General features: G+C 34.4%; 1 pseudogene; it reads left to right on the top strand.

Moving 5' to 3' along the window:
* Positions 1–37,014: 37,014 nt before the first annotated feature.
* LOC143641275 (protein SIX6OS1-like) lies at positions 37,015–70,975 on the top strand (annotated as a pseudogene).
* Positions 70,976–72,089: the final 1,114 nt, after the last annotated feature.

Below are 72,089 nucleotides of genomic sequence, written 5' to 3'. Positions count from 1 at the left end.
AATTCAGATTTCTACCTCTCTTGATTTGATTTCCAATGTCAGTTATAGTTGTTGGCATTTTGATTTTCAGTCTAATTAAGGGTAGCTTTCTTGATCAAAGATTCTAGGTGGTCCTGAGATGACACTTTAAAGTCAATCAGGCCTATGTCACATCTCCTATGGGCTACTTCCAGTCAATGGTATGCACTGGTATAGTGATCAGGCTGTCCAGGCAGATTTAAGATTTTCTTCCTTTTAACCAGTGATGTTGGCTTGAAGACTTCCAAATAAGTCTTATAGAATTGTCTTAGAATTGTGTAGCAGTCTAAGGTCCTTCAATCCAATCTTTTTTCCTTCCTTCTCCTCTTTACAAAGTGAAAACTAATTTGATGACTTTCTCAGACTCATAGACTTTTTTCCTATTTTTCCTTCACCATTGTTTCCCCAAATTCATCTCTTGCGTATTTAATCTCATCTTGACTTCTCCTTCTCAGACAACCCACACTAACATGAGTTGTTATGGAAATATTCATTTAGAGATGTCTAGCTGACAATTACAGATAGAGATTAAGAGCAATTGATAGAGATCTTGCATCAAAACAGAGAGCAAGTAGAAAACTAGCTCAAACTGGCCCAAATGATAAGTAAATTTATAATCTCTCTTAACACAAGAATGGTTTCTAGTTATGGTGTGATCAGGGCTCTGGCCCCCATTTCTCTAAGACTTTTGGTTCTTCTCAACTTTGTGTGTAAACTTTGTCCTCAGGAGATCATATTAGTCAAAAAGTCTATTCATTCTTCCAGCCTCAGCTCAAATGTCTGGTACTCTTTGGAAACTCACGGTTGACCCACTTAGAAGCCATTTATCTTTGCCAAACTTTAATCAGTTCAGTACTATTTTATTCTGCTTGTCAAGGTTAATTGTTTATATGGCTGTCTCCTCTCTACACTGGAAGGGACAGTAGAGATCATATTATATTAACTTTTATTCCCATTTAGTGCTTTGCGTATGTTGGTATTCAGCAAGTGTTTATCCAATTAAATTTACCTTTTTTTTTGGATAGAGAAGAAGAAACAGAATCAGTGCTAGAATTCATTGAACATGTCAAAATTGTCTAGAAAAGAAGGTACAGAGGAAAAAAAATTAAAGTTCATACATAGAATTTAGTTTCACTCAAGAGTACATTACCACACTGATGTTGGTAAACTCAGGAAGATATAATGAAGTTGTGGGCAGATGGATGGAGTATAAGACTGGCAATGTACAAATAATGCATATGGCTAATAAGTTCCAAATTATGATTTCCAACATAGGGACAGGATTTAGGAATCCATCTGAATTCTTTCTGATAGGTTTTGACTTAATATGTTTTTTTCAGCCAAACAAAACAAAACATAAAGGTAAAAATAGTAATATCTTCACGTTCCTTATATTCAAAACTAGAAACAAAACATGAAATGTATCCTACCTTTGTGCAAACTCCTATTAGAATCTTGAATGTCAAATGTTAAACTAGAAGACTGAAAAGCTGTGAAGTGATAAAGAGAATACAAGAATTGCTGGACATGGTGGTGCATGCCTGTATCCCAGTGACTCTGGAGGCTGAGGCAGGAGGATCTCGAGTTCAAAGTGAGGAGCTAAGCAACTCGGTGAAACTTTGTCTCTAAATAAAATACAAAATAGGGCTGGAGATACAGCTCAGTGGTTGAGTGCCACCCAGTTCAATCCCTGCTACCACCTCAGAGAGAGAGAGAGAGAGAGAGAGAGAGAGAGAGAGAGAGAGAGACTATAAAAATTGCTGAATGAAGATAGATTGATGATCTTAGGTATAGAAGGACAAGGTCTGAGAGAAAAATATAATACACAAGAGATACTGTTCAAGAGGAAAACAGACTTTGTCTATCAGATTCAAAAATCCAAAAATCTGGAGACACACTTTCAAACAAATAGGAAGAAACAAATTTAATTTAAACAAATTAAATTCAAACTCCAAAAGAGGATATAGACCAAAAACTGTATTAAATTCAAAGCTATACAATTTATACAGTTATTAAAGTCGGACTGGTTTGGAAATACACAGAAAAGTCTGAGATTGATGCCATGAGAAACAATAATGTCTACCTGGATCAATTCACACGGCCCACCAACCAGAGCACCAAGAGGCTGAAGATGACCAAGAAATAATACTCATCTAACTCAATAGAATGCTTATGGCATAAAAGATATTTTGCATAAAAGATATTTGACTCCAGACTATGCTCTTAACCACTGAGTTAACAGTGGAGTACAATAGAAATGTAATGCAGACCATGCATGTAATTAAAGAACTTCTGTCAGTCACATTAAAAACATTATGAGAAACAGGTAAAATTTATTTAAAAGTATATTTTATTTAGCTTAATATACCAAAAATGTTATTTCAGTATATGTTCAGTATAAACAATTATTGAAATATTTTGATTCTTTAGTACTAAGTATACAAAACCTATTTTAAACTTAGAGTGCATTTTGAGCAAAATCTGCATTGCATTCCCTGTATTCATAGCCATACATGACTATCAGCTACTGTGTTGCACAGCACATATATGTAAGGTAGTGTAGCTGAACAAGATGATGCAAAGCTCCTACTTTATGAACACATATTTGCAATTCCTCCGGGTTTTCAGAAGAATGTCTTATTTTCATGGTATGTCACTAGTGTTATCTTTTTTTTTTCTTGGTACCAGGGATTAAACCCAGGGGCACTTAACCACTGAGTCACATCCCAGACCTTTTTGTATTTTATTTCAAGACAGGGTCTCACTGAGTTGCTCAAAGCCTTGCTAAATTGCTGAGGCTGGCTTTGAACTCATGATCATTACAGGCATGCACCACCATGCCCAGCTCACAGGTGTCATCTTGAGTTGCTGTTTCAAAATATTCCTTTAGGTGTATTAATGAAAATATTTATGGAATCACTGTAATTTTTTCTTGTGAATATATATGTGAATACCATTTTGTTATTATCCAGTTGTATTGTCCCTAGAAAGAGAGAAAGTGTGGATGAAGAGGATTTCCTGGTGTTTTCTCCACTTAAGTAAATTACAGTTAGAAAAAAGAAAAAGAGAGCTGGGGATGTGGCTCAAGTGGTAGAGCGCTCACCTGGCATGTGTGTGGCTCGGGTTTGATCCTCAGCACCACATACAAACAAAGATATTGTGTCCGCCAAAAACTAAAAAAATAAATATTAAAAAAAAAAGAAAAAGAGCTGGGAGGGTGGCAAACACCTGTAATCTCGGAGACTTGGGAGGCTGAGGCAGGAGAATTACAAGTTTGAGGCCAACCACAGCAACTTAGTGAGGCCCTAAGTAACTTAGTAAGATCCTGTCTCACAATAAAAAATAAAAAGGATTGGGTATGCAGGTCAGTGGTAAAGCAGCCCTGGGCTCAATTACCAATACGAAAAAAAAAAAAAAAAGATAGAAAAAGAAACAACAGGAGACAGGTCACTGGTGTGATCTAGACTAGCATTATTTGTTTGTTTGTTTTAATACCAAGTAAGATAATTTTAAAACATTAACAGAGTTCTAAAACCATGATATATGTGTTGCTAACTGGTTTACATAAATCTATTATGCTGAATGGTCTGCCCTCTCATGACCTTTCTATACAGAATGGTTTGGAAGTGTTTCTGAAGGGGTCCTTTCTCTAACATTAGTCTGACTCCAGTATTATAGAGAAGTGATTATTTTAAAACAAAGTAGAAAGAGCTTTACCATGTAATAATGGGCCACATCCCTTCACGATTTAAAAAAAAAAACAAAACTGATGTTAGATTATCTGTTGTCTGTTTCACTATGTACACATTTGTTGTCTCTAAATTCCAAGGATAAGTGGATAAATGTGATGGTTTGCATTTGCCCTGTAACTAGTTAGAATTGGCTCTCTAAAGCAAATGTTTCTACTCCTTTGCTTTAGCTTTACCAAATGATCTGAACTGAAGCAATCTTTTTAAATGGCTGTGGTGCACTCAGTGTTTTCGAAAGCAAAGCATTTTAACCATTTAGATCCTTCATAATTATTAGTGCACAGTGGTTCTTCTTGTAGAATTAATGTGTGAAGCTTCCATTAAGTGTACTCAGAATCCACTCATAAATAGGCCAATCTATTGTCCTCTCAACTTAGTAAGTGTTTGTATATAAGACTTGAAAAATATTAAGAAACATCACCAATCAGTGAGGGGAAAACCCTCCACATACATCAGCTTTAATAAATAACAAACAAACAAACAAAGAAAACAACAACAACAACAACAAAAACACTCTTAGGAGCTTCAGGGGAGTTTCTAAAGGGCAGTGGAATAAACAGACAATTAGAAAACACAGCTAGGGATTTGGAGATCTGATAGTAGCACTATGAAACCCAAGATAGTTGTCAGTTTAGAAGATCCAAGGGAAAAGAAATTAAGAAAAATAGCTAATTAGACTAATAAAAAATAAGAGGAAACACAGCAATCTTCAAATATACGAACTGTGATTTATTCAGGAAACCTGGTTGCATGAAGCCCAATTCAAACTAGCTTAAGAAAGAAAAAAAAGGACAAACACATACTCACACACACACATACACATGTTTAAAGGAAATTCTGGCCTTGGGCATGCCTGGATCCATGGTCTCAAACAATGCTTTCATAGTTCTCTTTTTACTTGTCTCTTTATCTCTGCTCCTTTCACATTCAGTCTTTTCTAATGCATGCAGCATTGCTGCCTTGAAAGAAATGTGGCCTCCAGCAGCAGAGGCATCACAAACCTTTGACTTCAGCTCCAAATGAAAAGAGAAAGTTATCCCTTAGCCTTTAATTTGAAAAATTTCATGAATTATTAATTGTTCTAGGTTGGATCACTTGCCAAACTTTCCTGTTGAACCAGTCATTGTTTCTAGGTGACTGTCATCCTATAATTATTGGAGCCAGAGCAGAGGGACATTGATTAGCAGCTCTACCAAGTTCATGTATGATGGTGCTAAACCAGTTATTCAGATCCCATGATGAAGGAGTGTCAATCTCAGAGCATGAGAGATCTCATGGGTCTGGCCATGGGGCCCAGGTTTGTAAGGGAGGGTTTGTATGGATAGGAAATCAGGCAATTTATTAACAGTTAGAGAAGGTTCTATGACTTATGTGGATAGCCTTTTATTGAGATTTTACTGAGTTTTGTCATTGTTGATGAATTCATCAACTGAGAAAGAAATGGGTTCTCTTCATCAGAGTGGCAGTGGAGTGGTAATAGGTAAATGATTTGTTACCAATGTTTGTATAATTTTTAGTTTTTACTTCCTTTCATTTGTTTATTAAAAGAATAAAGATCTGGGTGGGGTTGTGACTCAGTGGTAGAAGTGCTTGCCTTGCATGCATGAGGCCCTGGGTTTGATCCTCAGCACCATATAAAAATCAATTTAAAAAAACCCCAAAGATATCATGTCCATCTACAATGGGAAAAAAAAAGAATAAAGAGCTGGGCACAGTAGTGCATACCTGCAATCCCAGCTACTTGGGAGACTGAATCAGGAAGATTGCCAGTTTAAAGCCAGCGTGGGGGCAATTTAGCAAGATCTTGTGTCAAAACTGAAAAATGAAAAAGGGCTAAGAATGTAACTCAGTGGTAGATTGTCTGCATGAGGCCCTGGGTTCAATACCCAGTACTGGAAGAAAACAAACAAGATTTAGGGTCAAAAGGAGAAATCTGATTATTTATTCAGAATATAATGTGACTAACTCCAAAAGGATACCTGCTTCTTCTCTAGTTCTACCTTCAAAACGTCTGCCACTGCTTTCACTCTGTGCCTCATTCATACCATCTCTCATGAGGCCATGCCAAGAGTAGAAGTGGATTCCCTCTGAAAGCCTTGGAAATTGCCTTCAGATGGGGAGGATCCCCAGAACCTTCCAGATCATCCTCAAATTCAGATTCTACAGAATGGGGGAAGAAAAGAGTGAGGAATACTCTTTGTTGCCATATTTTACTCAAGATATAAAATAGTCATGGTTCTATGGTTCCCTTGGGATAACTGTGGAGCCCCTCTTGTAGAGCAAAACAATCTATGCAGAAGGTAGTAGTGGTCATGCAAATTTGAAAAGTAATTCAGAGACAACATTTTTGGGGCTGAGATTTGAGATTAAGAAACAACACATTTTAAAGGTTCTAAAAAACATTGATTAGGGCATACCACATTAACAAGCAGATACAAATTAAAAAACAGTATGCCCATGGTGATTCATGGTGACTCAGCTAAGGCAATTTGGTACCTTAGACAGGATGTTCTTTGTTGTACTCCTCAGTCTTTTTTGGAGGGGAAGTGGAGAAGGAGGGAAAGGGGAAATCAATTTAATGTTTTCCATTAAAGTGAATTAAAATTATGCAGAATTACTTTTCTTGGTTTTTGCAGTTTAACAATGAATAAGCACATGTTTATTTGATGGAAACTCTATCACTCCTTCCTGGGAGCACAAACATGTTGGAGCCTTCCTGTTAAGAAGAATATGTTATTTGACTCCAAAAAAAAGGGGATACCATTTTTTTCACTTTTTATTTTGTAATAATTTTAGAACATAGAAGAATTTCAAAAATAATACAAACATTTCATGTATATGCTTTGCCCTGCTTGCCTGTGTCAGTTAGCTTTCTGTTGCTGTGACAAAATACTGGATAAAATCACCGTAAAGAAGAAAAAGTTTATTTTGGCTTACAGCTCCAGAGGTTTTAGTCTCTGGTCAGCTGGCTCCATGGCTGTTAGGCCTATGGTGAGGCAGAAACACCATGGCAGAAGGGCATAGTGGAGGAAAATGTTCATCTCATGGCAGTCAGGAAGCAGAAAGAGCTTGAGGGACAAGATGTGGGCTCCAAGGGCATTCCCAAAGGACCCACTTCCTTCAACTAAGTCCACCTTCTGCAGTTTCTCCCGTTTCCCTATAGTCCATTCATCTATGAGTCTATCAAGGGATTAATTCACTAGTGAGATCAGAGCCCTCATGATCCAATCACCTTCCCCACCTCTAAACACTGCTGCATTGGGGACCTTTATCACATCAGCCTTTGGGGGATATTTTTGATCTAAACCATTACATCCCCCTAATATTAACTATTTAGATAACCATTACACAGTTAGAAAAACTGGGAAATGAACATCGATGCATTACTATTGTCAAAACTATGAAGATTACTGAAATTTCACCAGTTTTTCCCCATGTCAGTTTTTTTTTCAGTTTCAGAATCCAATCAAGTATCCTACACTGCATTTAGTTGTGGAATATCACTAGTTCCCTCCAACTGAGACTTATCTTTTGCTGGTCTTCATAACCTTGTCACTTCTGAAGAATACTGGCTAGTTTGTAGAATGCCTCTTAATTTGAGTTTGCCTAGTGTTTTCTCATGAAGAGGCCATGAATTTTTGACAAGAATATCGTGGAAGTCATGCTGTGTTCTTACTACATCATACCCAAGATACTTAATGTCAATATGTGTTATTCCTTGTGAGGTGAGTTTTTCTTGAATACTTAGAAAGTTGGTTGTGCTGGGGTTTTCATTGTTAAGTTCTATTTTCCCCTTGTAATTGATGACTGTCTTGGGATACTTAGAGAATATGTTAATATTCTATTTTTTCTCAAACTTTGCCCACTAATATTTGCAGCCATAGGATCTAGTCTGTAACAACTAACAAATACTGTAGTATTTGCCTAAAACTGACTTTGTTATTCTTATTCTTTCTACATTTTATAAGTTAGAGTTCTTCTATAAGAAAATGCTTCTCTTTCATCCCCATTTATGTATTTATTCAATTATTTATTTATAATAATATGGACTCATGGATATTTCTTATACTTTATGTATTATAATTCAATATTATCATTATGTAACTTAGTTGCTGAATTTTTCCAAGTCTCTCCATTGTGGAACTCCTTCAGATCAGATCCTCTATCCTTTTTTTTCGCTACTGGGAATTGAACCCCCAGGGGTGCTTTACCACTGAGCACATCTCCAGTTCTTTTTGTTTTTTATTTTGAGACAGGGTTGCTTAGGGCCTCTCTAAGTTGCTGAGGCTGGCCTCAAACTTGCAATCCTTCTGCCCCAGCCTCTAGAGCCACTGGGATTACTGGTATGCATCACTGTGCCTAGTTGCTCCTCTGTTCTTTTAACTTTCTCCCTTGTATTTTTTTTAAATGTTAAAAAGAAATGTATTTAAATTTTATCCAATTTTTTTTCTTGATTCTCATTTATTCTGCAGCCTGACTTAGCAGGAATCTAGATGCGCACAAGACTCAATCCACATTTTTATTGGTACATTTTACCCATATTTATTTATAGGTACATTTTATTGGGACATTATTGGTACATATTGATGGAATTTGTTGTTACATACTCATATATGCATACAATACACAATATAACAATATAATTGGCCAGCATTACTCCTCAGCACTTCCCCACTCTCCTCCCTTTTTTGAGAACTTGTTTTTCTAGTGCCACAATTGTATCTAGAATCATCCTGCTCCAGCCCTGGCAATCACCACTTCTCTAAGGAACCCTGATTCTCTTTATTGTCCTTGCCCTGAGTCCTGCACTTCTCTCTGCTCTGGTGGGCCACCTTTTGGATATGATATCTTCTTATATGCAGTTTATTTCTCTGATTATGTCCTTGGAAGGACAAACAAACTATCCTGAACAATAGCTAGTGAACCTCTTCTTGTGCCTTCTGTGTGCCTCCAATTCCCTTTAGAACTATCCCCCGCCCCACCCTGGATTTTTGTATCTAGTGACCTTTGCTACTGCCTTATCTGGACTAGGACACTGGCATCCCAATACTAGTGCCTACTTTTTTTTTTTTTTTTTTTTTTACTATATTGACTGATGCGAATACCTCTAGGCTCAGTCTCTGTCCAGCCACATTAGTGGCAAAATTTAATCTATGGAGGAAGAAAGTTTCTAGTTAACTATGCTGACATAGACTCAGCAGTAGGGAATGATAAAAGCAGTTCCTCTCTCTGAGCCTTGGGGAGAGTTTGATTTGAACTCTTGTGGGTAGAGGTGTCAAAACACTCCCAGTGATTGGATGGTCCCAGGAGGTAGAGTCAGGCCAGGAGCCTTCCAAAGAACCCTAAGGGATGGCCTGTTTGTGAACTCTGATAACAGCCACTTCTATTAACAATTGTATTACCTGTTTAATATTTCCTACCTGTTATCTTTTAACCTTAATTTTTCACAAGTTATAACTTCACATTAGCTATACGTCAAGGATTTTAATGGAGGATCTGTCCCATAGAGATGGAGATGCAAAGGGGAGAACTTTGAGATAGGAGAGAAGTTACAGGGACAGAGATCATAAGTGGGACCGCTGTGCCTGGTGGTGTGGCAGTTTCGTGCAGTAGTAGGAGTGTGGTGACAAGGAAACATAGCAGAGAAATGTAAACAAAATTCAAAAACAATCTGGGGAAATCTCAGGTATTTTACTTCAGTCAAGGCACAGGTTCATTGTATTTTTCATATGTAGAAGAAGTATGGTCTGAGACCTTATTTTGTGGTTATAGGCTGTGAAAGCCTGGACATTTGAACCAGACCTATTAAAATTTATCTTGTGTGTTTGGGCCAAACATTCTACAATAATAACATCATGTTGAATTTTATTTCTGTCAACTATCATAGAAGTTATTTTTTTTAGTTATATTTTTTAACCTTCATACAAATCTAAAATTAAAATGTTGGCTTAGGATGGTGACCTGTGATACTCACTGTGGTCCACCATGCAGATACAGAACTATCTATGGCTTTTTAAAATGTATCCTTATCCATTTTCTTTCAGCTGAGGTAATCATTCTCCCATCCCAGGACTCTGGCATTTCTTTCATTGCTCATTGAGTATCTAAGATTTCTAGTAGTGACTTAGAGAGACAACCTCAGCCAGTTCCCACTGGATCTTGGAGTGTAACTTATCATTGTTTGAATATTTGGATTTACTTACGAGGGCTAAGTGCTCCTTTCTGATCTCTATCTATTAGACATTCATTTACTGATAATTACTTAAACTGTGAAAAGGTGAAGAAACTTTCAATGTGAGTAGAAACCTGAAAATGCCTGTACATAGTAGGTAAACAATAGATGTTGGATGACGATTTTAGATGATTGAATGAGTGAATGAATTTCTCACCAGTTTGAATGTCTATAATAGTGTTAAGGATACCATTGGGGTATTGACAGTAATTGTTTCTTCATTAGAAGAATGAGACTTATGATTTATATAAACTAAGATTTTATAAGTTTACTACTTAAGATGTTGCAATGAAAATACCAAGCTGATCCTTTTACCTAAATGAAATGATATTTTAGTTAATTACAAATTAGACTCTAAATTGATTGTGTCAAAAGACCTGATTTTCAATCTTAATCTAGAAGAATGATATTGTATGCCAAAATACATTGCACTGTCATGTATATCTAAAAAGAACAGATTAAAAAAAAATGAGATTGCTTTTTCTTCTCCCTTTGGTCTATTAAGCTGCTTACTTTTATTGATTATTAGCATTATCCATCATGGTGAGTTTTAAAATTTTATTTAGATGACAAAATATTTCAAGATATGAGGCCCATGATTGCAAAAAAGAAAAAAAAAGCCCTTGGATGAAAAGACTGAAGATGACTGGATCAAATATCTAAAATACTTTTCAATTTAACATTAACCTTATTTTCTCATTTTCAAAATCACTCATCCAAAAATTTAAATTTCAATAAGTTCTGACAAAAGGACATTTTTTCTTCATTGGAAAGAAAAACTGTGAATTAGTAGATGAAGAATATGAAGAATTCTGAATTCTCTGTTACACTTAATTTTTTATGTGAAATAATTTTATTTGAACCCTTTGAATTTAGCTTCAGTATCAGTGTCATTATCATCTCCAGGGCTATTTGTTCCATTTAATACAAACTCTGATAGAATTTACTAGAATAGGTAATAATTCACATGGTTAAACTAATTTAAATATATCATTTTCATCTTTAAGTTACTTTTTTGCTTTACAATATATATTTTATTATGATTATTAGCACTTATTAATTGTATAAAATGATTGGTTTCATTGTAACATTTTCATACATGCTTATGCATAGCATGCTTTGATCATATACACCTTCCCTATTACCCTCTCTTACCCCCGCTCCTGCTGGTCCCCTTTCCCTCTCTTTCTACTTTCACATCATCTTCTCCCCACTACATTCCATATATGAGAAATAACATGTGATACGTATCTTTCAGAGTTTGACTTATTTCACTAAACAAAATGATTTCCAGTTCCAACCATTTCCTGAAAATGACATGATTTCAATTTTCTTTACAGCCATAGCATTTTTCAAAACAAGAACACATGCCATCACTTATGCATATTTCATTAGAAGGTAAGTTTCTCCTTTCATCTTGGAGGTGAAGAATGATCTTTACCAAAAACTTCACTTTAGTTATTAGTTTATTCATTTAATTTTATTTTCACTTTTGAATAGGTAATGATTCACATGGTTAAACAAATTTAAAATATACAAAGTTATACATTGAAAAGTGTCCCTCTCATCTTGGGCCTCTATTTGTTTAGCTGCTCTACCAAACTTGAAACCACTGTATAGGTTCTTGTGCATCTTTCCAGAGTTTATTTATTCAGATAGGAGTAAATATAAACATAAGCTTTTATTTCCTCACCTTTTAAAAAAATCTGATTGCTATCTTTCCCTAGCAATCAATGGGCTATTCTTCTTTTATTTTGGCTTTGGGGAAAAAATACTTTATTTTATTATTATTATTTCCTTTGAAATTCAGCTCATTCAAAATAAAATTTCCTAATATAAAATATTATGATTCTGGCTATCCTTTATGTTATGTTCATTTATTTATTTCATGTATTCAGCAAAGATCTATTGAGTTTTCCGCTGTGAGAAAGATCCTGGAGGATCCTCAGTTCTTGGAGAATCAAAAATATTATGAATCTTGTTCTTGAAGAACAGATGGTATAGTGGGAAATATAAGATTTGAAGCTAAATAGCTATGAGAGATACATGAAATGCCTCAGCAGTTCAAACAAGGGAGCCATTAGTTAAATCCTATGGGTCAGGGAAGCTTCTGGGAGGAAATTGGCCTTTGAGCTGACCCAGGAAAGTTAACTCTATGTACCTATGAAGGAAGAGGAAGAATATTTCTGAGGTGACAGAAACTCAAAAGTAGTTTAAACAACAAAAGAAAAAGGAGAAGGATATCATGTTAGCTACTATAAACAAACCAGAGAGACAAGGCCAGAGCTGGCTTCAGCATGGAGCTGGCTTCAGCATCAATAGCACAAATAGGATCCTTCCTGTAAGAGGTGACATGGCTGAGGTATGGTGTTCTTACTGATCTCAATCCAAGAGTACAGAGAGAACTGCTTCTCTGCTTCCAATTCAGAATTTTTTCTGAAAGGGATGGCCCTGCTTGGGGGTTAGAACCCATTATGGGTTGGGGGAAGGAAAATTCTATGTGACAGAAACATTGAAGTGGGGAGGGCCAGTTCCCTAAGGGTGCTGCTACCAGAAGAAGGTAGAAAGGGATGCAAGGCAGATGCAAAACATGGAGATCTATTTACAACTGCATCATGAACAAAGGCATGAAGACAGCAAATTGCAGGCCTTGCTCTGAATTTGGTGAGATCCATTATGTTCTAGAAGGCTAGGGTGAGGCATCTTTGGAACAGAAGTTAAGAAGGTACTCATTCTTGGATGCCAACCCTAAACTTGTAGGACATTGAGTAAACACTTCCTTAACTTTTATACCTCAGGCAATTTGCTTACCTTAATCTATTCCTAGTCCTGTTAGAAGGAAGGGAGACTCCATAGATGACGATGAACAGGTTGCTAGTTTGAAGACCAGGTAGAGCAACTTTTGAGGTAAACATTTTGATGGAGTGATGTAAGTAAAAGTCATAGTGTGTGAGTTAAGGAGGAGCATATAGAGAAGAAATGGGGGCAAATAATGTAGGCTACTCATAAAGTCTGATGGTAAAGGGAAGAATAGAAAAGGAATTGTGTCTTGAGAGCAAAGCTTGAGAGGCCTGACTAGATGTTCTTTTTTATTTATTTTAAATATATTTTTTTAGTTGTCAATGGACCTTTATTTTTATTTATTTATATGCAGTGCTGAGAATCCATCCAAATGCCTCACACATGTTAGGCAAGCACTCTACCACTGAACTACCACCCCAGCCCCTTCATTTCATTTTCAATATTGCTGTTATATGACTTATAAAACAGTCATCTACTTCATTGGAGTGATTTGAAGGGTTCTTGGCTTCCTTCCAACCCCAAATAATTTTCTACTAGCCTGATGTGATGTCTGAATTGCACCATTAGTTACTTGGGTTATTGAATTAAAGGATTATCTCCTAGCAGTTAGAAAGTACCATCTCAGGTCCCAATCTGTAGCTAATTCATTAAGCTTTTAGCAGCTATTTTTATGTGGATGTGAATTGGTTTATCTGACTTTTTTGGTGACTCCTGAGAATAGATTTTGATAAAGGGAGAGTGAAGAACACTGAAGGGCTTTTGACAGTTTGGGTTGGGACACTTGTAAGGAGGCAAAGTGGAGGGGGGACTCCCAAAAGGATAGGTAAGGGGGTTCAAAGGGATAACCCACCTGGTAGTTCTACCCAGGGCTAGCTCTCCATGAGCAATCACGGAGGCGTGAAACTGCCTGTGCTGCCCTGGGATCGCCCTCACCAGGCGGTGAAAGGGGAAAGGAAACCAGTTTGTTCTCTCTCGGTTGGGTATGTCTAAACATGCTTGGGAATATAAATCCTAGCAGAGACAGGATCAAGGCAAGATCTAGAGAACTGCGAGCCAGGATGCACCCTGAAATGTCTAAGAGTTTAGAAAGGGAAACAGGAGTCGCAAGGTTTCCGAAAGAAGAGGCGTCCCGGTGGCTTGCCAGGCTTAAATATGCGGTTTGTTCCTCGTAGTGCACTGCTCCTGGTCTCCTCCCAGACAGCTGAGCCTCTGCGGGCTGCGCAAAACCCCATGGAGGTCCCAGTGCCTGCATATCCCGCTCCGTGGGTCTGAAACTTCTCAGCTTTTTTACCCTGGCGGGGAATCTAGCTCTGCGCCGCCTACAGCCAGGGGCTATTACTGCGCTGGGGCTAGCGGTCCCGGCAAGACTCGCGCAGGCCTAGTCCCGACACGCGCACAGACACTTGCGCAGGCCCAGACTCGCACCGGCCGCCCTGCGTGGCTTAACTGAGGCTCTAGCAGAGCCCAGACTTCGGCGAGGCCCAAGGCGGAGCGCGTGTCTCCCGTGGGTCCTGGAGCGCTCACTTGGGTGTGTATTTTGCTCACCTTGTTTTTTATTTAACCCCGTCCCCAGGTTTTGAGAGGTTTCTCTCCCGGAGCTAGTTGAGTGTGGCCGTCACAACAGGAGTAGCTCCAGGTCTTCAGTGTGCGAGCTCCCCGGGTGCTGGACGGAAAAGGTGGGTGCGCTGAGTTGCCTCCCCTCAGAGTCCCCATCCGGGCCCGGAGGAAGGGGCACCTTCCCGGCAACTGTGGGTCCGGGCACCATTTTGCACAGGACCGCCTCCCCGAGGGGACCCACGCGACCACCGCTCCCGCGGCCGCTTTCCATCGGGCCTCCAGGAGGCCTCCTGGCCACTGCCGCCCGTCCCTCGCGCCGGGCTCCAGGGGCGGCCGTGCGACAGAGGGCCGCGCCTGGGCGCCCGGGCCAGTGCGCGGACACGACCCCTTCTCCCCTCTCTGCCTCCTTCTCCTGACACCGCCCCTTCTTTGCCAGCAGGCAAATCTATTAGCCATTCAGGCCGACAAAACCCAGAGGCCCCATGCATTGTCCCGCCGAGCGCCCGGCTGCTGTCATTAGCCCTGATCACGCTGAGCCGCCTGACAGCCCCGCGGGCAGCCCGGCAGACCCCCCATTCACCGCTGCGCCCCCCCCCCCCGCCCCGCCTCACAATGGGAGCGGAAATCATCCGGGCTCCTGCGTCCCCGCTGAATTCCTCCCGCCCCATTCACATTCTCTTTGGATACAATATTTTTTTCCTTTTTGTTAAAATTAGGGAGAGAGAACGAGGTCAAGGAAGACTTAGCCTGAGCTCTTTGCCTGTCATTTGTTTAATGTAAACAAAGAGCAAGTCCTCCCCCACCCAAGCCTCTCCTCCCCACCCTCTCAGAATTTTATAAACAAACTGGTGAAGGGGAAGAGGGGGTGGGCAGCGGCGGGTGGAAGCCGAGTGGGTCATTAAGTGGAGGCGACAGGAACTGCGGCATTTGGGGAGCAGGGCCATCGGTTTTCTTTCTCTTTCTTTCTTTTCTTTTTTCTTTTTTTGTGGAACTGAAGGATGATTGGAATAGTTACAAGCGGTAAAAGAACCTGAGCGGAGACTCGGGTTAAAATCCTGACATTGGTCAGGTCTCTTGAAATGTAAAAATGCTTCCTTCTACTCTGCCAGCCGGAGTAACTGCTTTTGGGGCAACTGTGATCAAAGAATTTCAGAAGAAAGGAAACTCATCATATGGAGATATCTCTAAATTCAGAACGTTAAGCCTTTCTACATTTTATTGATTAAAAGAACCCTGTCTAGAACAAGATGAAACTGATATTGGGAATAGGGGGCTTAAAAAGAAATCTTTTATAATAATGTTCTTGGGAAATTTTGGACCTTTAAATAAAAGAAATCGCAAATAAAAGAAATATCTGTGAACATCTGGACTAATTTCCAGTATGTGGTGGCCAAATAACTGATTATTCACAAAGGCAGTTAGGTGTCACCAGATTTCACATAAACTGTGTGTGTGTGTGTGTGTGTGTGTGTGTGTGTGTGTGCGCGCGCGCGCGCGCGCGCGCGCGCACTGGGGATTGAACCTAGGGCCTTGTGCATGTGAGGTGAGTACTCTACCAACTGAGCTATATCCCCAGCCCCAGATAAATACTTTTTAAAGGAATCTTTAAAAATGCATTAACTACTTAAGATTCTAAAGTGAAATTAGAGGAACAAATCTCCAGATTATTGAAACATTATAGCCACATTATAATGTAATCCTTAGGGAGCATGTTAATTTAAGTAAATGATAAATGTAGTTTAAAGGCTTTCCCTAAAGCAGAACGTTGAAAACAATAACAAACAAACAAAAAACCAACTTCCACCACTGTTTGGCCTTCTTGCTTTCTCCAAACAAGTAAGTGTCATTTAAAAATTCTTTTCAAGAGAAAGCTTAGTTCCTAGAAGTGTTACTTGTTTCCTTTAAAATGCAGAATGGGCATTTCTTTCTGCTTCTAGACATCATTTGAACTGATAAGTGGGTTGGAATCTTTAGAATATCATTTTTTTACATTATTCCACTCATTAATTATTTCCTTTTCCTTTTGGACCTGGAATCATCAAGTTAAGAGAAAAAGTTTGCCAAACAAATTCCTCCAAATGCTGTTTCTGGGCATCTCCATAGATAGGATGGGATGGAGCTGAGGCACAGGACTGGAAATCACTGGATTTTTCATAGAAGTGCAATACTACTTGGTAGATTCAGGACTATGGTGAGGCAATACAGGCATTCAGAGTGCAAAATTTACAGAGACCTTCAGATTCCTGGCACTTACATGACCTTGAAAATGAGTGGCTCCTTAAAATTTGCATTCTAGGTGCCTCCCTGGCCTCACTATAGCCCTTTCCTGCTCCTGGGCATTTGAGGAACTAGTGGAACTACTATGTGCTCTAGGAAACAAACTTCAGTCTGGAAAGAGCTCTATCATCTTAGCCTTTCAGGACCTACAGGAAGGCATTTGCTTGCTTTTGGGAAGAACACCAATTTGATCACAAAGTGTTTCTCAATGCTTCAGTCTAGGGCTCTTGTGCAAGAAAGAGTTTTGATTTTTAAAAATTCTCCAAAAAGGGCCACTGTGTGCAATGACAGTCATTTATAAAGTTCAGATGAGCCAGATCTGTTTAAGTAATTTAAAAATCAAAAATCAATCCTTCCTGGGCTTTCAAAGTATATCTCGCCATTTGACTGCTTTTTGTTTTCCATTACTTCAGTTATTTTGGTTGGTTTGCAGTTCAACATATCTGCCTAAATCATCCACTAGTTAGCAGGCTTCTGACCCAAAGAACATCTAAGGACAGAGAGGTAAATTTAAAGGACTCTAAGGGGGTGGGGAGAGAAGTCCAGCTCAAGTGATTTAAAGATGAGTGTCAAATTTTATAATATGCAATCTGTTTCATTAGGTAAAAAGCTTAGGAGACTCTTTGGATAGCATTTCTTTCTTAGTGTCAGAATAGTAGTACGTGTGTGTGTGTGTGTGTGTGTGTGTGTGTGTGTGTATGCAGAAGGAAAAATTAATGCTAGGCATCATGTACATATTAGTTATATGTATTATATATATGTATATATGAATGTATACACATACACACATGTTTATTTATATTATTTTGGTAAGTCATGAATCCTTTCCACATACTGCAATGTCAAATAGAGACAGTAACTTTTAATAAATACCTTAAATTCTCTGAATTGACCTAACTGGTTAGCAGAAAATACTTTTAAAAATTGCATTATAAAAAATACATATTCTTACCCTTTAAAGCGGCAATTCTCAGCTGAGGGCAATTTTGCTCCCCTTTCCACTTCTCAGATATTGGACAATATCTGAAGACATTTTTGTTTGTAGCAACTGGCATCTAGTGGGTATGGGCATGTTGTTAAACATATTGCAATCAAACAGAACATCTCCCTATGACAAATATCAATAACATTGCTGTTAAGGAACTTTGCCTCACAGGATCTCAAAATAATTAAGGCATATACAAAACCTGTTGAAATTCTGTTTATTCTGGAGTCAAAGTGTTTTCAAAGGAATCAGTGCATTTTTAATTTCACCTTGGATGTAGGCCATACTAATAAAATCTATTCCTAAGAATATACTATTAATTTTTCTTCTTAGAATTTACCATAAGTGGTATTAGTAACCCATAAATATCTGTGGCCAAAGTGGGGATTTTATTTCTATCATGATGGAATCTATGTGTTTTTTTTCATAATTGGTGAAACAGGCAACAATGGGTTATCATTCTCTCTCTGTTTTACAAATGAATAAAATAAGAAGATCAAAGAGTTTAAATGATTACCTATATTACACAGCTAATGACAGAGGTAGGTGTAAAATACATTCAAACTTCTGTTAGATACCTTGTTTCCCTCAGTCAGGAAAGGTGGTTTAATTTCAGTTGAGTTGAGGGCAGAAGATATGAATTACACAAATGATTATTGAAACATTATAGCCACATTATAATGTAATCCTTAGGGAGCATATGTGAGACTCTGCACTATTTCATGCTGCTGTGATCTTCATAATTTGCAGCAGGAATTTCAGAGATATTTAAACTATCCTCAGTCTTATCAGGTGGTGTGATCCTCCTTTCAAAATGTGACTCAGGGACATTCTGTGTTTTCTCTGGGGAGTCTGAGGCTGATGAAGACTCTTCCCTGAGTCAGCACACTGTCCACTAACAGGAAAAATGGAACTGAATGCAGCCTGTGGGGGAGAAGAGATTGGACTTGAGGTGTTTGTTGTAAAGCTGGGTTTAAGTGGAAAAACTCTGAACTCTTTTGTCAGGTCTTTCAAAAGAATAACAGTGATGCTTACAAGCATTTCTATAATTAACAAGCTGTCAACATTTCTATTATGACTACAGAAGTCTATTACAGACCTCAGAATTGTGATAAATGTTTCTTTAGGTCTGAAATGTTAGCCTTCATCTTTTTTTTAGCCTCGGGGCAATTTTTGAAACCAATTTTGTTTCAATCATTTTGGATCAGTTGTGTGGTAATTTTGGAAGTGCAGATGCTCTAGGCCCACCTATTGAAATAAAGATTTTTAAATGGAAACACAGAGAGGAGGCTGCTTAAGCCCCAGTGGGGACCAGCTGCAAAGCTCTGGCAGGGAATTGTATGGGCAGACAGTGGGAATAGATTTAGAAAAACATTAAGGGACAGAGAAATGTGTGCATGTTTCCTTTAACGACATTTTTTTTTTCCTTCAGGTTCTTTCAAATTATAAAAATTTAAACCTTCCTATTTTTTTCTGGAATTTTTTTTTGTTATTACCTTCTCTGTTGTGCTAGGTTTTGGAGTGATTAATGTAAGAAAATTCATCATTTCAGATATTAAAATTTGGGGCTGAACTGATTTTTTTGAATTTTATATTTATTTTTTACCCTTCCTTTAGATAAATTTTCTTCTGTTCCACGCATCTCCTTTTTGCTTGTTCATCTTTTCATCCTTATTTGTACTTTTGGGAGTTTCTGATGGTTATCTTATTTCCTAATGATTATATTTCAATATCCTAATAATTTATATTTATGTTCTTTCTGTTTGTTCTGATTCCACAACTCCTTCCTTCTGCTTTCTAGTCTCCATTGCCCAGTACTTCCTCAGTAGACTTTTATTAGTACATTATAGTTATACAAGTAGTTGGGTTCATTTTGACAAAATTATATATGCATGATTTGATTTCTCCATTTCAGTCCCTGGTCCCTTAATCTCTCTTCACTTCTCCCTTCCCCTAGTCTTCTTCCTCTACTGTTTTTTCTCACGCTTTTTTTATTTGTTTATTTATTTATTTACGATTTTTTTATAGATATATAAGGTAGGATTTGCTTTGGTATATTTATACATGCACATGATATGATTTTATCAAATTCACTCCATATTTTTTCTCTTTTCCATCCTTCCTTTTTTCTTCCCAGTCTCTTTCCTCTTCACTGATCTTTCTTATATCTTTTTGACAGCTGACCCCCCCACCCCCTTATTTTACTCTAGCTTCCACATATTAGAGAAATCTTTTACCCTGGATTTTATGATCTGGGACTTAAGACTTCTCTTAAAATTGTGAGGTAGACAAAGACAAAAAGCTTATTACTGAAAGAATATGAAGGGGAAGGAGTGCAGTTCTCAGAGAAAGAGGGGTATAGTCACTATAATGATATTTTGGGCACTAATGTATGGGACAATAATAGACTGTCTAGTATACACATACACATGTTCCTCTCTTCATTCTTCACTTTGCTTTATTTGTTAAAATTTAGGTTTTTTACACATTTTCTTCATCCAGAATATTCATTTTCCCCTTATTGGAAATATCTTCTTTGTTTTTCTTCTTATAAAATCTCTAATGCTCATTGAAATAAAAATACAAACACTAAGATTATATGGAGTCAAAAGTGAAAGTTTCTTGTAGTGCTGTTATTCCAGAGATAACCAGAACTTATCAGTATGAGGTGCATATCTTTACAGATATATTTCTCTTTGTATAGAAATCTATACTTTTCAGGGGGAGTACTAGGAATTTAACCCAGTGGTGTTTTACCACTAAGTCACATCCCCAGTCCTTTTTATTTTTTAATTTGAGACATGGTTTTAATAACTTGCTTAGGGCCTCACTACATTGCTGAGGCTGACCTTGAACTCTCAATCCTCCTGCCTCAACCTCCCTAGTCGCTGGGGTTACCGGTATGGGTCACCACACTGGGATTAGAAATACACACTTTTTTTCCCCTTTGACAGAAACAGCCATATTATTTGCACTGTTTTAGAATCATTTTTCATGATAAAGTTTCTCAAACATTGTTTTCTGATAATAAATACATGTTACCACTTTGAATGGTTGTATTCCTTCATAAATGCTGTAATGTAGTTAACTAGTTTCTACTGATGTTTAAATTGTTTCCAGATTTTCACATTATAAACAATAAAGCAATGAACATCTTTATGTATCATTCAGGCTTTTCCTTCAAATTCTTGGAAGTGAAATGGATGGGCCAAATGGTATACATTTTTTTAAAAATTGGTACATATTTCCAAATTACCATTCAAAAATATTTTTATCAGTTTTTATGTCTACCATACTGCATATGAATTTATTTTCCCCATATTCTGACCATTATTCTTCTCAGAAATATTTGCCAACTTAATAGGTGAAAAATGTATTTTTTCATTTTTTAAAATAGGTCTTTCTCTTATTATTAATTAGGTTATGCATTTTCATCTAAGTACTGGCCATATATTTTCTTTCTTTTCAGAATTTTCCACTTACATTCCTTGATTGGAATTTTTGTTCTTTTAAAATTATTTGTAAGATCTCTTCTGATATTAAGAATACTGTTCCCATCTTTCCATTGCTGTGATAAATTCCTGAGAAAAACAAAATTAAAAGAGGAAAAATTTATTTTGGCTCATAGTTTCAGAGGTTTCAGTCCATGGTCAGCTATCTCCATTTTTTGTGGGCCTGTGGTCAGATGGAACATCATGGCAGAAGGGTATGGTAGAGAAAAACTGCTCACCTCATGGCAGCCAAAGGCCAAGTATAAGTTATAGACCATAAGGGCCCTCCCTCATGGACCCATTCTCTAAAACTAGGCCTCACCTCTGACAGTTTCTACCACCTCCCAGTAGTCTATTCAATTATGGTCCATCAATGGATTAATTCCCTGATGAGGTTAGAGCTCTCATGATACAATCACTCCCCGAAAGTCTTACCTGTGAATACTTACTATGGGGATCAAGCATTCAACATATGAGCTGTTGGGGAACATTCCACAACAGATACATTTTCTTCCTGTATATATTGCAAATATTTCTTTCAAGTTTTTCATTTGCCTTTTAACTTCATGGTGTTGTTTGCCCTATAGGTTTATAGTTTTTACGTAATCAAGTCTGGTTCTGTCTTGGGTATCATATTTAAGTATAGGCCCTCTAGTCAACTATAGAAACAATCTGTATATTCTTACACTATTCTTCTTAGATTAAAAAAAAATTTAGACTTTTTATTCCATCTGGATTTATTTTGATATCTGATATAAATTTGGAATCAAACAGGGTTTTATTTCCCCTTCTAATATCATTTTCTAATGTTACTGCTATTATTTATTGATTGATCTGTTCTTTCCCCAGGAAAATCGTACCTTTATCACATGATAAATTTCTATGTACACATGGAAATTCTTCAGGACCTCCTATTGTCTTTCATCATTATGTCTACTTATTCTTGTAATTTTAGTATGCTAGTTGAGCTACATTTTAATATCAGGTAGATCAAAATTTCTAGAATTTTTTTAAAGAAAATTCTTTGTTTTGTGAATATTTTCTTCCATATGAACTTCAAAATATGTTTGCATTTAGGGTGAACTTTTTGCTACTGTGACCAGAGACCTGACAAGAACAATCTTAGAAGAGGAAGTTTATTTGGTGCTCATGGTTTTACAGGTCTCAGTCCAGAAGTGGCCAACTCCATTGCTCTATGCCTGAGGGAAAGCAGAACATCAAGGCAGAAGAGCAAGACACAGGCAGCCAGCGGAGGATGTGAGGATCTGGAAGCAGAGAGAATTCTCCCTTACCAGGAACAAAGTATATACCTCAAAGACACATCCCAATGACCACGTTCTCTAGCCACACCCTACCTGCCTGTACTTACCACATAGCTCATCCCTATCAGAGGATTGATTCGCTGATTAAGTTAAAATTCTCATAACCTAATTGTTTTATCCCTAAACTTTTTACATTGTCTCACACATGAGCTTTTGAGGAATACCGCATATCTAAACCATAACAATTTGTCAAATTTCTTTTTTACTACCCTGATGAGTCTACTGAGAATTTTCATGGAATTACATTACATAAATGCCACAGTCTGGCTGTAGCAAAATAAACTAGATACAGCAGTCAACCAATAAGAAATAAACTAGATACAGCAGTCAACCAATAAGAAATCTCCACACTTAATGGCTCACTGGCACCACCTCACAAACCACTCCCCCTGGCAAAATGCCAGGTGCCATCCTGACTTGTTTACAGACTCTAACACATAAATAGATTGATTTGGAATAAATCTTCACCATGTTGAATGTTCCAATTCAGGTACATGGAATGTTTTTCATTTACTCAAATGTTCTTTTATTCCCTTCAGTTAAATTTTATAGTTTTCTCATGTAGGAAAAACAGACATAAGAATTGAAAAAGTTTCTCAATTTGAGGTTATTAGTGTTAAGGCCTTAAATCCTATAAAACTGCAGAGTTTAATGCCATCATTGTATTACAGCATAGTACAATAACTAACACTTAGTATTGCTTTAAATGAATGAGAAGGTTTTTCCCTTGAGTTCCCTTTAGTTGATAGATGAAGATAATTGGAGGGAAGGATGAGCAGAAAATGAGGTTAGAGCTTAAAGAGCTGTTTGGAACAAGGGCTTTGATAACTGGCCTTTCCTATCCCTTCTTAATCTGTGAATGCATCCAAGATAGTCCTGAGAAATTGTAACTAATGGAATTGAGTGATTAATCTGGGAAGGTATAGGTCTCCCTAAATGGAGTGTTCATACTTATTCTGGGCCTAGAAATAATGTTAGCTCATTTGACAATGAATTGTATGCCAACTCATTCAATAACTAATAAGAAGCCAAAGGTTTTGATGCTACAATGAGTATGTGGGATTCTGTTCATAGAAAAAAAAAAGAAATGCTATTAGAAACTCTAGGGAAAACAAAATTTATATAAGAAGCCATGGATTAATATGAAAAAAACCCTAAAATATGGCAGTACTATAAATAATTGGTGGAGACTAAACAAAGAAAAATGTAATTGATTTTGATGCTTGGAAAACTGATGCAAGTAAATTTTCAAGTGGCATATGCAGTGATACAGATTTTCACTACCTCTATGTTTTTTGCATTCCACAGGACCCTGTAGGTGCAGGTAGTAGAAATCCAAGTTAGACTACCTTGAACAAAAAGGGAATCTACTGTGTTATAGAACTGGAAGTAGCTGATTCTTCTATACCTTACATTTTCTTTCATCTGTGTTGCCTTCATTGTAGAACAGGCTTTTTCCATTTAATGTGATACATAATTATTAGCAGCCACAGGCTTACAAGGTTTTGGAGTTTACTAGTTGAGAGACATCTTTCTTCTATATCATTTAAGAAAATATTGACTCTGGGAATGGAGTGCTATAATGGACCACACCAATTTACATGTCTTTCCAAAAGAGCATACCCCTGTGGGAGCAAGATATGGTTTGATTCCTGTGGGGGGAAAAGTAGTTTTGTTGTCTGAGGATGAATTTTAAATGTCATAAGTCTTTATTTCTCTATAACTGATCCAATCTTTTAAATCTTCCACCCTTCTACATTTCAGGAACATAGGGATAGATGGGGAAAAACTTTAAATTTCTCAATCAGAGATATCTTAGATACTGCCAGCATGTAAGTTTCTTTTAGGTAATTTATTATTTTTTAGTTAAATACTAAATCTCTACAATTTCCTCTGCCTCTCTAAAATGGCATCTTTTTTATGCGGGATATGGGGCAAATGTGACTTCATGATTTGGTCGATAGTGCCTTGGGTATATTTGATGTTTTTTGTTCCTTTCTGGTCTCTGCTGTAGAACAAATGACTTTATGGTGTATGTTTTGTTGGAGTGTTATGCAGGCATTCAGTACAAGCATCTGGACTTCTAGACATTTACCTTCAGGAGGAAAACACTATTTAATTGTCTTTGCTCATATCTTTATAAGTAGTCTCTTTACTAATGTCTTATCATTTTAATTTTTTGGTGTGAATTTTGTTTTCTGTCCTGAGCTACTGGCTGACTTTGAACTAAAGGTCATTGAGATCATTGATTTTTCTCTCAATATCATCCCAATTACATGTATATATTTCATAAGGTTTTCATCACCATTATCATCTGTCTTTGCTGTTAAATGGTGATGTTTTTGAGAGTGAGGACTTTGTTCTTCTTTGTAATCCCAGTGTTTAGTATACTACATAATTACATGCAGTTTTCTATAAAGTGCCATAGACTTCAGTTAAGGGATATGTGTATTAGTTTGGGTCAGCCAATCCTGAGCTATCTGAATGGCCTCTACTCGGCCTTGGAGCCAAGAAGATTTTGGTCTGGCATTGCAAGTCATTTTATGGCTTATTATGCAAAGCACATGGTGACCTCAGTCTTCAATGGGCTAGAGAGGCTGCTCTGTAGCTCCAGATTTGGGTGTTACCCATTGGCCTTGGACAGCACCCCCACACACACACCTAATTTGGCAAAAGAACATTCTGTTGAAATCCTATGAAGCCCCCTTGTATAAATAAAGAAAACACAGGCTCCTCTCTCTCTCTCCTTCCAGTGTAGAAGCAGGACCGTTAAGGTCACGGAGCCATCCCACCCTCGTTTTTCAAAATTATTTCTGTGTTGTGTGATTTTTCACCATATTTCTCAGCCAGTACATTTCACGCAAGAGAAACCCACATTTCATATCCCATGTGAGACGCAGGAGAGAAAAGTAAGAATCAAGATATTAATATAGGATTTCTGGGGAGGTTGGGACTTGACCATGAAGAATAAGTAGATCTTAATTGGGTCAAGAAGAAGAAACTTTTCAGTCAAGTGGAACAACCTGAACACAAAGCCACAGAGGCTTCAATAAGCACAATATCTTCATTGATCATTGAGGGATCTGTCTTGATTAAAGTAGAAAGATTTTGTTGAGAAATAAAGTTGGGGTCATAATATAGTCTTAAAATACTGAAGAGACATTCCAATTTGAAACAGAGGAAAATGTTTTGATTTTTTTTTAATCAGGTAAGTAATATGATGGAATATATATAAGAAAAATCAGTATTATTATTGCATGGAATAGAAAACTGCAGAGTAGATCAAATAGAAGATATCCCCAGTCTGTAACAGTAATCCATACTTAAACAGTGTATCCATTTTGGGGCACCCACTTCTCATTCATTCATTTATTCATAAATTAATTTATGTTGAGTTTCTACTATGAGTTAGGCCCTGTGTTAGGTGCTGAAGATACAATGGAGTAAAAAACAGGAGTAAAGTTAAAGAATTGTGTAAGATAAAGGATAGGATAAGAGGGAATGAGTTGAATTGGATTTTAGAAGTAAGAAAACATATTTGAGGAGAAATATCCTCAAAAATATGAAGAACAGAATCAAAGGTACATAAACAGTAAAATAGTGGATGGGTTAGATTAACATTTGGTTTTGTCTAAAAGATATATTGTAATGAAAAAGTCTGCTTTTCACATTTGTTTCAAAAAGTTTGCATATCCTCTAGCATTAAGATTATTGTCAGAAAGGCAGAATTGTCAAACAATTACCCATATTTTATCAACATGATAATTTAAGGCAGTGATGAAGATATAAGCCTGATTTAGCCTAGAAAGTCAGCTGCACTGACCCAGACTTAGAAGATCCAATGAAGGGTCAAATAAAAAGCTTTGGGTATAAATCCAATCATGCTATTTGAAAATCATTGCACATTTTAAACCTGTTTTCTCTATTGATTTGACTGCCATGTCTATAAATAAATTGGTCTTAGCAAATTCACATTTTTCACTTCCTCTTCTGTAACTCTTTTTCCTATGAAGACTATTTGTAAAGTGAAGTGGCATCCATTCTCTTGGAAGTGCTCATGAGTTGAATTGGGATTGTAGCTATTAAAAAACTACTGCTGTAAGCTATTTGTTGTGGCTACCAAGGGGTAGGGGAGGCAAGACGGGGTTGAGTCTTTTCTCATGGCACTACAATAAGTGGATGATGTAGATATTCATACAATAATTATACAAATAGTGGAGAATTACAACTGTCTTAATGGCTATGAAGGATAAGTGCTTAAACATTACAGAGGCTGTGATTCTTGAGTTGAGAGTTGAAGAATAAGTAGGAGGTTATTAAACAAAGAAAGATAGAGCAGTCTAGGCTGAGGAACTGGCAAATAATATGTCCCTGTGATGGAAAGGATTATGTTGAGAACTGAAAGGTTTTTAATAAGGCTGGATTTCAGAGAAGAAGATGGAGTTAGTATAATATGAAGATACAGAGATAGGTAGGGACAGGACTATAAAGGACCCTATTGGTCATGATAACAATTTTGTTCTTTATCCCTAGAGCAGTAGAAATCACTGATGTATTTTAAGGTGTGTGTATATGTATGGGGGGAGATAGAGTATTAAGTTTTTATTTAAGAATTGCTCTATTAGGCCAATTGTAGTGGCAAATGCCTGTAATCCCAGTGGCTCTGGAGGCAGAAGCCTCAGCAATTTAGTGAGGTGCTAAATAATTCAGTGAGACCCTGTCTCTAAATAAAATACAAAATAGTGCTGGGAATGTGGCTCAGTGGACGAGTATTCCTGAGTTCAATCCCTCCCTCTCCCCCCGCCAAAAAAAAGAATTGCTCTATCAGAATGATCAGGATGGGTAGAGAAAGGACAAGAGGGTCAAAGTAGATATGCAGCAAAATTAGTTTGAAAGCTATTTCAAAAATCCAGATACAAGAAAGAATGATGATAACTTAGAAACTAAGATGCTAGCAGTTGAAAATGAGAGCAATGGATGGATTTGAATTATGTTTAAGAGGTGAAATTGGTAAGATCTATGGTTGATTAGGTATGGGGGATGATAGGAGAGGAAGATTATTTCTGGTATGTATAAATGGATACTGATCTCGTACATGAAAAAAGAATTAACATTGAAAGAAGCCTAGCATTATTGGGGGGGGGGATCAAGTTGAATTTGTGTGTGTGTGTGTCCCTCCAACATTTATGTTGAAATTTAATCCCCAATGCAACAGTATCAAGAGGTTAGGCCTTTAGGAGGTGGCCTAATCACCTCCCAAAGGCCTTATAGGTGGCATTGCCCTTATAGATGGGATTAGTGCCCAGGGAACAAGTTTATCCCTTCCATCCCTTCTGTCCCTTTTACCATGTGAGGACACAACATTCATCTCCTCTGGAAAACACAGAAACAAAGTGCTGTCTTGGAAGAAGAGACCAAACCCTTATAAGATACCAAATGTGCTAATATCTTGATCTTGGTCTTCATGGCTTCTAGATATATAAAAAATAATCTTTTATTATTTAAAAATTGCCTAGTCGATGGTATTTTGTTATAACAGCAGCAATGAACTAAGACAGCTTCTGATGTTGGTGATTAGATACATGGGTCTGGAACTCAGAGGGTAGATAACATAAAAAAGTTGCTGTTTTTTTTTTTTGACTATTTGTCTATATGTAACTCTTTTATTTGGAGAATGCCTATTTGAGTAGTATGGAAGGAAGGAGAGACTGAGCATATATTCTAGACGTTTAAAATATATATATATATATATATATATATATATATATATATATATATATATATATATTTATATTTAAGAAACTTATGAATAGTATGTGGAAAAGTGTTAGAGTCAAACATTCAACTCAACAAAAATAAGAAACATTTTTGATTCCTCTGTTAGGCATAGACTGCTTCTCCTTTTGCTAATGAATGTTTTGTAGCTGTAATACTACTGAGCTGAACAAATAAATCACCTGAGTACATAAAGAAAAATAAACACATGCTAAATGGATAAACATTACTACTACATCTTTATTAGACCATCTCTACCTCTAACACTTCAGCAGCTTAGAGTTTTAGAGTATTTTTACATTAACTGCAAGAAAAATTAAAGGAGAAATTCCTTTTCTGAGGTCACAACTATAAAGTCATGTGGTTATAAAATTCTGTATTTGTGTGCAAAACATGAGAGTTCCTTAAAGATTCTTCATAATTGTATTGTAGAAGAATTTAGTAAGTCATAAGCACTTAATTTGACATTCAACTGTAGTAGCCATATGTTCTTTGATTTCCTTATGAGCACCATTATGGAAACACTCAAATGAATTTGAGAAAAATTGGAAGAAATTAGATTATTGGGTTCTGTTAAATTGTTAATGTATCTTGCTTAATTTTTTGTTCATTAATTTATATCCATCCAATTATATAAAACAAATTTGGAGGAAACAGCTGAAGTTGTGCAATGTTTTCAGTGATAATTACTTTTTGTTCTTGTCTTTTCTACTTAAAACATGATGTCTATGTTATCCAGTATTATAGTCAGACCTTGTTTTCTAGATTTTCAGAATTGCTAAATGAACTTTTTTAAAAAAAAACAAATTTCCATGTTGATTTAGTCTTTCTTTGTTATAAGGCTTCTTTCACAGAAGTTTGGTAATATTGAAGGCACCGGTATTGAACAGAATGATTTTTTGGGCACTTTGTATTTTTTGACTTTGTTCTCCACATATCATGTTAAAATCCATCAATTTTTGCTTTTCCTGAGTTGTTAAATAAAGATATATATATTTTTAGTTGTCGATGAAACTGTATTTAATTTATTCATTTATATGTGGTGCTGAGCATTGAACAACATCATTCTACATGGAGAAAAAATAAAGGCATTCCCTCTAAAAACTGCAACAAGACAGCGATGCCCTCTTTCACCACTTCTATATAACATAGTTTTTGAAACACTGGCCAGAGCAATTAGACAAAAGAAAGCAAAGGGATACACAGGAAAAGAAGAACTCAAATTGGCAATATTTGCTGATGATATGATTCTATACCTGGAAGACCCTAAAAGTTCCACAAGAAAACTTCTAGAACTAGTAAATGAATTCAGCAAAGTAGCAGAGTACAAAATCAACACCCATAAATCAAAGGCATTGAGCCTCAGAAAGGGAAATGAGGAAAACTACCTAAAAAAAAAAAAAAAAAACTTGGGAATCAACTTCATGAAAGAGGTGAAAGACCTATATAATGAAAATTACAGAACCCTAAAGAAAGAAATCAAAGAAGACCTTAGAAGATGGAAAGATCTACCTTGCTCTTGAATAGACAGAATTAATATTATCAAAGTGACCATACTTCCAAAAGCACTATACAGATGTAATGCAATTCTGATCAAAATCCCAATGACATTCCTCATAGAAATAGAAAGAGCAATCATGAAATTTATCTGGAAAAATAAGAGACCCAGAATAGCTAAAGCAATCCTTAGTAGGAAGAGTGAAGCAGGTGACATCACTATACCAGAACTTAATCTATACTACAGAACAATAGTAACAAAAACGTCATGGTATTGGCACCAAAACAGACTAGTAGACCAATGGTACAGAATAGAGGACACAGAGACCAACCCACAAAATTACAATTAGTTTTTTTTTAAAGAGAGAGAGAATTATTTTTTAATATTTATTTTTTAGTTTTCAGCCGACAAAACATCTTTGTTTGTATGTGGTGCTTAGGATTGAATCCGGGCCGCACGCATGCCAGGCGAGTGCACTAGCTCTTGAGTCCATCTGCAGCCCCTACAATTATCTTATATTAGACAAAGGCGCCCCCCAAAAAAAGCATTGGAGAAAAGATAGCCTCTTCAACAAATGGTGCTGGGAAAACTGGAAATCTATATGCAACAAAATGAAATTAAACCCCTATCTCTCACCATGAACAAAACTCAACTCAAAATGGATCAAAAATTTAGGAATACAACCAGAGACGCTGTGTCTAATAGAAGAAAAAGTAGACTCTAATCTCTATCATGTGGGATTAGGCCCCAACTTCCTTAATAAGAATTAAAATTAAGAATCAATAAATGGGATGGACTCAATCTAAAAAGTTTCTTCTCAGCAAAAGAAACAATCTGTTGGGCTGGGGATGTGGCTAAAGCAGTAGCACGCTTGCCTGGCATGCGTGCAGCCCGGGTTTGATCCTCAGCACCACATACAAACAAAGATGTTGTGTCCACCAAAAACTAAAATAAATAAATAAATATTAAAATATTCTCTCTCTCTTAAAAAAAAAAAGAAACAATCTGTGAACTGAATAGAGAGCTTACACCTTAGGCGCAAATCTTACCCCTCACACATCAAATAGAGCACTAATCACGAGAGTATATAAAGAACTCAGAAAGCTAGATACCAAAAAAAAAATAAATAAATAACCCAATCAATAAATGGGCCAAGGGCATGAAGAGACACTTCTCAGAAGATGATGAACAATCAATTAACAAACACATGAAAAAATGTTCATCATCACTAGCAATTAGAGAAATGCAAATCAAAACCACTCTAAGATTTCATCTCACTCCAGTCAGAATGTCAGCTATTATACGTACAAACAAAAATAATTGTTGGTGAGGATGTGGGGAAAAAGGTACATTCATACACTGCTGGTGAGACTGACTGCAAATTGGTGCAGCCAATATGGAAAGCAGTATGGAGATTTCTTGGAAAATTGGGAAAGGAACCACCATTTGATCCAGCTATCCTTCTCCTGGTCTATACCCAAAGGACTTAAAAACAGCATACTTCAGGGACACAGACATCAATATTTATAGCAGCACAATTCACAATAGCTAAGTTGTGGAACCAACCTAGATGCCCTTCAATAGATGAATGGATTAAAATGTGGCATATATACACAATGGAATATTACTCAGCAATAAAAGAGAATAAAACCATGGCATTTGCAAGTAAACAGATGGAGTTAGAGGAGATAATGCTAAGTGAAGTTAGCCAATCCCAAAAAACCAAATGTTGAATGTTTTCTTTGATATAAGGAGGCTGATTCAGAGTGGGATAGGGAGAGGGAGCATGGGAGGAATAGGCAAACTCTAGTAGGGCAGAGGGGTTGGAGGGGAAGGGAGGGGGCATTCGATAATTAATGATGGTTGAATGTGATGATCATTATTATTCAAAGTACATGTATGGGGCTGGGGTTATGGCTCAGTATAGAGCACTCATCTACCATGCATAAGGTACTGGGTTTGATCCTCAGCACCACATAGATGTAAAATATTGTGTCCAGTTAAAACTAAAAAAAAAATATATTAAAAAAAACAAACAAAAACAAAGTACATGTATGAAGACACGAATTGAAGTGAATATACTATGTAAACAACAAGAGATATGAAAAATTGTGCTCTATATATGTAATAATAATTGTAATGTATTCCACTGTTATGTATAAATAAAAAGTATATTTAGTTGTTGATGAACTTTTATTTGATTTATTTACTTATATGTGGTGCTGAGCATTGAACCCAGTGCCTCACACATGCCAGGTAAGTGCTTGTTTTTTAAACAAGTGTACCTACTCAAGGTTTTGAATTGGAAATGCATAACACAAAGAAGTGTGCCCTAGGAAGTATCCTCTTTGCCACTGGTAACAGCTGAAGAAAGATAGTTTGTAGGGTAATTGTAGTATTTAGTGTTCATGGCAGTGTTGTGAGCTACAGACTTTAGGGGCTGGTTGTGATGAAGGTATCTTGACCACCAAATCTGTGATGCATCTTTAGGTAGTACTCCTTCTTGTATAGCCTCTGAGTTTGGCTCTGTAGCCATTCTAGGCAGTTTTGCAACACACCATATCTTTTAACAAATTCTTCCTTTGCTTTAGTTGGCCCGAATAAACTAACTTTGAAGTGAAAGTTGTTTGCAGCTGGGCATGGTGGTGCATGCTAGTAATTCCAGCAGCTCAGGAGGCTGAGGCAGGAGGATTGTGAATTCAATGCCAGCCTCAGCAATGGCGAGGCACCAAGAAACTCAGTGAGACCCTGTTTCTAAATAAAATACAACAAAGGGATGGGGATGTGGCTTCGTGGTTAAGTGGCCCTGAGTTCAATTCCCAGTACCAAAAAAAAGAGAAAAAAAGAAAGAAAAGAAAAAAAGTTGTTTGCAATAACCAACTTGGATTGGTACTAGAGGCCTGAGTTATAGATACACATTTGTGAGTCATCTATGTAATGGTTGTATTGGAAACTTGTACATGAAATACAAAATGAGAAGAGACCTAGGATTGAACCTGAGAAATTTATAACATTTAATGGCTGAGTAGGAGGAGATGAACCTGAAGGAAGTGATAGAGAAATTTCTGTAGAGAGGATAAAAATAAGGTAAACTTGTGTTTTAAGGAATTATACTGTTGAATGCTGTGGAGAGGTAAGGTTAGATAAGGACTAAAACATGTTCATTGGGTTTAATAACATGAGATCATTGTCATTCTTAACAAGAGCAAATTTTATTGTGTAATGAGGTTGGAAGGCAGATTGAAGTAAATTGAGAAATGTGGTAGGAGTTTGGGTACCTGTTTAGAAATCAGGTTGGCTAGAAGCAGAGTAAGACAGTGATGTAATGAGACCTTCTAGCAATCCTCTTCCCACAGAAATATTAATTTGAACACCAACTTATGCTCAGAAATAACCTTCACAAGAGCTAAGGAAACCAGTCCAGATGGTATCATAATAATGAAAGAATTATCAAATAAGGACAGAAGCAGAGTTGTTCCTGTTACCTTTCCCCCAACTCCAAGCAGGGCAGCATAGAGAAAGATGCGTTCTTTTTGGGGAGGAACAATCCAGCCTAAGAATTGTAATCCTGGCTTACCATAGTGAAACCCAGTACCAACCAGTGGTCCATACTCTTACACCCAGGCCAGTGCCTATGAATGGAGCCTCTGAACCCACTCTAGACTGACCACCATGGGTCTGCCTCCACCTTTCCTTGCCACACCTTGGACAGCACAGAGTAGAGAAAGACTCCATCTGCTGGAAAAGAGGAGAGGTAAGTATAGGATTTTGCCTTGGAATTAAGCATCAAGTCAGTACAATCCTACATCTGGTAGATTCCAGTGTCCCCTGTTTCCAGGGAAGTGCCCCTATTTAGAGCCTCTGGACTTGTTCCAGTGCCAGGTGGATACCCATGGCTCCAGTGAAACTAACTTGTATTCTGGTTAGCATTACCAGATCGGAGGGATGAGAGAAATATGTTGACAAATAGAGAATTTTAGTGTCTAGGAAAGATTGATTCCTTCCTCCCTTCCACCCTCCCTCCCTCCCTCTCCCCTCTTTTCCTCCCTCCTTTTCTTTCTCTCTCTTCCTGCCCTCTTTTCTTTCTACTGGTAGAGATTTCACCAAGTTAAAAACTTATGGTCAAGAGCTACCTGAATGGAAAAAGATGAATACACCTAAGAGGAAAGGAATACTTGATATTTTAACATTCCTGAGGAGGTGAAAGGAGATGATACTCAGGACGCAGAGGAAATGGCTTTATGGAAGAGATGAGATAGCTTCTGTTATGCTTTGAATGTGAGGTGTCACCCAAAAGCTCATGTGTGACAAAGCAAGAAGATTTAGAAGAGAAATGATTGGGTTATGACAGCCTTAACCCAATCAATGAATGGATTCCCCTGATAGAATTAACTGTGGCTGGAGGAGGCGGGTCATTGGGGGCTGCCTTTGGGGTATATATCTGATATCTGGCAAATGGAATCTGTATCTGCTTTCTGATCATCCTATGAGCTGCCTCCCTCCCCCACATTGTTCCACCATGATGTTCAGCGTCACATTGAATTTTGAGGAATGGAGCCTGCAGTCTGTGGGTTGAGACCTCTGACACTGTGAGCCCCCAAATAAACTATTCCTCCTCTACAATGAAAATGTAAGTGGGATCATATGAAATATGACCACATGGAACTTGAAGAATTTTGTTCTGAATGGCTTTTTAATTTTCTATATACCATGTGTTGGCCATTACAGTTGGGCATTACATTAGGGGCTTTATAGAAATAATTTAATTTTCAAACTATCCTATCGTAATAATTCTCATTTTGCTTTTGAGAAAACTGAAGCTTAGGTTAGAAACTTGCTCACAGTTTTGACCTAACAAATGATAGAACCATAGTTACAATCATATCTGTTTGACTACAAAGACTATGTATAGAGTGGATTGGATGCATACAAAGAATATATCAAAGGAAAAAATCAATGTCTTGTGAATAATTATTTATAAGAGATGATGATAATCACATAAGATAACAATTTTCATGTGTTGATTCTTAGGAAGTGTCAGAAAGACAGGAAATATTAGACAGGATGATATAATTTTGGATTTGGGTCAAGTTCAACCTGAATTCATAAAAGTACAGTGGAATGATGGTTGCCAGTGGGAGGGGAAGTAGAAAGTGGGAATGGGGAGATTTTAGTCAAAGGGTATAAAGTTTGAGTTAGGTAGATGAAAAGTTATGGTGTAGCATGCTGACTATAGTTAATTACACTGAATTGCATACTTGATATTTGCTAAGAGAGTAGATCTTAAATGTTCATGCCACACACACAAATGATAACTATATGAAGTGGTGAATATGTTATACAAATTAATTTGATTGTGATAATTATTTCATAATTGCTATGGCTTGGATATGATTTGAGGGTATTCCCCAAGGCTTCATGGGTTGAAATTTACTCCCCATTGTGAGATACTAACAGGGTGGAACAATTCAAGTACAGAGTCCATAGGTGGGGCCTTTGGAAAGTGATTAATTATACCTCAATAATGCTGGAAAAATAAAGGTTTTCTTTCTCACACACAAATAAATATGGTAAATTCTTAAATCATCAGAACCTAACTTAGCTTTGATGGTTCACTATCATTAATACTAGTGATGAACATTACAACACATTATAATAAAATATACATATGGTATGTACTTAAGAAAAGCTTGTTTTCCATTTTAAAATATGAAATGATTTAGTATTGTCGGCTTAAGGCAATTATTGATATTATTTCACATGTTCACCAGGAATAAAAGATTCAAGAGGGATCTAGCGCAGTGGTAGAGAGCGTGCTTAGCATACTTGAGGCCGTGGGTTCAGTCCAGAGAACAACAACAACAGATTGAGGCAAATTGTTTACATTATTGTTTCTTCACTCTTCACTTCGACATGAAAAATCTAAAACATAAATTACCTAGTGGTGACAGTTTTAGGCACAAAATATGCTTTATTTGCAACAACAAATGAGGTAGTCATAAAATGTTTACTAAAACGTGTTTGAATTATGCTTTTCAAAGAAGCAAAATGCCGAATTCAAAACTGAATTCTGATTGATGAGTTTCTTATTGTCATGTTAAAGTTAATTTTATTGCTATTCTGCAATTTTTGTCTAAATCTATTATGTTAGAAGAGGGCTGGATAGTCTTCGAAGTTAACACTAGGTTGCAAGGCAGCGGGAGAGTTCACGACAGACCCCCTGTGTTTTTCTGAGTGCTACCTCACCCTGCACTCACTCCTGTGGTTCTAACTCCCCGGATGGCGCGATCCCCACCCTGTTCTCGCAGGGAGCGGGATCTCGCTCTTCCACGCCATCTGCTTCTTGCTGCGTGCTCCTCGGGGTCTACCCACGCTGACGCCAGGGGGCGAGGGCAGGACGGGACTCCAGACCTTCGAGTTAGGTTTGGGGTCACGTTCCTGACGACTCCGGCCCTAAGTGGAGTTTGGGACCCTAAGGAAAGAGGGTTTGGACGTCGGGGTTTCGAGGGGCTGTTTAGGTGGGTGGGAAAAGGAACCGTGTGTGGTGGTTTCTGAGGAAAGCGGGCTGAGTGGCTAGCCTGGCCCTACTCCAGAGAACTACCCGCCACACCGAGCCTCATCCTGTGGCGGGCGCTTGACGCGCGCTGCGTGGTGGTTGGCTTGTGGTGGGCAGAGACCACCAGCGCTGCCTGAGGGGAGGGCGGGCCAGCAAATTCCCGCCGCAAGTCTCGACTGATAGCCGCAAGCCGCCCCTCGGGTCTACGGGGAGCCAGAGCTGTGAACCCCACCTCTGGCGTGTTCTGTACAGTGAGTTGGCTCTCGTGTGAATTTTTTTTTTTTTAAATATTGGGAGGCAAATTGGTAAATGTAAACCTGCACCACTTTTCTAGGTTTCACCTTGCTGTTGGTGAAGGACTTTCACTGCGCGGGGCAGTACACACGCCAAGCAGGGACATATTCAGATATTTATTTTACAGGGCACACCCTTTTGAGAAGTCTAGTTGTCTGGATCCACAGAGATTCAAAGACTTACTGCAGTACCAGGAATAAACAATCACGAAGGCGCCCACCCTTGCCCCTAGTCTCAGCCATGCAACGACGTTCAGCAGCTGCCTAAGTGTCTCTTAGGGCTCTACCAGGAAGGTGGCTGTGGACTGAAAACGTCTCTTACCCTCTGTCTTGCTCCATCCACATTTTTTTGTGAGAATGTTATATTTAAAAAGTTGTTACTGAATATACATGTGTATTTTCATTTTATATTCATGTGTATATTCACTTATTTTTTATTTTCTTTACATAGTATCCAAGATGAATGACAGCCTCTTTGTCAGTCTGGACAGACTTTTGTTAGAATTTGGTAGGTATAAAATGAAAATAAATAGGTAACTGTATTATTATTCGACATTTTAACAATGAAGTAAAGTCACAATAGAATTGTTTTAGTTTTCCAGTATGAGCAAGATACAAGTACTAAAGAAGACATGATTCAAAGAATTAATAGTAAGTAGTTTTGCATGTTAAAGATGTTTTTGTCTTAATTTTTATGACATATAGCATAATATATAATTGCCCTGTTTATGGCAACTTGTAGTTGGCATTGTAACTCTTCTGGAAATTCTCTACTAATTTATTAGTATAAATTCTCTACTAATTCTGGAAATTCTCTACTAATTCTCTCCACTAATAATGAGCTTTTTAGCCTAGGCAAAATAGTTGTGATTCACCTACTGTTTTTCAGTAATTTTGTGCATTCTGCATTTAATTATTTTGTGAAGAATTTTGCTTTAAGCAGCAATGACCCCTAAGGTTCAGTTAAAAAATGTTATATTTCTCAAATAACAAGGTTACTTCAAATATTTGAGTGAAATGTTTCTCTTTAAAGAAATCATCAAAAATTAGGAACCAGAATTGATGCCACATTTTCAGGAATAATAATTCTGAAAATAAGTGAATTGGCTAGTAAATATAAGTGAAGTGGCTGCGCAAATTAAATAAATATAATGCTTTAAATATTTTAGTTCTAAAAATCTAACTATTAACTTCTTAATTGTCACAGAAAGATTGAATTTGGTTATTTTTTTCTACAATCAAAAAATAAAATATTATGAAATTATTTAATATTTTCAAGAACTAAGTTTATCTTAAATCATTGGTAAATAAGTTAGTTGATGGTGTATTTAATAATTAATTGATAGAAATTATGTATTTGTCAATAACAAAATCCTTATGTTAATACAATTAATGAGTAAACATTTGCATGAATTTATAGCATCATAAGATGAATTGACCTTAAGTGTTACCTAATCTAGCCCAGTGTACATTCTTCAATTGCAAATACAAATCCTCCTTAGTTTCTGGGGGGCTGTGGTCTTCTAGTTTTTAGTACAGGAGGCTTCCCTTCTCAAGCCTCACTTCCTCTCCTTTCTGGCTGTCCTCCTTTTAGGTAAGTTGACATAAACTGTTTTTCTTACTGTATTTGTTTATTTTGAATTTATAATTTCTACTTTAAGAAAATAAACATTTCCTCTTTTAGAATGCTGTGAAGACATAAAAGAAAACAAATCAACTATTTGTAAGATACATGAAACTATAAATACAACAGATGAGGAAATTGCTCATTACTGTAAACATAGTAATGAAATCAAAGACAACTGTAGTAAGTGAGTATTTGAAAGAAATGAACCTTCAGTAATTGCCATTTGATTTTTTTATTCAAGATTTCTAGGTTTATAGTTGAAGACACCATTGCTTGTTTTGTTTTGTTTTGTTTTTTTGGTATTGGGGGTTTAACTCAGGGTCTTCCTTGTACATGCTAATAAGCATGTTCTCTACCATTGCCCTAAGTGCTGAATTATGAGATTTCACTAACTTAGATAAAGTTAGTATAAATAAAGAATTTTAGTGTAGTCTATGTAAGTCTTATTAGTCTGAAATAATTTCCATTTTTTGACTTTTCAAGATCTTAGTGTTTTTGTTTATGTGGTGCTGGGAATCAAATCCAGGGCCTTATGCATGATAAGCAAGTGCTACCTTGATACATGATAGACAAGAACCACTGAACTACACTCTGGCTTAAGATCTTAGTTTGTATAAGGGAATCCAACCTAAAACTTTTCAAGATAAAACACTTCTTTTGAGAAATATTTCTCTAGGTCTTTTGTCCAATTTCTAATCAAGCTATTTCTTTTCTTGCCATTGAATTGTGTGACTTCTACTTCAACCATTTTTATGATAGGAAAATATTGGAAGTAACTCTAAATGTTCAACATTAAGGGACTAGTTAAATGAATTTTGGTATATCCAGATGACTGAACACTAGGCAGCCAATAAAATCATGACATAGGTGTATGTTTGACATGGGAAAATGTTAGTATATTGCAAATTGAACAAAGCAGTTTATGCATCATTATTCATAATAAGAACCCAATCCATGATAATATATCTATATCTAAGAAAAACCTCAAAGGATGCACATTGAAAAGCTTATAGTAAATATCTTCTCATTGAGCTTATGTTTCTTATGGAATTTTAAATACTCAGAATATATGCATGTATAATCTTAGACCTTCAAATTTCCTTTTGGGGAATATATTTTAAGTATCAGAAATTAAGGGGTTGGGGATATATCTCAGTTGGTAGAATGCTCACCTGGAATGCACAAGGCCCTGGGTTTAATCCCCAGCACCACAAAAAAGAAAAAAAGAAAGAAAGAAAAGAAATTAAGACAAATATTTAAGTATAATTTCAGTAAGTGATAAAGGAGGATAAATTTTATGTGAATATGATCTCAATAATGTTAAAATATATAATTGTAGCAAAATCTTGAAACAATTTTAAAATCATAGTAGTTATTTAATATTGAGAATATGTAAGATAGTTTCTTATGTATACTCTTCTGTGCTTCCAAATGGGCATATGGACTTTTTTTTTCTTTTTCATTTTGCATATGTACTTTTTGAATTTGGAAAAAAAATGAAAATAGAGGAAATATTCAAACAATACTTAGAATGGAAGCTGCCATGGTATATATAGTAATTTTAGATTTTTTGCATTGGTAATAGTTTTCCAGTTATATAATAAAACAAAAATATATGAGGTGAATATTCATTTTATTCTATCTGATTTGATAATCTATTTTGGCCTAGTTTCAGCCATGCTATATTTGCTTCTTTCCCTATCATATCTCAAAAACAAATTTTATGTAAAAATTAATGAATATTAATATTTGAGCATATGAGTGTGTGGATATTGATAGTGATGGGGATAGGATATGCAATTTTTTTTCTTTTTTATACTGTTGTATTTATTATTTTAAAAATTGGTTTATATTAATTATACAGAGTAGTAGATTTCATTGTGGCATAGGGAATGTTTTCTTGATGTAAACTTGTTTTCTCTAGGAAGACACATTTATTTCTCTTTAAATGATTTTGTTCATTTTTTATTATCTCTGCCAATTTTTTTATTTGTTTATCGTTCTGAAGTGCTAATTACAACTATAACTTTTTTCTATAGCTGGAAGCCAACATGTGATGTTTTTCATAAACATGAAGATTATATGCAGGACCAACCAATTTACTATTTATCAAGAAACCATTGAAAAAGACAAGTACAGTATATATATTAACTTAAGTGTATCAGTTTTATAAATTAGTATTACTGGAACATACTTTGTAAGAATTTAGAAAGTGTGTATTGTGAGGGAATTATTTTTAAGTAAATGTGATATCTTGGACTGAATGTTTGAAGGTCTCCATATTTGTTGTAAAAGCTTGAATATGTTGAGATATTGCCTTAGATATAAACCATTTATCTATCAGCATTTATAGCAATGTTCTTCAATTAATGGTATTTTTGACTGAACAGTGTAAGCAAACATTTAGGAGGATAATTATTTGTAGAATAAACATTTTGAAAAATTTGAGGTATTGGTTTTTTAAAGGCATTTTGTGTCAAATTTCAGTTTTTCAGATTGCTAATTTAGTAAAGTGGTTATATACTAATGGAGAAATACCAGTAGTTATCTGAATTTATTTAACTTCGTGTAAAATCACATCATCTTAGGGATTAAATGTAATTAATGAATATAATAAAACAATGTTAGAGACTTTGAACATGATATATATGGCATTAAAATTTTACCTAATTTTAAAAACTGAAGTGATTTGAGAACACTTATCAGTTTTTACATTTTATTTAAGAAACACATATGTTGAAGGCCTTGTGGTGCATACCTATAATCCTAACAAGTTGAAGGTTGAGATAGGAGGATCTCAAGTTCAAGGGCAGCTGTAGCAACTTAGTGAGACCCTAAGCAACTTAGCAAGATACTGTCTCAAAAATAAGAAATAATAAATAAAATAAATAAATAAATAAATAAATAAATAAATAAATAAATAATGCCGGGGATAAAGCTCAGTGGTAAAGCACCCTTGATTTCAGTCCCCAATATCAAACAAAAAAACCTCCTAAAATAACTACCCATGTAAAATCTATAATCCATTATTTTCAAAAATGAGTCTTAGGTTAGAACTAAAGTTTAAAATTGGGACTTAATGGCATTAGAAATCTTGTATGTAGATGAGGTTTCTCAGGAAAATATATGGAGCAAAGTGGAGAAAGGCAAAAGTATGCTATCATCCAAAGAGTAGACAGAAGGTGGAAAAGATGAAGGAGACTATTAGGTTGTCATTTATAGATCCTGCTTCAATCCCAAAAGAATTTGAGATATTTGTATAAAAATACCACAGTGTTTAAAAAAAATCAAGGCTACATGTGGTCCTGCATATTGTTTGTTAAAAGTACAGAAATTAGGCTTTGAAATTCTTAGTAGTCAAGGCATTGATCAAGAAATATGATCAGAGTGTTCATTTAAAAAAATTCAATTAGAGGCTGGGGGTGTGACTCAATGGTTGAACATTTTCCTAGGATGCTCAAGGCCCTGGTTTTAATCCTTAGCAGTTTACTTGCTTAAGATAAGTTATGAAGTTTTTCCCGAGACTTGAGAGAAATTTCTCTCCTGGGTCTTCAAAAAGGGGAAATTGGGGAGTGTGGTAATATTTTCAGTAAGTTCTTTCAAAAAAGTCCCCGTTTTTAATGTTTTTATTAATGCATTAAGTTATACATAATAGTGGTATTCATTTTGACATATTCATAAATGCATATAACTTCCTTCATTTCAACAATCAGTACTGAGGAAGTAGGGGCACTAGCTACTTATTTCTGATCTCCCATTCTTGTTCTGAGCATTCATGAAGACTAGTACTGCTAGAATAAATTAGATAATAATGAATTTCTGAATCATGACTTAGCTATGCTGTGTTCTGCCAAAGTTTCTATATGGAAGATGTTAGAAGTGGATATGACTATATAGTATGAACAAGATAGAATGTGGTATGCTAATCTCATATGAAACAGGTGACCCAGGCCTAATTTTTCAATGGTATTTCTCTTCTCCCTGGACCATTTTCCCAAGTTATTATATAAGTGGGGTCTTAATTAATAAACATACATTTAGAAGAACAGGAATTTATTTGGGGCTCAACTGCTTTATCTTGCTAAAGGGGACAGAGTTTAGCAATATTAAAAAATTAGATCATTCTTAAAATTCAGACTTGTTGACCCAGTACTTATCAATCATTACTTATTAAACCAGAAGTTTTAAGAATACTTGCTCCTATTCTCTGCTAAGGAGAACAATCATTATAGCATCTTTTAAGAAATTTCTTGATCCAAGAAATAAAATCTTGAGGAATATAAGGACTATATATTCTCAAAAAGTTTACTATGAATATTATTTTTGAAACCAGAATTTGGTAAAAAGAGAATTCAGGAATATATTTTCTGTAGGACTGGGGATGTATAGCTCAATGAGTGAGGCTCTCGGTGCAGTCCCTAACACTGAGGCTGAGGGTATATTTTCAGTGAAGAACTGTATTGAGTACTTTCAGTGTTATAGATCAGGATTGGCAAACATTTTTTGTAAAATACCAGATAGTAAGTATTGTAACTCAACTCTACTGTGTGGTACAAGATGGCTTTAGGCCATACATAAATAAATGAGATATGATCCACTAAAACCTTATTGGACAGTGAAATTTGAACTTCATATAATTTTATTATGTCATGGAGTATATTTCGAGTTTTTTTCAATAATTGAAAAACCATTCTTAGTTCACAGACAACAGAGGATGGATTAGATTTGGCACATAGGCAGCCTGGGGATGTAGCTCAGTGGTAGAGCACTTGCTTAACATGCAAGGCTCTAGATTCAATCCTCAGTATATTCTCCCCTACCCCATCACAAAGTTTTGGCACATAGGCAGTAGTAATCAACTCCTTTGGCGTATGGGTCAAATAAAAAAGAAGTCTTAATATTCTTTTGTAAGAATAATGCCTCACTTACAACTTGTGCCTAAATAGATGGTCACCCATTATTAGTTGAATTGATATAGAAGAGTTCCTCCAAACGGCTCAAATTTTTTTTATAAGAATACTTGTGGGGTATACATGAATGATTATGAACCCAGAGTTTTAACACATAGAACGTGACTTCATGTAATAGTTTCAGCTAAAGAAAATTAAAGGAGATTTAAAAGGCATAGTTACAGAAGTCAGAACCCAGGGAGCATAGATATTTAAGAAGGTATAACTGATATTGGCCAAATTATATTATATCCTGTGCATGAATGAATATGTAACAACAAATCCCATCATTATGTACAACTGTAATGCACCAATAAAAAATGTGGGGAAAAAAAGGTGTGACTAAAAGAACCCAGTTCTTCAATGTCAGTTAGGATGAACATAAAAAATAGATCATTTGATTGGACAATTTAGATCATTGATGACCATGGAAAGAATAATGTCATTATACTGGTGGGAGTGGAAGTTAAATTGAAGAAGATTAACCAGGTGAGGAATAAAAAAAGTGTGGCTGAGAAGTGTCTTGGGGTTAAAGAAAGTTGAAGGACAGACAATAATGAGAGTAATACAGACAAATAGATGTTTGAATTGCTTTTTATACTTAATTTAGGAGACTTTAACAAGTGATATTTACTAGGTTTTTAGATCTATTCTACATCATTTATTTTTAACAGAAAAATGTATCATGATTATGTATGTCAGTATAAAGAAGTTTTGAAGCAATACCAACTAAAATATTCAGAAACACCCTTTTCACGTGAATATTATGAGAAGAAAAGAGAACATGAAGAAATTCAAAAGACAGTGTTGGCATGTTCTGAACAACTAAAAATGAGTGAAACTATTATTATGGAATTTCTAGGTATTAACCTTTCTGTAATATGATGCTTTAATTATTATATCTTTGTACTGAGAAGAATGCAATAAATCAGTCTCAACTATGACTTTTTTTCAGTGCCTGCACCCTTTCCATCACTTACCGAGTGGACATTACACATGTATCCACAATAGTATTTCTATTTATAATTTTATTAGATAAGTATTGTTTCTGTATTTTAATTATTATTTTGTTTTCCTGGTGAGAGCTTCATAGATTTGTTTTTGTGTTTAATTCAGGTTTTAAAGGTCACTTTAAGGTCTTTTGGGATTAGTTCTCATGTACATGTGATCAAAAGCAAGTAATTTTAAGGGGAATAAAATTGTATATGTATTTGGCTTTAAAGTGGCATATCAACAATCAAACTAATGAAAATGTCATCTTGCTTTGTCTTTTCAAAGAAGTTCTGATTAAATTGATTAATTATTACTTGTTATGATAGATGGTGGTAAGGAAGTGAGTCAACAATTATTCACTAATATTTAAAAATTCAGTGGGTACTTACCTTGTGTCAGGCAGTACTGAAGAAATTACAAAGCTCTCTTGCAAGGAGCTCAGAGTTTAATAGAGGAGAAAGACAAATAAAGAATTCTAATACAGTATCACTGTGATAGATGCTTAAGTAATTCTTAATTGGTCTACTTTCATCTGGACATTCTGTTTAGGGAGGATTTAGACTCAATTTCAAGTAGAAAATTTATCTGCTATTAATAGACATCCTACATGGTTATTAATTAACACAATTACCTAAGTTCCTCTATTATCTATCTAGAATTTAGAATGAATAGAAGAGTAACAGTGAACAAGAACTCTAGAGAAATTTTATCAGAACTTCCTATCCTGCCTTAAAAATATGTGACTTATATGCTAGAACAAACATTTCAGGTGAATATTATTTATAAAGCTAAGTTATTACCAAAAGTATCAGTTTAAATTTTTAGAAATAGATATTTAAATCCTAATCTTTAATTCTTCCTACCTCCATCTACCTCTTCTTGTTTAACATGCAATTTTACATCTCATCCCAACTCATATCCAACTCCCTTATACTTTCTGTACTTCATCTACCAACTAACCTCTGCCCTTTCCCACTAAGAAGTTAATGCATAGATAAACAACAAATGTTCATAAAAATATAATAGGCTCAAACCAAAACATGAAGGATAAAAAGCAGCAGAAGAGATAAAAGAATGGTTTAGGATGAAACAGAAAAGAAGCAAGGTAGAATACAGGGATAAAGAAGACTTAGTACAAACATAGGAGTGATAATCTGATAGAAAATCATATAAAGAATTGTGGAGGTTGAAAGAGGATTAAAGTTTCAAGTTCAGCATCAGGAAAGATCTCTCTGTTTGTCAGAGGGTGCATTGATGAACCTTATAAGGCAAGAAAAGGGAAATTGGGTGGATTTTTAATGTTGATTTTGGAATAATACATGATGGAAGCATAAAAAGTTAAATTGGGACCTGAATTTATTATATTTTATTAGTCATCCCAATGACACAGTGAACTTAGTTTAAAAAAAAAAAACAAATAACACCTTGTGAAAATATTTAACTGAATAAAAACATTCTAACAAATATTTTTGATGGATGTTACTTTTAAGTTAATAGAGATCAATACTAACTTATCTTCATTAGTCTGCAGATATTTATATTAATCTTACCTGTTTCAGAAACAGTGCTTATTGCTTATATATACCACACATATAAATGACATTATATAATATTAACTATTTCTGACATAGTACATTTATTTTAAATGTAAGGTTTACTTGCACAGCATAGTTCCTTAACATAAAAAGAGTTAATCTGAGATGTAAAACACAAGATATCCTCAAACATGCCAACAGTTTTACCAAAAGTTCATCTGAATTGAAGAAAAAGCAGATGAAGCAGAAATGGAAATTAATTCATTAAACAAGGTATATATTTTGTTATTGTTTCTAAAATATGTATCAATATATAATAATGTGTTAGTTGACACCTTAGGAGAGCTGTTAAGATAGCCTCAATGTAGACAAAGGCCAATTGATAAGCTTTAGATCACTTTGAAGCCAAAATGTTTTTCAGGTGTGGAATTTATTTAACTCTGAATTTGGGGGAATAGGTTGGCTTTTGGGAGGGCCTGAAGAAGGATCAAGATGTAGGTTAAGAGGAATTTACTTATTGACTTGTGGTGCAGTAAGTTAAACCCAAGGCCTCATGCACACTAGGCTCTGGGTTTGATCCACTGGTACCTAATACCTCTGGCCCTGTAACAGGAATTTAAAAGCATTAAAAAGTAACCGTGTTTTCAAAAAGGTGAACAATAAATAGTTTAAATAATTTAATCTTGCAAAATTTACAACTGTAGTTTATAATTTTTAGGAAACCAGTCTAGAAACAGTTAAGCTTTTAAGGTTTTATTGAATATTTTTAGTATCATCCATTGAATTGTGGCTTTGATTCACATACATACAAGAACTCATCAAAATCATTTTATAAATTTTGAGAAAAAATTGAAAATTAAATTTTCTAAATTTTTTAAAAATTAGATTTTATAGTGATCATTCATAGTTACAAGGTACAAAATAATAACAATATCATTTTATTTTTTTTCTAAATATTTATTGGTTAGTTTTAGGTGGACACATATCTTTATTTTATTTTTTTATGTGGTCCTGAGGATGGAACCCAGTGCCTCATGCATGCTATGCGAGCACTCTACCACTGAGCCACAACCCCAGCGCCCCCAGCAATATAATTTTAATAATGAGAGGAAAAATGGATGCTATTTCCTTTAAAATATGTGATAACTATGTCCCTATGTAAATATTCAATGTCTATTTTGCTTATGATTATTCTTTTAAAAAATGGAAATTATTGATATTTATGATTGAAAATTTAGTAGTAAGGAAAAGTTAAAGGGGTATGATTTAATATTGATGTAACTCTTAATGACTTTCAATAGAAGATAGTAAATTCTGCCAAAAATACAAATCTTGTGATTCTACAGAAAAAAAAATCATATTCATTAATTAAGATAAAATATTCTTCTTTGCAGGTAATTATTTCATTTTCCTTTCCCATTTTTCTTTTTAGCTGATTGCAAGACTTAATGAAACCAAGAATCTTTCAGAAACTCTTGAAGAAAAGAAAAAAGTACAGAAAAGAGAAAGGAATTGAAAGAAAGGTATAGGTAAATTTTAAAATTCAATTTTATGTGACCAGAGATTCTGCATCTAAAAGTTTGATTCTGTATTCTATCCTCTTTTTTTTTTGTTCTGATTAGTTATACATGACAGCAGAATGCATTTCGTTTCATTGTACACAAATGGAGCACAACTTTTCATTTCTGTGGTTGTACATGATGTAGAGTCACCCATTTGTGCAGTCATATATATACCTAAGGTAATAATGTCCTCATTCCACCATCTTTCCTACCCCCATTTCTGTTCTCCTTCCCTCCCTCCCCTTTGCCCAATCCAAAGTCCCTTCATTCTTTCCATGCCCCCTCCCCTCATTATGGATCAGCATCCACTTATCAGAGAGAATATTCAGCCTTTAGTTTTGGGGGATTGGCTTACTTTGCTTAGCATGATATTCTCCAACTCCATCCATTTACCTGCAAATACCAGAATTTTATTCTCTTTTAATACTGAGTAATATTCCGTTGTGTATATATACCACAGTTTCTTTATCTGTTCATCTATAGAAAGGCATCCAGATCAGACAGTTTTGCTATTGTGAATTGAGCTGCTATAAAAATTGATGTGGCTGTGTCACTATAGTATGCTGATCTTAAGTCCTTTGGGTATAGACAGAGAAGTGGGATAGCTGGGCCAAATGGTGTTTCCATTCGTAGTTCTCTGAGGAGTCTCCATACTGCTTTCCAGAGTGATTGCACCAATTTGCAGTGTACCTTTTCCCCAAATCCTCGCCAGCATTTTTTGTTGCTTGTATACTTGATAATTGCCATTCAGACTAGAGTGAGATGAAATCTTAGAGTAGTTTTGATTTGCATTTCTCTAATTACTAGAGATGTTGAATATTTTTTTTGTTTATTTGTTGATGGATTGTATATCTTCTTCTGAGAAGTGTCTATTCAGTTTCATAGACCATTTGTTGATTAGGTTATTTGTGGTTTTTTGTTTTGTTTTGTTTTTGTTTTGGTGTTAAGTTTTTTGAGTTCTTTATATATCCTGGAAGTTAGTGCTCTATCTGATGTGTGTCTAGTAAAGATGTTCTCCCACTCTGTAGGCTCTGTCTTCATGTTATTTATCTTTTTCTTTGATGAGAAGAAGCTGTTTAGTTTGAATCCATTCCATTTATTGATTCTTGATTTTATTTCTTGTGCTTTAGGAGTCTGATCAAGGAAGTCAGGACCTAATCTGACATGATGAAGATTTGGGCCTACTTTTCCTTCTATTAGGCACAGGTCTCTGGTCTAATTCCTAGGTCCTTGATCCATTTTGAGTTGAGTTTTGTACATGATGAGAGAGAGGAATTTAATTTCATTTTGCTGCATATGATTTCCAGTTTTCCCAGCATCATGTGTTGAAGAGGCTATCTTTTCTCCAATGTATGTTTTCTACACCTTTGTCATGCAGGCTATCTTCTATTAATTTCTTATGAAAAATATTAATTTAAGGGGTTGGGTTGTGGCTCAGTGGTGGAGCGCTTGCCTAGCACGTGTGGGGCCCTGGGTTCGATCCTCAGCACCACATAAAAAATAAATAAATTTAAAAAACCTATTGTATCCAACTATAACTAAAAAATAAAATATTTTTTAAATATTAATTTAAATGATTTGAACTATTATTATTTAGTATGCTTTAGTGAGGCTGAGGATATTATAATTGTAGAGGGAGAGAGGGTAGCAACAGCACATCTGATGCACAATGTACCTTTTTATTATCTTGTCACCAACTTGTTTAGTTCTTTTATCATGGAGAGTGTAGAGGAGCCTATAATTGTGACTTAATCAATGACGTCATATGTTTCCTTGTTTTTTTGTCCTGTTTTTTGATAAAATAGACCTTCGTGATGGAAGCATGAAGAAAAAGTCATTAATTTTTCTCTTAAAGAAAAATAGATGTGTTACTCTTGCTGTTTCTGATCTACTTTCTATTTTTTTTCTTTTTGCCTGTGCCCATTTTTCATTCTAAATTTCCATTCCTCAGTCTTCATTGCCTTTGTGTTAATTTTTCAACACACTCTTCTTGAGTTTATTTCCCTGAACCCACTTCCTTGGATCTGTTATTTGCTTGACCTCCTCCCCAACATGTTGCACTCCCACATATCGTATCTATGGCAGTATGTATTTAGTTTTATGATGAAATTGATTTTAAAAAATAGGCAAACATACAGAATTTTGCTTTGCCAACAATGTTTTAACATAAAATTCTGTATATTGAGAGGAACTTATATAGATATTTAGTCATTTTTTACTCAGTGTATACAGTAGCACCCCCTTATCCATGGTTTTGCTTTCCATGATTTCAATTACCTGTAGTCAACCATGATCCAGAAATATTAGATAGAAAATTCTGGAAATAAACAATTAAATTGCATGCTGTTCTGAATAGTCTAATGAAATTTCATGTCATTGTACTCTATCCTACCTGGGATGTGAATCATCACTTTGTTCAGTATGTCTAAACTGTATACACTACCTGCCTGTTAGTTACTTAGTGGCCATTTCAATTATCCCATCGAATGTTATATTATCATGGCGCTGGTGTTCAAGTAACCCTTATTTTACTTAAAAATGACCCCAAAGTGAAAGATTAGTGATGCTGGCAATTTGGATATGTTGAATAGAAGCTGTAAATGCTTTATTTAAGTGAAAAGGTGAAAGTTCTTAAGATAAGGGGGAAAAAACAGTTATATGCTTAGGATGTCAAGATCTGTGATTAGATTTATCTGTCCATGAAATTGTGAAGAAGAAAAAATAAATTTATGCTAGTTTTGCTATCATACCTCACACTGCAAAAGTTAAGCCACAGCTGAGTGTGGGGGTGCATGCCTTGGGAGACTAAGACAGGAGGATTGCAAGTTGGAGACCAGCCTCAGCAACTTAGGCCCTAAGCAGGTTAGATATAACTTGTCTCAAAATTTAAAAAATAAATATAAAGAACTGGAGATGTAGCTCAGTGATTAAGTACTCCTGTGTTAAATCCACCACAGGAGAAAAAAAAAGCTACAATGTGTAATAAGTGCTTGCTTAGTTAAGATGGAAAAGGTGTTAAATTTGTCTATGTATGTATAGGAAAAACTATGGTATATGTAAGGTTCGGTACTGGGGAACTTATCATGTGTCCTAAATTGATAAGGTAGAATCAGTGTATTTTGGTAGCATTTATTCTACTTCATTGATTTAGGAAGAAGTCAATGAAATTATCTTTCAGTAAAAAACTTAAAATACCCACTTATGTTGTATTATTGTTTTAATGATTTCTGTATTCATGGTAGTTGATTTATTTCCAAATCAGTCTTTTTAAAGTTTAAAGTACTCTGAAATCTAAAATGTTACTTTTATGATTAGACTTTTGGTTTAAGATGTTTTTGATATGTTTGAAAAGTCGTTAAAAATGACTATGTTTGCAGGATGTATTGATACATGTCTGTAATCCCAGTGACTTGAGAGGCTGAGGCAGAAGGCTTGCAAGTTTGAAGCCTCAGCAACTTAAGGCCCTAAGCAACTTAATGAGACTCTGTCTCAAAATATAAAAAAGCCTGGGGATATGGCTCAGTTGCTAAGTGTCCCTTGGTTCAATTCCTAGTACCAAAACAAAAAGAATGATTATGTCTTAAAAATAAAATTGTGACATACTGAGAAGACTACTGGACTTAATCAGGAAAGGTGTTCTAGCTCTGACACTATTACCAAGTAATTTAATACTATTGTACAAAAGTCTGTTAAAAATCTCTGGAACTGCGGCTGGGGATGTGGCTCAAGCAGTAGCGCACTTGCCTAGCATGTGTGCGGCCCGGGTTCTAACCTCAGTACCACATGCAAACAGAAGATGTTGTGTCCACCGAAAAACTAAAAAATAAATATTAAAAAAATCCTCTCTCTCTCTCTCTTTAAAAAAAAATCTCTGGAACTTTGTTTCATTATTTGCAAAGTGGAGGATTTTAACTACATAGAATCTAAATATCCCTTCTATCTTCAGAATATGTTAATTTTTACTTAGCTCATTTAATGTAATCTATTCTTCTCTTTAGAGTTTTTGAAAAAGATGAGCATATGCTTGTATTGAATAAAATCCCTCAAAGCACTCAATTATTTCTTCCTTATGAACCTCATAAATTAGTAAGACCAAAAAAGATGCATTCTTCAGAACCAACAGTTACAGGTACAGAATTGTTTATTATTTAATAACTTTATTTGTTTGGGTAAACCCACAGAAGGAGAAATAAAAATAAATTTTAGTTATCATTTGATGTGAGCAAGAACAAACAATACTGGAGACTTACAGACTCAGGAAAGTACTGCTTTGAGTCGGAGAGCAAACAAAAAATGTCTTCTCTACATATTTTTTTCCCTCTGAGAAGGAAACTTTTTACATAAAATGTGTTTTGGTTGGGTTGCTCTGCTGTCAGAGGAATATAAATAATTATATATTTTTATTTGAGGAATTATATTGTCATATGTATGATTTCTATGGGTAGCATACTTGTGTTAATAGTGTTTGAGACTTGGTCATTGAGACATTTGAATTAGATTTCATTCAAGGATACATATATTAACTAGTTTAACTATATTATCAGTCTCCCCTCCATCATTACTATTATTACTTTGTCTTTTTTGGTTATGGATTCTAAAGATACAGTTTTGTCAGTTGGTCATTTTATCATTTCATATTTAATTGCTATCATAGTGAATATAGAGTGATAAATTAAGAGATGTGATGTTTAAAAATTGTGTATTTAAATTTAAATTTAATATTCATATAGACTTGATTGTCTAAATGATAAGGTTAGATTAAATGGTGGAGATGAGGGCCAGGGTTGTAGCTAAGTAGTAGAGTGCAAACTTAGTGTGCATAAGGCCCTGGATTTAATCCTCAGTATGAGAAAAAAGTCAGATGTTTGATTCTATCTTCAGAATTGATTTTTAAGTAGTATTACTTATTAATCTAGATAAAAAAGAAGAAAGTTCTGTGCAGCAGTGAAATCTTGCCAATATTGACTTCAGACAAAAGGAAAAAGACCCACACGTAGGTATTTCTTTTTAAATAATATAGATTAAATACTTGCTTTTGTTAAATGAGAGTAATGTACTACACTTGAGACAGAGATGTGTGTGTGCAGGTGTGTGTTATAAATATATTAAATCAGCCATTAGCATAACCTTTGGGATCTAAAAAAATTAAAATTTGAATATGACAATCTGAATATAGACTATAATATGCTCCATTGCCTTCAAAATAATGGAAAAAATATTTTAAAATACCAAGCCCTTTATCTATTGAACCAAAAACTTGAAAAATTTCTGGAAGAAGAAACAAAACTGATTGGATTGAAGAAAGAAATTATAACCTGGGACATGCATAGGATAATTCTGTTAACAAAATAGAGATCCAGGGACAATCAATAGGATAATTTGTTGGGCTCCTTCAGAGGGAGTTAAGTAACTTAACTCATGTTCATCTTCGTTTCTCTACTTTGCCTTTGGTCAGCCTCAGTAATGGGATGACTGACTCCAGGTGGAAGCAGTGAGTAGTGGAGCATGGGTAAGAGAAACTGGTTTGTGTCCTGGGTGGTTCTTGATGCCTGTGAAAAATAAGGACTACACCAATCAAGTAACTGACTGCTGATATTGCATATCTTTATTTTCCCTTGAAAACAGTCCAGAGGGAATTCCTCAATGAAAAAAAATATTTGTCCTTTCACTGATTTGTAATTAATACAGACACTAAAATGAAACTAAGTCTAAATATGTATTATAGGAATCTAAAATTACAGATGATTTTAATATGGGATGAAGGTAGATAAATGAGGAAAACAAATGTTTACCGAAGTTTTTAATTTTTTGGTGGTGGAGGGGTAGTAGATGTAGGGAGAGAATATAAATGCTGATTAAGTATACATTCTGGAAAAATGTAAATTTATGTCTGTATGTCAAATATTTAAGAAAATTATCAGAAGAGAAATGGAAGGTGTAAATTTTTTAAAAGTAGAAGAAAAAAGATAAAAATTAGGTTAACAGAGTGGAAACAACAGTTATTATTTAGATAGAAAACAAACAAGATGCTGGAAAAAGTTCTGAACAGATAAACAATCATAAAAATCTGACTGGGTTAAACCACTATTAGAAGACAGAGGTACTTGTATGGGATATATTTTAAAAATACAGTTACATACTATTAAAACAGAATAGCTGAAATAATTTTACAAATAAAGGCTAAAAATAAAAAATGGAAAGTATGTATCAGGCGAATACAAACAAAAAAGCAAATATAACAATATATAGAAATAACAAAAGCATTAGCAAGGTTATATATATATTTCTTATTTTTTAAAGAGAACAGTTCATTGAGAAATCATGAAAACCATGTTGCACCAAATTATGCAAAGCAAAAATTGACAGAACATCTATCATAACAAAAACAATGAAATAAACTTACCACTTAAGCCAGATATTTTTAGGAAAAATTAAAGGCTGTAAACGAACATAATAAAGCAGTGGCTTACATGTTAATATAAAACAAATTTTATTTAAAGTTCAAAATGAAGTATTAGCTCTTTCATATGTAAATAAAAAAGAAAGTTCAGGCTTCAATCTTTTAATTTGTTGTTTTACTTTTCTGTATTCTGTTTCAAAGATTTTAGAGGATAGAGGGACACAGAGCAGATCATCAATTGAGAAATGGCAAGATTTTCTTAATTAATTATAATATGAAGGGAATAAATTTTAAAAATATTTACCTTAACTGTTATAAAAATAGTTATTATATTTATTATAAACATCAAATTCATTGAGGGTTTTGAATTTGTTTTCCAGTATTTGTATGTCTTATATGTAATAGTTTCAATTAATGTATATAAGCATTATATTGCTAATGATGATGATAAGGTTGAAATGCCAATGAAATGAGAGAACCTTGTATAGCTTTAGCAAATGTTTATTGTTTGTTTTGTTTTTTTTTTTTAGTTTTGTTGATTTTATTTTTTTAAATACACAACAGCAGAATGCATTACAATTCTTATTACACATATAGAGTACAGTTTTTTCATATCTTTGTATATAGAGTATGTTCAATTCATGCCTTTTTACATGTACTTTTTTTTTTTTTTTTTTGCATTGCAATTCTTATTACACATATATACTGCCGGGTTTCTGTTCTCTCGACTAAAAGGCTCAGGGTTTATTCCAGTTAAACTGGGCTGACTAGGCTGTGCAAAATAACCACACAAGAGACACAAATACCTTTTTCTTTGGGGTTGCTGTGAAGGCTCCTCTGACCTTAATAGTCCGCAGGAAGAGAGAAAGCGAGAGCACACGCTGACCCCTTTTATTGAGGAGAAGCTATTCAAATGAGGCAAGGGGTCAGGTTTTAGGGGGCTGAGTCTATCTTCATGATGTCCACTGTCAGCAGGTTGACTGACACCTGGGCAGGCCACACCCAAGGACAAAGTAAGAGAAGGGGACACACAAGGCACTTCCATGGAAGATTCTATCCTAAACAGGGCAAGGGGTTATATTACAAAGGAGCAGGTGAGCATAGCTTCACCCATGGGGCTGTAGCAAGACAAATCCATGCACAAGACACTGTCCCTCGAACCCAAGAAGGGTGGGGAAAGCTCTGCCAAATTTCTGTGACTGAGCACCTCAGAATCCAGTCGGGGACTGTTACTCAGTCACATGTAAGGTTGGTCTCCCACAATATACCACAGTTTTTCATATCTTTGTTTGTATATAAAGTATGTTGATACCCAATTCGAGTCTTCATACATGTACTTCAGATAATGATATCCATCACATTCCATGATCCTTGCTAATCCCAAGCCTCTCCTTTTCCTTCCCATCCTTCTTCCCTATCTAGAATTCATCCAATCCTCCCATGCTCCCCATCCCTACCCCACTATGAGTCAGCCTCCTTATATCAGAGAAAATACTCAGCATTTGGTTTTTAGGGATTGGCTAACTTCACTTAGCATTATCTTCTCCAATGCCATCCATTTACCTACAAATGCCATGATTTTATTCTCTTTTAATGATGAGTAAAATTCTATTGTGTATATATGCCACATTTTTTTTAATCTATTCATCCACTGAAGGGGCATCTAGGTTGGTTCCAAAGTTTAGGTATTGTGAATTGTGCTGCTATAAACATTGATGTGGCTGTGTCCCTGTAGTATACTGTTTTTAAGTCTTTTAGGTATAGACTGAGGAGAGGGATAGCTGGGTCAAATGGTGGTTCCATTCCCAGATTTCCAAGGAATCTTTATACTGCTTTCCTTATTGGCTGTACCAATTTGTAGTCCCACCAGCAATGTATGAGTGTACCTTTCTCCCCACATCGTATGTAGTCAGTTCAATGCTTTCTTTTTTTCTTTCAGGTATTTAATGATTCTGGTGTGAATAACAATTCAAAATGTTCACATGTTACTGCTGTTAAATGTTCACAAAATTTTATGCAGTTCAGGTAATTTTTTAAAATAAGAAAATTCTTAAGAGGTTAGAATGTAGTTCAGTGGTAGAGGACTTACATGGCATGCTACTAGGTCCCTGTTTCAATCCCCACCCCTACCTGCCCCCAATAAAATCTTTAATTTCTGTAATTTGTGAATATCAATTCAAAATAATATAAAAATTATATGCCTTGCATTTTAGATTGTTAACTCCTCAGAAACGATCAAACAACAATCAGTGGTTTGAAAAAAGACAAACAGGTATTTGCTATTCATATTTTTCCTAATAAATAAGGGTAATAAATTACATCAGTTTTTTATACTAGAATTATTTACATCTCTGTATAATTGATCATGCATACCTGGTTTTAAAACATATTCCCTCTAAATATTAAGTAAATGTATTTTATTGAAGAAATTTTGAAATACAAAACAATATAAAAAATACTACCACCCAGAAATAATGGACATGATACATACCAGTGTATATTCTTTTAGTCTTTTTTTCTATGTGTATGTTTGTTTTGTTCTTTTACCCTCCAAATTTTAATTATACTATGTATATAATTTTGCATCCTTTTCCCCTTCATAATAAATTATTGAGGTTATTTCTACATATCATTAATTAATTTTTATTAGTAATGACTGTATAATGTCCCATTGTGTGGATATGCCATTATTTAGCCATTCTTTCACATTGAATTCTTTTTGATTTCCTGTTTTTTACTATTATAAATAATGTTATTATATTTTTGCATTGATATATTATTATCTTGGACAATTTTCTTTGAATAAAGTCACAGAAAGATCACAGTATATATGCATGAATTTATTATTCTCAAATGAACTAGCTATTGAAACTTCATATCTTTGAAAATATAATTTATTTTTCTTTCTCTCCATATACATTTCAATATGCATGTTTGTATAGTTATGTATATACATGTATACATGAATATATAAATATAAACGTGAGTATATATTGTATATTAAGTGCATACATGCATATGTATTTTGGTAATCTAGTAATTCACAATAATTATTTAATTTATTATGCCATATGGAAGTCTTTTTCTCTTTTTCTTGGATTATTGACTTTTATTTTGAAGTTTTAAAGATGGCTTTTTCTGATCCCAGGAAAATTCTGTTAATGTATGCATTTTAGAATGATTATATACTTAGAGTCTTTTTCTCTTACTCTTACTAGGAGATCCAACACAATATGTTTATTGTACACAAATGAATAGTCTCCTTGCTTTCTTCTAAGATAAAAACTTATCTTACCTGTACGGGTGATCTGTTCTAGCTATTTATAATTCTCTCTATATACCAAACCAACAGTGTTAAACAAGGACAAATAATTAATCAAACAATGCAGGGAACTGCATATAGCTGGCATAACTCTACCTGTTGTTCATACACAAGAAGTCATATAATTATCTTGAAATAAAAATATTTATTTCAATAATCTTTAGACCCAAAATTTGAAGAAATTAATATGTAATGAAAATAGTAATTTTTATTTAAATTCAGAAGACAAAAACAAGAAAGCTTTCAGAAGATCAGATAGAATAATATTGTCATGACTTCAATATAGAGAAAGATCTCTTAAACAGGAATTAAAAAGCCCAGTCATAAAAGAAAAATTGATGAATTTGGCCACATTAAAATTAAGATTTTTGTTTATCAAAAGATACCCTAAAAGAGTATCAAGTGCATCATCAAGCCAGAAGATATATTTGCAATACAGAAAGCTCTAAAAAGAGTAATTTGAAAGTATATACAGAACTTTTACAAAAGAAGAAAAAGACAACCCAATTAGAAATATATGCAAAATATGACTAGGTATTTTAAAAAGAGAAAGAAACGTTTGTGGCAGATAAACATGAAAAGATACTCAGCAAATCATGGAACTGAAAAAAAAAACGAAACCCACATTGAGTTATCGTTACATGTTTACCGAATTAGCAAAATTCAAAATGTCTCACAATATTATGTTTTGCTGAGAATACAGGACAATAGGAACTTTCAAACTATTGGTAGAAATTGTCTTTAATAAATTAGAGCTAATTTGTCTGATGAGATTGAATGATTTCCAAGGTGGCTAGTTGTCACCGTGGAAATTAGTACAACTACATTAGAAAAGGTTGGCATCTGGTCTTGAGAAATGCACATACTCTATTCCTCATAATTCCACCTCTAGGCATATACTTAAAGAAATACAAGTATATACATACAATTGTATCAGTAAAGAATGTTATTATTTGTAATAGTTTTAATGTGGAAACATCCTAGATACCCATTTGCAGTAGAATGTATAGATACATAATGTCCTGTTTGTGCAATGGAATACTTTATACAATAAGAAAACTATGTCATGTACTACAGAATGGATGAATCTCACAAGCTTATGTAACTCAAAAAAAAAAAAAAAAGTAAACAAAAGCAAGAGATAGGACATATTTAATTTCATGATATAACATTTTAAATCAGGAAAATATGTTATTGAGATGATAAAATCATATATAACAAATTAGGAAAAAATTATCACAAAAGTCTGGATAGGGATTACCTCTAAGAGAAAGACATGGAGAATATAGGACCTTTTGGAGTGCTTGTGATGTTTTATTTCTTTACTTGATGTGGTTACATGAGTGTTCTCTTTATAATTTTGTTTGTTAAACTGTTTATATTTTATTCTCTTATATATTGGATTGAATATATATATATATATATATATATATATTGGATTGAAACATGAAATTGCCATTTTGGTAGACTAACAGAGTTAAATATTGGCAATTTCATATGGTTAAACTAATGTGTTTTATTTTATAATAAAATTGCAAAAAGAAAAACAGTTTGTTTTCATGTAACAGATGCTGAGTGTGGAGAAAAAGGGACAATTAAGAGAATTAAGACAATTAAGAGAATCAAAATGCACTTCACAAGTAAGTCAAATGTTTGATTTGACCATTCTAATTTTAAAATTTTGTGTCCATTTTAATTTTGGATTTAGTGCAATAAAGATTGTTTATGTGAGATTTTATTAGTTGCTAATCAGGTTTCTAGGAAGTTACAGATTCTATTTTTCAGATTCAAAAGCAAGGCCAAAAACACGAGAGAAGAATAGCGTTACCTTAGGGAAGAACAGGGAGGAGAGGGGAGGGGATGTGGGAATAGGAAACATAGTAGAATGAAATATATATATATCTGCATGACCAATATGATTCTACAACATATACACTCAGAAAAATGAGAAATTATGTCCCATCTATATATGATATATCAAAGTGCATAAATGCATTCTCCTGTCATTTATAACTAATTAAAACAAAAAAAAAAAGCCAAAAGGACTGGGGGTATAGCTCAGTTGTAGAGTGCTTGCTTAGTATGCTTAAAACACTGGGTTCAATTCCCAGCACCACTAAGAAAATAAAACAGAACAAGACGAAAACCAAAAGCCACAAAAAGTTTACACATAAATATGCAAAAATTGTCATTAATAAGGGCTGATAAATTAAAATTTTAAAAAACGAAGTGCTGATATATATATTGAGATTGCAATTTGGTAAGATTAAATGATTTGTTGTGGCAGTCCAAGACCAGTAATTGCCATAAAAATGTCTTGAAATTATTTTTGAATAGTGGGAAGCTTTAATTATGATAGATGTAGACAATATATTTTAAACTTTACCCTAGATACTAAGGGTTTAAATAAGAGAAACAATATAGTAGTATTATTCTGTAAGGAAATACAAATAATAAGTACATATAAATTTTTTTGTCAGACCCAAATTACTCTTTCCTTTCAAGGAGTTAGTATATACAGTTCTTCATCTATACTACAGTCCTAAACATTATTCTTTATCAAGTTCAGTATTTTCTGGTTGTTATACTTTTCTCAAGTAGGAATGAGGAAGATGGAGCTGGAAAGAAAAGAAAAAAAATGATCATTAAAATAATTATTGTTTGAATGTGTATTTTAATATCACTTTTCCAGTTATTCTTATTTTACTTATCTGTGAAATGACTACAGATTAGTATGGTATTTTCTGTCTTGTGCATTTTTATATATGTCATTCAATTACTGCAACAACATTCATTTTTAGTTTTCTGTTACTTTGAATTTGCAGCCTATACATGCAGAACATTTTGGAAAGTCAATAGAATATAATAGTGATGAAGTAGAAGAAAGGCCTGAGAATTTTCCACCAACTCCTGAAATTCCTATATTTTTAAAAACTCCTGAAGCTATGAAGACACATGAATCTTTGGAGAAAATACAGTTTCCTAAAGCTCCCTCATTTGAAATGTAGGACTTTATTTGATAATTATAAGTAAATTATGCATTAAGTCAGATAAAGTTGATAGGAATAGTAAAATGACTTATACCTGTAACTTTAAATTTTTTTTAGTGTAGAGTATTTCAGACATGCAAAGTAGAGACTAGTATAATGAACTTCCAAGTACCTATCATCCTGTTTGAATTATTAAAGTTCTGCTGTTCTTGTTTCACAGGTCTTCCTCTCTATTTTTCCTGCAGCGTTTCGCTGAAGATGATGTAGATCCTGAGTAGTTACCCAGGGCAATACTATATAGATTTAAAATTTTCCAAAGGGTTAAATTTTGTAGAGAAATTTAAAATGTTAAAGAGCTACTGCCATATTTGGAAGATTGTGGGCTTATCATTGAATAATGTTCCAGCAGTCATTTTCCCACATGTTATAGTGTCTGAAGCAAGAATTGCCATTCTGCTTAGTAAGCTAGTTAGGCATAAATATCTCTAACATGAATATTTATCTTTGAAAACTATAGATATATGGTTTGCATTCAAGAAAATAGTGCTACCTTTAAATGTTGTCTTTAGTTCAGTCTCTTCCTTAATACTGATCCCTGAGGTTTTTCCAAAATATGTCAGATAGATTTCACTTTATCAGGGATATCTCACCTATATCCTACTTCTGTATTTTAAATTGTTAAAATAAGTTTTATATAAGAATACTATGCTATTGACTCAAGCACAGCATGTTTAAAGTGAAATTCAACTTCAAATCTGAGAATTATTAAGGAATATCAGATTATATGCTAAAATTTCTCTCCATGGATGAGAAAATTATGATCTGTAAAGTTAAATGACTCATTCATGGTCATAGAGATAGTTTATGGAAGTATTGTTACACTTCATACACACACACACACACACACACACACACACACACACACTTTTTTCCTATTTTGGTATTTGGAATTGTCTCCAAGGCCTTGTGAATACTAAGTACTTAATCTTCTGTTGAGCTATCCCCCTGGCCCCTATTATATTTTGAAAACACTTATGTAGCACTATCTGTGAGCCACTGTTATAAGCACTTTTGACCATTTAATATTGATCATTTGATGTTCACAACAATCTTATACATTTTAGATACATTATTATCATTATTTTATAAATGAGGAAACATTATTATAGGTAATACAAATAATCATTGTTAGAGTTGAGATTTTAAACCCAGGCAGTTCTGGTTTTAGAATCCATTCTCCTAACCAATGTGTTACACATTGTATTGTCTATTTTTTCCGGATCATTTTACTGTTTAACTCCCTGATAGACACTTAGTAATGGCTGGCTTCTAATCCAGACACAGCTTGTTGGGGCTGGGGCTGGGGCTTAGCAGTAATGCCCTTGCCTGATATGTGTGAGGCACTGGGTTCGATTCACAGCACCACAGATAAATAAATAAAGTAAAGGTCTATCAAAAACTAAATATATATATAAACAAAATAGACACAGTTTGTTACTGACTTTCAAGATCTTGAAGACCATGTTGGGGTTAAGCGCTTGGACTTTGAATCTGAAGTGCTGAATTCAATTCTCAACTCTAGAACTTACTGTATTTTTTTGAGCAAATCATTTATACTTTCTATGCTTAAAAATATTTTACTGTAAAATTAAAGTGACTGAAATAATATCTGTATTATAGAGTTATTATGAGGAATAAGTTATGCTTATGGAAGTACCTAGAAGAGTGCCTGACAGTATATTGAGTATATATTCATAAAAATTATCCCAAAGTTGATCTTCTATAGTAGTCTCCTCCCAAACCATCTTTTCTTTATAGGTTGCTTCAATAACTACTTCCTACCTTCCCTTCTATGCTAATTTTTACCCCCATGACACCCCCATGACATTGCTTGTGGTCAATCTTCAGTGTTTAGTTATAGATTTTTAACATTTTGATAATTTTTAAAAATCTCTTTGTAACAGAAATGCAGTTCCTGAAGGTCAAACACAAAAAGAATCCTCTGGATTTTCATTTCTTACAAGTTATACTTCTAGATCACCTAGATTGAATTTATTTGATTCTTCTGTATTTGATTCAGAAATTTCATCAGATCAGGTAAAATGAGAAACTAAAGTTGATTTCTAAAAATTGTGCACTGAAACTTAGGGGTAATTTTATTTCCTTAGTACCAAACTATCCTGGGACAGAGTGCCAGTAAAGGCAATTTTTAAAAAAATTCTGGGTAGCTGTAGTATAGCATGCCCCATATTCACTGTATTTATTTATTTAAATTTCAAGATAGGGATGATTTAAATTTCAGTTAAGGGCAATTTGCAATGAATTTGTCTTTTTAATTAACGTGCCTACTAAACAAACTACATATTCTTTTTTTTGAGAGAGAGAGAGAGAGAAAGAGAGAGAGAGAGAGAGAGAGAGAGAGAGAGAGAGAGAGAATGAATTTTTTAATATTTATTTCTTAGTTTTTCAGCAGGCACAACATCTTTGTTTGTATGTGGTGCTGAGGATCGAACCCGGGCCGCACGCATGCCAGGCGAGCGTGCTACCGCTTGAGCCACATCCCCAGCCCCCAAACTACATATTCTGAAAACAAACTTTACATATTATCAGTGAACTTACAATGGCTTCATGTTTTGTCTTTTCAACTATGTGTGTGTACATGGCAACATTATCATTGGTTCATTTTAAAAGACCTAAGGAATTTCCTGCATCAACATTGCTACTGTTCAGTGGAAATGCTTATTTCTGTATTTAGTAATTAAGCCCCCAAATTAAGACATGCTTTATTTGAAAAGCAGAGACAATATAAATTTGTGGTTAAAACTAGACTCTGAAGCCTGATTACTTGAGTGTATACTATATGTAAGATTTTGGGTAACTGTCAGTTTCCTTATCTGTAAAATGAAAATAATTATTACCATAAGGTTTGTAAATATTTAGGTGAGTTTATGCACATAAAACATTTAGAAAAGTTTCAATCACTTAATAATACCATATAAGTATCAATGTAATATAAGTATTATTACTTATTTAAATTAGTCATATTTAGCCATTTTTTATATTTATTAGAATTTTTATTACTGTGTTCCTTGCACTATATTAAGCTGTTGAAATTATAAGTTTGTTGATGATATAGTAGTATACATTTCATATTTTGTTTCTTTTAACTTTGGTGTCAATTTTACTTAAATACTTATTTCAAAAACTAGTGGGGCTGAGGATATAGCTCAGTTGGTAGAGTGTTGCCTCACATGTACAAGGTCATGGGTTCAATCCCCAGCACCCCAATAAACAACAACAAAAAATTAGTAATCCCTAAAAAAGTACATTAGAAAAATAGATTAGAGTTACTAAATTCTCATTTACAGTAATACTATGAATGTTAAAATAAGTGTACATAAATAACCTCATCAGGGGACATGTACATTTTGAAAACAGAAAACTACTGAAAATTATTGAATATATTACATGATGTACTTGTTTAGAAAGAAAATATTTTAAAGATAATTTCCCTCTCAAAATAATTTATAAACGTAATCCATTATGGATCTAATTAAAGTGCTGGCAAGATGTCTTTAGTTTTTGTTATGTTTTGTTTTTGTGGTGGTAGAGCTGGGGAAGGAGATTGACCAAATAATTACTGTGTGTCCTGGGAGAAATGTATTCAAGAATAAGCAAGAACATTTTCAAAAATAAGATTGGTGATAGATTAAAATAGAATTCTAAGAAAAAGTTTCATCCAAAAGAAGGCAAAAAAGAAGGCATGGAGTGACAAAAAACAAGGGAAAAAAACATAGATAGCAATATGTTAGTCTTAATCATGAACTTTAAAATGATTTTTTAAATATGAATGGGTTAAATACTCCATTAAAAGATAGAGACTATAAAAATGCATAAAAAATAAATTGAATGTGGTGGTGCACTCCTGTAATCACAGCTATTTGGGAGGCTGAGGCAAGAAAATAGAAAGTTCAAGGCCAGACTTGGGAATTAAGTGAGATTCTGTTTTAAAAATAAAAAATAAAAAGGGCTGCCAGATGCAGTGGCACACACATGTAAATCCTACTGGCTTGGGAGGCTGAGGCATGAGAATCTCAAGTTCAAAGCCAGCCTTAGCAACAGTGAAGTGCTAAGCAACTAAGTGAGACACTGTCTCTAAATAAAATATAAAATAGGGTTGGGAATGTGGCTCAGTGGTCAAATGCCCCTGAGTTCAATACGTGGTACTCCCCTCCCTAAAAAAAAAAAAAAAAAAAGGTCTTGATGGATATATTGATACCATTTTTGGTAGTCTTGAGATTCAGAGTATTACTGAAGATAGAAATGGTTCAGAATGGTAAAACGTCCACTTTATAAGGAAGACACAACAATCACAAATGTGTAACTGTGCCTAATAACAGCTCCAGTATACATAAAATCAAAGTTGTCAAATACTCAAGCATAGTTGGAAGTTTTTAATACCCTTTTATCAGCAATTGATAGAATCACACAACACAATCAGATCTTCTGTAATATCTGAATACAGCATCAATCCCCTACACCATTTTTAAACACTGTATCCCACAACTGCCTCATACATGTTCTTTTCAAGTGCTAATAGTACATTCACCAAGATCAACTATATTATGGGCTATAATAAGAGTAAAAGAATTTAAAAGCATTGGAATTAGAGTGTGTTAAATTAGAACTCAGTAACAATAAGATATCTAGAAAAATCCTAAATATGTAGGTCATGAATCATAAGAGAAGTCAGAAAACATTTTGAGCTGAATTATCATGAAAATTCAGTTTATCAAAAATTGTGGGATGCTGCCAAAGCCAGAGCAAAACTATAACTTTAAATAATTTAGTTAGTTAATAACTTAAATAATTACTTTAATAGAAAAGAGGAAAGATTTAAAATTAATGACCTATATTGAGAAACTAGAAAAAGAGCAATAAAGCAAATCCAAAGTAGAATGAAGAAATAAAGAAGACGACATAACTGAAATAGAACAAATAAATAAATAAGAATAAACAAAACCAAAGATTGTACTTTAAAATAATTGACAGAATTGATACATTCCCATCTAGATTGACAGAGAAGGAAAGATAGTTATTAAACATGAGAGAATATCATTACAAATCCTATATATTATGAAATAGATGGGTGAAGGGAACTTCACTTTTTACACATTAAAACATCCCTATATAAACTTAGAGTAATCAAAATGGTGTGATATAAAGTTTGAAAGAATGATATTTGGTATGGGATAAATAGTCTTGATACAAAAGAATTTAGAATATGATAAAGGTGAGACCACACAGGGATAAATTAGACACTCAACTTACACTGTATACCAGTAAATTTACAGATGAATTAAAATAAATGAAAAAATATTAACCATAATATACTTCAGAGGAAATATAAGTTAACATTTACTAGACCTCAGAAGGATGGATGCCCAAAGCATAAAAGCAGTGGAAAAAGAACCAAAAGAAAAAGCATTTAAGTTAATTTCATTCAGACTTCCAAGTTAAAAAATTGGACAGGCAATATGATAACAGTATAAAAATAATTAACATCTTTATTATATTAAGACTTAAATTAATGGGCTGGAGTTGTAACTCTGAGGTAGAGCGCTTGCCTAGCACATGTGAGGCCCTGGGTTCGATCTCAATACCACATAAAAACAAGTAAATAAAATAAAGGCATTGTGTCCAATGACACCTAAAAAAAATTAAAAATAAATAAATAAATAAATATTAAAAGAATTTTAAAAAATTTAAAAAAGAACTTAAATTACTACCTCAGTATAGAAATGGGCAAAATCCATTTGGTGAGTAGTCCTCTGAAAAAGAAAATTAAATTACATAATTTATGGTAAAAATGTTTTTCTCATTAATTGTTAAAGAAATATGATTCTGTGCTTAAATGTTTTAAGTGTGGTGTTTATAATTAGAAAAATCAAAACAACCTAAATGTTCAAAATAAATGAATAATTGAATAGTACAGTATGTCTATATGGAGGAATATTATACTGCCACAAAGAGGTTTCAGAAGAATAGCAACATGGTCATATGGTAATATTAAGATAAAAAAAAGGACAAAAAAACTAAACCATCATGAAAACATTTTTAAAAGCCCATCTTACTGAGAAAATAGACTTTTTTTGGCAGCAAAATTTGATCTGAATGGACATGAAGCTGTCAGCATCCTTTTACTTTTATAGTCAGAAAAGCAGTACTGAGACCCTGATTTGTTAAAGGCCTTCAGAATCAAGCAAGTTTTATTAGAATTTAATGTTATAGTAAGATCCTGAAGCAGGAATTATCCTTAGTGCAATGCATATTGGCTATTAATTCTTTATCTATTAGTATAGTAAAATTAGTAGGCCTTATTTTAATAAGTAAATGACAGCTTTTGAAGACAGAACACTCCCCCCACCTCTCTTCAGTTTTGGAGATTGAACCCAGGGCCTAACATATTCTAGGCAAGCACTGTACCACTGAGCTACATCTCCAGCCTAAAAATACAACTTTTTTTTTTAAAAAAAAGTACAGTAATGTGCTGTATAGAATATTGCTATATGCTTACTCTAATGCTGCATATTAGAAGTACCAGGCTTTGGATTCAAATACAAATGCTGTGTATGTTTTTCTACTGGTTTGACAAGTAATATTTTATGGAAATTATTTTCCAGCTTAATGAACATTATTCTGAAGTAAATCTAAATCCTCCCTCATCACAACAAGGAATTGGTAAGTGATTTACTACTTATAAAAACATGCTAACTTTCCCCCTTGGTATTTTAGTTTGTTTCTAATAGATTTTTCTAGGCATTCAGTTAATTCTTTAAAAAATTACTCTTGACTTCTGTACTATTCACTGCTTTTATTTTTAGCAATTTAGCTTGATTTTTTTCACTGCATTGACAACACTTGCTTTCTCCAAGATTATTAATAACTTCTCAATTTTCAAACATTATGAATATTTGGCATTGTTTATCATATTCAGTCCCTTTGCAGCATGATATAGTTGACTGTTCACATCTTCTTTCTGGACTCTTTGGATTTCTTCCTATCTCTCTGTGCTTACTTTTTATTGCATTTTCTTTCTTTTATTCTTTTATCTGTTCAAAATATAAATAAGTGTGTGTATATATTATATTGTTTTATCAATTACTACTTTGGTTTTGATGATAGAACAGTGGACAAACATGCAAAATTCTCATAGGGTTTCTGTCCCACTAGAGTGGGAGAGACTGAAGATAAGACAAGTCAATATAGAATATATCAAGTGGTACATTAAACAACAATTTTTATGGGTTTGAATGGCAACTGATCATATGTTGTGATTTTTAATTCAGTATTTAATTTATTCTATAGCTAACAAGGATGATGCCAAGGTTTGACAATACTGTAAGAATTTATTGAAATGTGAATGGCTTAATAAGAGGAGGAATAAGAAATAACATAGGTACAATATCTTTTGTCTCATTGAGAGGCTCATCAGATACCCAAGTAATAATCTTACTTCTGCCACCTCATCCATGTGAAAGATTTCAGGCAGCTGTGGATAAGTTATATTGCATGTAGGTTGCCTTGACACACAAAAGCTGCAGCCTCAGTTTTCAGCAGGCTCTTAAAGAAATCTAGTCATGAGGCCCAAGACCTATACAACTCTTATAATTCAGGTGTAGTTTCACACAGAACTGTAGACAAGTAATGCTGTAGACTCAGCATTCCATATCTACCTTAATTCTGTATTTTCTAAGGAGACAGTGCTGTGAGAAATCAGACTCCAAGATCATTCTTCCAAGTGGGTCTGAATCAGTCTAGGCTTGAGGTTAACTCTGTACTTACTGGTTGTAATTAATAAAATAAATAAAGGTAAAGCAGAATAAGGGGAATAAGAAGAACTTGGATTGAGAAGGCAGTTGCTGTGTTACGAGAGAGTCAGAGAAGGCAATCATTAAGAGGTGACATTTGAGGAAAGACATGAAGGAGGTGCAGTACAAGCTACTGGGAAAAGCTTTCAAAGTGAAGGATGAAAAGTTGAGATAGGCACATACTCAGTATGTTCAATGAACAGCAGGTAAATTGGTATAACTGGAATGGAATAAGGAAGGAGCAATTATGTAGGAAGATTAAATCAGAGAGGTTGGAGAGGAAGCAAATCATGGGACCTATAGACTGTTCAGATCTTTGGAAAGTAAGATGGGAAACCATTGGAGGGTTTTGAGCAAAGGACTGAAATTATCTAACCGGCTTTTAAAAGATTACTGTCTGCTATATGGGGAACAAATAATGGAAATGAGTGAAAACAGATTAGGAAGCTATTAAAATAATACAAGTAAGAATTGGTGATGGCTAAGATAATGACAGTAGAATTGGTAAGAAGGAATGGCATTTTGGTTGTCAATTTTTCTGAAGATAGATCTGGAAGAATTTGTCTATCACCTTTAAGGATGAGAAGGAAACAAGGATGATGCCAAGATCTTGACAACAATAACTGTAAGAATGAAGTTGTAATGAAAATCTTTTTATATCGAAGATATCTTTTAACATTAAAAACTCACCATATCTGAAATCAAATTTGTTCTTTTAATGTCCCTAATGTTATCTCCATTATTGTGGTGGCCAAAATTCAGTAATAATTTTAACTTCTCCTTGTGACTGTGACTAAATTCAGCTAATCAAGTTTTATCAGTTCTTCCTCTGAAGTACTTATTTCCTTTTTCTATATTAATCAAAACTGTTATATTTCAAACTCTAATAACTATTCACAGTGCTACTGCAGTCATATCTTAATTGGTCTTTTCATCTTCTTAGCTTACCCATAAATCACAGTTTAAATGATCTTCCTCATGCCTAATGTTGATTTTGTAATTGCACAAATCAGATGCCTTTGGTGGCTCTCCATCAACTCAAATTATTTTCCTACTTTTCTAACCTAGCTCCAACATACCTTTCAAGCCCTTTCCCTTGTAAGAATTACTCATGCTTTGGCTAGATTGAAGAACATAGTGTCAGATAAGCTATATTTTCTTATCTGCTTTTTTTCTTCTTGTAATCTCCAACTTCCATCCCTAACCATCTTTCAAGTTCTCTTCCAAAAAAACTTTATTTTCCCCTCAACCTTGCATTCCAGAAAGACCTCTTTTTAACTTTTGTGAATATTATTTCTTCTTCTTCTTCTTCTTCTTCTTCTTCTTCTTCTTCTTCTTCTTCTTCTTCTTCTTCTCCTTTTGTAGTGCTGGGGATTGAATCCAAGGCCTGTGCATGTGAGGCAAGCACTCTACCAACTTAGCTATATCCCCAAACCCTTTTTTATACTTTTAAATATTCTACCTCCTATCATTTATTATTTGTGTGTGTGTGTATATATATATATATATATATATATATATATATATATATATATATATATATATATATATAATGAGATACTCTCTGGATTTTTGTTTCTTTAAGGGCAAAGACCTGTTATATTCACTTCTGAATTCCTCACAGCACCTAGAATCCTGCCTTGCATAGCAATCTATATTTATTTACAGTGAACATAGTTTTATGAAGCCCACATATAATCTTCTGAAATTAAAAAATAAAATCAAATTTATTTATGCAAAAAGTGATTCAAGATTTTAGTTTTTTCTGTATCTATGTCTAAATTTTCTTTTTAAGATTTATGGGTATGTGCTGAAGACAGTAGAATGAGAAAGGGAGAGAAACAAAACACAACTGTCTGGTAATCAGTCCATCCAGTCAGTCAGCCATTTTAATTGCTAGTTGGCTTATTTAGAGTAAAATAACTGAGATATTAAAAAATATAAGAAAACTTCAAAGTGTTACAAAGTAATTTCTTTTGCTTAATGTACTAGTTGATCAGTTCTCTATGGAAAAAAATATTAGGTGCCTTAGAAGACTTGTTTTAGGTAAATCTTTCATTTATTGTAGAGTTAATAATAATTGATTTTAAATTTAAGATGTTGACAAATTTAATATTTATAGTTTTAAATAATATAATGATGAAAACAGTATTTTTCTTTAGTGGAAATTCAGAGAGTCAAACACCAAATAATTCTATACATAAAGTTGATTTTTGAACAATGCTATGAGTGTATATTGTAGTCGGTCAATAAATAATGGTTGGATAAGTTTGACTTATGCAATGTCTCTCAGATCTAACATTTTTTCTCTCCATTTCCATGTTATGATGGTATAGGTAAGGTCAATTTTCACCATCTCTTTGCTGGACAATAGAGTTTTTTTCCTTTTGGTTTTCTCCACTTCTAGACACTTCTGTTCCAGCCTTTCTACACATCTCTCCTGAAGAATCCTTATAAAACAATTTATTTAATATCATATTATATTTGATAATGCTTAATGTTTTCCTGTTGTCTACTAAATAAAGTCCTGATTCTCTAGTGAGACATTCAACTGTCTTTCCAAGCTCATCTTCATTAATTCCTGCTTAATATATCATTATTATTTCTCAATATCTTGCCAAGTTGAGCTGATTTCTGTTACTCTAATAATTCCTATGCCTATTTCTGGGCCTCTGTGCTAGTCTCTTCATTTGAAGTGTTTTACTACACCTTCTACCACATATAGTAGTTCTTTATTTACTTGAGTTCATATTACTTACAAGTTGGGTTTATGTTTGAGTCTGTTTATCCTTCCATAGTGTCAAGAATAATGCCTCCCATGTGAGAAGAGTGCATTTAAATATCTGTTAAACAGGTAAATAATTCAGTGGTACTGTATTTATTGTATACATTATATTGTAATCCTCTAGGTTATATATATGCATTCTATATAACATGGATAGCATAATCTTGTAATATTTGTCTTCCTCAGGAAATTTATTTGGGAAACCAGAAGGAGAAGGCACCTTTACATTTTCTTTTTCATAAGACACTTCAGCTCATACATTTGGTACTGGAAAAGATGATTTTAGTTTTCCCTTTTCTTTTGAACAGGATCAAACAATACCTTCTTCTTCATTAAAAGGTTTTTCATCTTCCTCACAAAATACGGCACAATTTACTTTTTTTTGAACTAGTTATTAATTTCTGAATGATTTTAATATTTTATAATCATCTAGGGCATAAATTTACATTACTACTAAAAACTGAAGATACTCCTTTTTTGGTGATGAGATGAAATGGTTTACCATAGTGAAATTATTTGATTATATTAATTTAAATATTTAATATTTTTTATTTATAACATTAGCTAGTCATTTATTTTGGTTTGATTTTGCAAGGCATACCCAGGCAGAACTTTTGTTAATCTGTAAAATTTGATACTTCTTCCATTACTTTTTATTATAAATATAAATCTGTTTATTCCTGGAGTCCAAATTTCATTCTTAATGGTATTTTAGTTGTTTTCATAAGAAGAAGAATTCCTGAGGTCATCAGAAGACTTTTTAGTGGCAACTGTTTAAAATTAGTGCTCGGGTATACTATAGCAACTAAACATTTTTTTTTTTACAATTACTGGGTTTCACTTATGCATCAGTGTTCCAGAATTTGAATAATATTCTAATAATCATTTCAGAGGCTTTATTATTGACAGTGAATTAAATCTCTGTTGTTTTCTCTTAAATACAACAAATAGTAAATTTCTAATTTTATCAGTTATGTTTTCTATCTTTAATGGAAGAAAATTATATGAGAAAGACTATTTTCTGAAAATTGAGTTGTTGTTATCAATGGTGTTCCTGCTTTTTGTTTAAACCTTTTTTGAAGAACATATAAAACTTTATTCCCTGTCTTCAACAGAAAACAATTTCATACTTATATTTTGTATTTTCAATTAATTATATATAACTTAAATCAAGATGTTTAAAATTTTCTGAAATTATGTAAATATTGTACAGTATCTTGTATTTTGTGATTTTTAAATTGGTTGTAATGTCAAGTAATAAAGAGTATAAAACCATATTTGATGTGTAACTGCTGTCACATTTTTAAACCTTACTTCTTCTGATTCCCCTTCTTTCCCACATCTGGTCAAACTGATAAGAAAATCTAGGAGCTCTCTCCTTTGGTGTCAGTAACAAGTGTACAAGAACTCTCACCCCACCTTCACTCCTAACCACCTTAAAAACCCATGAGCAGTCTCTTTTCTTAGGCCAATTTCAGATCAATATGGAGGCCTGCCCTC

Source organism: Callospermophilus lateralis, unplaced genomic scaffold (genome assembly GCF_048772815.1).
Source record: "Callospermophilus lateralis isolate mCalLat2 unplaced genomic scaffold, mCalLat2.hap1 Scaffold_93, whole genome shotgun sequence".
Classification (NCBI taxonomy): domain Eukaryota; kingdom Metazoa; phylum Chordata; class Mammalia; order Rodentia; family Sciuridae; genus Callospermophilus; species Callospermophilus lateralis.
This window is presented reverse-complemented; position numbering and strand designations above follow the sequence as displayed.